Raw genomic sequence first — 72,089 nt, forward strand, 5'->3', positions numbered from 1 at the left:
GTAATTTATACACAGGGCTGAGAGAGATCATAAAAGTCTTCCCTTACTGCATAAACTTCATGAATATCCTCCTGAAATGCTGGTTGTGTATTGCTTTACAGAACAAGAAACGTTACGTTATTACCCAAGTTACTAACTTCCTTTTAACCACAAAGTTTGTGTGAGCCCAGTCAATGGATGGTACTGGATAATTTCTCCCATTTTAGTGTATATTCCCTGCATGAAAATGTGTATAACTGGTTGTTTTTATTTTGAATGGGTCTTACAAAACATTGTTATGTTACGATCACAATTTAATTTACCTCCCAGTACATGTTCAGGATTCAGTCTCTCTAATCTCACTGAAGTTCCATCCACACTGCAGTAATAATCCAGTTTGCCAGCACTTTAATTGCAATGGTTCAGTGCTATAGAATTCTGGGATTCATAGTATGTTGGGGCACCAGAGCTCTCTGATATCAATGTCTCACAAAAATACAGTTCTCAAAATTCTATGGCACTGAGCCATGGCAGTTAAAGCAGTGTCAAGATTGATTATTTCTGCAGTCTGGATGCAGCCTGGAACTACAGAATTAGGATTTGTGTGCAAGATGGTGCAAGTCTGCTTTAATGGCTCCCAGCCTCCAAAAGAACATTACTTGTTTCTAACTACATTTGCTAGTGCCATCCCACAATGAAAAAAGAACTTCATCTTGTCTCCTCTGTACCCTAATAACCAACACACAAAGTGTCCGTGACACTTGATTCAACAGTCCATAATACAGAAATCTCTAGTTCAGATGACAACAAAGTCAGCAACAAATAATCTACATTGACTGAATGGGGTCATGAGCTGCAACCTTGTAATCTGACATTGTTGGAAAAAAAATGATATCAAAATGATTCAGTTGGTAGAAAATAATCACTAATGACAACCATTTAACATGATTATTTTTTCAGCTTTGGTATACTTTATGCCTCTGGACAGATTTTCAATTTGAGGTAGCATTTTGCACTAATATGAAAATGCATTAATCCTTAGGAAATTTGAAATTATTCGGCCTGATGAACAGACCAGATTGAGTATAGAAATAATATTAGTACAACATATGAGATTCCTCCACTCTTCATTTCTTCCCACCTTCTGCAATACTGTTTATGTTACTACAGAGGGTGTGATCCTATAATTTAATGATATTGCATGGTCTTGTTGAATACAGTGGGAGAGAGGGAGAGAAATGGTTTTTTGTGAGGGTTTCGGGCTATGTGGCCATGTTCTAGAAGAGTTTATTCCTGATGTTTTGCCAGCGTCTGTGGCTGGCATCTTCTGAAGATGCCAGCCACAGACGCTGGCAAAACGTCAGGAATAAACTCTTCTAGAACATGGCCACATAGCCCGAAAAACCCACAAAAAACTGTGGATGCTGGCCATGAAAGCCTTCGATTTCACAGGGGAGAGCAATGTTTCCTCTAGCCACCGTGCTGCATGAAATGAAACTGGTTCAGATAGTTTCCATGTTTCATTTTACTGATTTAAAACTTCAGCCTTTGCTTTCTTGTCACTAGAAGTACCTCACTTATAAAATAAAAATAAAATAAGAAAAACAAATTAAAAATAAAATTATACATTGCATGGTGTGAATGGAATTAGCTGCGGATTTATTTATTTATTTATTTATTTATTTAGGTATTTATATCCCGCCCTTCAGCCCTAATGGCTCTCAGGGCGGCTTACAATTATTATTTTTAATCAGACAGTTCCCTGCCCTCAGGCTTACAATCTAAAAGACATGACACAAAAGGAGAAGGGAATGGTGGAGGGAAAGGGGATGAGGTCCAGTGGTTCTTCTCTCCCTCTGAGGCCTGGAGCAAGGCAGATGGATTGGAGGGAGGGCTCTTCCTTCTTCCAGGCTAGTTCTGATGGAGCTGGACCTGCCTGGTGAAATTAGGTTATGTGAAATTAGAAATTAGGAATTAGGCTCTGGATTGGTATATTTGACAGGACCACATTGGACACATTTGAGGGATGTGATCCAACTCCACTGTCTTCCATTAGAATATTCTAGTGTTTATCGTTAGAGAGGATTTGGATGGGATACTGGTGTTTCTCTTGGAAATTTGTTTTGATGAGTAGAATGTTGCTAGTGGTAGCAGGAAGAAAGCACTGAAATGCTTTTGAAATGTTTGGAGAAATAAGATTATGGCTTTAGATCAATTAAATGCATAAAGAGTGCATATTATAGCATGTTCATGGCAAAGAAAAAAGCAAGTTGGGGGACTGATATATGTCTACAAGAGCCCTTAGGACCTGGACCTAGCTTTCATGCAGAAAGTCTGAAAGACCACGTTTCCCCATATGATCCCACCCACATTTTGAGAGCTTTAAAGGTAGGCTTTCGAGTGATCCCATCATGCTCCAAAGTATATTTGGTGGGGAAATGGTTGTAGAACTCCCTTTCAACGGAGGCTATGCTGGCCCACTCCTTCATCTGGCATTGTATTTTTATTCATAAAGGCTTTGTCTTTTGGTTGTCCTGATAATTGCAAGGTCAGCAGGTTAGCAGTTCAAGGCCCAAGTGCCTTGTGACGGAGTGAGCTCTCATCACTAGTCCCAGTTTCTGCCAACCTAGCAGTTCCATAGCCTGTAAAAGTGCAAGTAGATAAATAGGTACCATTTTAGTGGGAAGGTAACAGCATTCCATGTACTTATGCTGGCCACATGACCACCGAGTTGACAACTCTGGCTCTTCAGCTTAGTAATGGAGATGAGCACTGCCCCCTAAGGTTGGACACGATTTAACAACTTTGTCAAAGGGGATATCTTTAACTTAATGGGGGGATGTTATCCTCCCCCTGTTCTCATTATGCTTTAAACTGTTTTTAAAATGCTTTCATGTAGTGCTTTGTTTTAATATGGTAACTTTAATTGCTTTATAATTGCTCTTTCATGTTGTAAATTCTTATATTTTAGCTGTCTTTTACTTTAATTTGTGTTGTATACTACCTGTTTTAAGTATGTTTCTCTCTTTTGGAAGAGAACTAACTAAATAAATTTAAGTCCTGATCTTCTAGAAAAAGTTGTAACACAAGAATCATATTGTATACTGCCTCATTATTCTAATACATCTCCAAACCACCAGGGGTTCTTTACACTAGTATTTAGCAGGGGAAGCCTACAGTCTTGTTTCAGTGCCTCCTTAAGGCTCTCAGTATGGACCCTGAAGGACCTGCTGCAGTCATCTGCATCACTTGTGGGATGTTTGTCTTCTTGCCTAGAGATAAGGGGAACTTAACCTGCCCCAAGTGCAAGCTGGTAGCCCTCTTAGAAGAGAAAATACAGCAGCTGGAGGCCCAGGTAGCTACACTTCAGCATCATAGGGAGCAAGAGGTTTTTCTGACCAGAACGGACCAGACGGTCCTGGACAGGAAACACACAGAGGAAGTTGCTAGGGAGCAGGAGGTCACTTCACACACAACAGATGTAGATAGTTGGAGGAGTGTCACACAGAGAACTAGGGAAACCAGGGAATGTTCTGTGAGCTTGATAAAAGGATTTAACTTAAATACAGAATCTATTTCACACTCTCTCTCTTATCAAGCATGATGAGGAACAGCAGCAGGGACAGACCTCAGGGACAGAGCAAGGGACCTTGGAAGTACCACCAAAGGGAACAGCCGCTGCTAAGCCTTGGAGGAGGTGTGTGGTGGTCATAGGGGACTCCTTGCTGAAAGGCACTGAACCAGTGGTTTGTGGGCCTGACAAGATGTCTCAGGAGGTGTGCTGTCTCCCTGGAGCAAGGATCTGTGATGTGACAGAGAGGCTGACAAGACTTATCAAGCCTACTGACCATCACCCCTTTCTTTTGATTCATGTGGGAACCAATGATACCGCAAGGCATAGCCTTCAGAATATCATAAGGGATTATGAGGCTTTGGGTAGGAAATTGAAAGAGGTGGATGCACAGGTTGTCATCTCCTCTCTTCTCCCAGTCGAAGGGCATGGTCCAGGAAGGGAGAAGAAAATAGCGGATGTAAATAACTGGCTCCATAGATGGTGCCGCCAAGAGCAAATTGAATTTTTGGATCATGGTCTGAGGTTCCATGAGGTGGGACTTCTGACAAGGGATGGGTTACATCTCACGCCAGTTGGCAAAAACATTTTTTCCAATAGTCTCGAGAATTTGATCAGGAGGGCTTTAAACTGAGTTATGTGGGGGAGAGAGACAGTATCCTGGAAGCCAAAAGTGCTGGAGAAAATAGGCAAACTGACACAAAAGGAACAAGGCAAACAGTGCAAGGACCCAAAAGTGAGAGGCAAAAAAACTTGCACAGGCAGAAAGTCAAGAGGACACATGGTCTGCGTTGTCTCTACACTAATGCACAGAGCATGGGAAACAAGCAAGATGAACTTGAACTCCTAGCACAACAAAGCAAATATGATATAATAGGCATCACAGAAACCTGGTGGGATGAGTCTCATGATTGAAATGTAGAAATAGAGGGGTATAACCTTTTTAAGAGAAATAGGCCAAACAGGAAAGGAGGAGGAATAGCCTATATGTCAGAGATATTTACACCAGTGAAGAGATAAAGAACATCAATCCTGGAAGCCAGGTGGAGAGCATCTGGATAAGAATCAAAGGGGAGGGAAACAACAAGGATCTTATTGTGGGAGTCGACTACGGACCCCCCAAGTCAGACTGAGAAATTGGATGATGCCTTTCTAGAACAGATGACCACACACTAAAAAAGGAGAGATTAGTAGTGATGGGTGACTTCAACTATCCTGATATTTGCTGGAAGTCAAACTCAGCCAAATCCTCCAGGGCTAGCAAATTTCTCACTTGCCTTGGAGACAATTTTATTGTCCAAAAGGTGGAAGAGGCAACAAGGGGATCAGCAATTTTAGATCTGATCCTAACCAACAAGGATGACCTAATTAATGTAGTGCAAGTGGTGGGATCCTTAGGTGGAAGTGACCATGTTCTCCTGGAGTTTGTTATACAGTGGAAAGGAGAAGCCAGGCATAGTCAGACACGCATCCTAGACTTTAGGAGAGCAGATTTTGGTAAACTTAGCGAAATACTGGAGGTGATTCCATGGTCAGAAATAGTAAAAGAGAAAGGAGTTGAAGATGGATGGGAGTTTCTCAAAGGAGAGATACTGAAGGCACAATTTCAAACAGTTCCAATGAGGAAGAAAAATGGGAGGTGTCTCAAGAAACCAGGATGGATAAGGAACTTTCAACTGAGCTAAGTTTTAAACGGAACATGTATAAGAAATGTAAAAAATGGGGAAATCACCAAAGAGGAATTCAAACAAATAGCAAGCACATGTAGGGGTAAAGTCAGAAAAGCTAAAGCGCAGACTGAACTCAGGCTTGCTAGAGAGGTTAAGAACAATAAAAAGGGCTTTTTTGGATATGTCCGCAGCAAAAGGAAGAAGACGGAAATGGTAGGGCCACTGAGTGGAGAAGATGGCAAAATGCTAACAGAAGACAGAGAAAAGGCAGAATTACTCAACACCTTCTTTGTTTCAGTCTTCTCAGAAAAAGAAAAGGGTGCTCAACCTGAGGATAATGGAGTAGAGGACAGAATAGGGGAATTTCAGTACAGAATAAGTAAGGAGATAGTACAGGAATACCTTGTTAATCTAAATGAATATAAATCTCCAGGACCAGATGAACTACATCCAAGGGTATTAAAAGAACTGGCAAAAGTAATATCGGAGCTATTGGCAATAATCTTTGAGAACTCCTGGAGAATAGGAGAAGTCCCAGCAGACTGGAGGAGGGCAAACGTTGTTCCCATCTTCAAAAAGGGGAAAAGAGAGGATCCAAACAATTATCGTCCAGTTAGTCTGACATCAATACCAGGAAAGATTCTAGAACAGATCATTAAAAAGAGAGTCTGTGAACGTCTAGAAGGTAATTCCATAAAAACAAAAAGTCAACACGGGTTTCAGAGAAAGAAGTCATGCCAGACAAAGCTAATCTCTTTGATAAAATTACTATCTTGATAGATGAAGGGAATGCTGTGGATATCATATATCTTGATTTCAGTAAGGCTTTTGACAAGGTTCCCCATGACATTCTTGTAAACAAGCTTATAAAAAGTGGGATAGACAAGGCAACTGTTACATGGATTTGTAATTGGTTAACTGACCGAACGCAAAGGGTGCTCAACAATGGCTCCTTTTCATCCTGGAGAGAAGTGACCAGTGGGGTCCCACAGGGCTCTGTCCTGGGCCCAGTGCTATTCAACATCTTTATCAACGACTTGGATGACAGAATTGGGAGCATTCTTATCAAATTTGCAGATGACACCAAATTAGGAGGAGTAGGACAGGATCAACATTCAAGATGACTTGAATAAACTAGAAAGTTGGGCCACAGCTAACAAAATGAACTTCAACAGGGAGAAATGCAAGGTACTGCACTTAGGGCGGAAAAAAGACCAATGTGATTTTAGGGTGCATCTATAGAGGTATGGTGTCTAGATCAAGGGAAGTAATAGTGCCATTGTATTCTCCTTTAGTCAGGCCCCACCTGGAATACTGTGTCCAGTTCTAGGCACCACAATTCAAAAAGGACATTGAGAAACTGAAGCGTGTCCTAAGGAAAGCAACCAAAATAGTGAAGAGTCTAGAAAACATGCCCCATGAGGAATGGCGTAGAGAGCTGGGGATGTTTAGCCTGGAGAAGAGAAGGTTAAGAGGTGATATGATAGCCCTGTTTAAATACTTGAAGGGATGCCATACGGAGGAGGGAGCTGACTTGTTTTCACTTGCTCCAGAGACTAGGACCCAGAACAATGGATGCAAGCTACAAGAAAAGAGATTCCACCTCAACATTAGGAAGAACTTCCTGACAGTAAGGGCTGTCCGACAGTGGAACACACTCCCTTGGAGTGTAGTGGAATCTCCTTCTTTGGAGGTCTTTAAACAGAGGCTAGATGGCCATCTGTCAAGGATGATTTGATTTGGATTTCCTGCATGGCAGGGGGTTGGACCAGATGGCCCTTGCGGTCTCTTCCAATTCTATGATTCTATGATTCTATGATTCTAAGTCATAATACATTGTATGTCACAAAGAAAGCTAGCTCTATTCAGAGTATTTCTAGGACTACTCTTAGTAGTCAGGAGCTTAGTCTTTCAGCTAGCCATAATTAATAGCTTTCTTGCCATAACATTGCTTGCATACCATGTATTATATGGTGGGGCATGTAGTCATACGTTAATGGATAAGATGGGTGTTTGTGGTTAACAAGCAGATGGGAAAGGGCAGGAGACTCTGCCAGATGTTTCAAGGTCAGTCTCATGAGAACAGATAGTACAGGGTGAAAGGAGAGGTGGTTATGGAAAAGAGAGGAAAGTGAGTGTGTTTGATTTGGTGGGCAAATGGGGTATAAGCCCACTCAGCTTTTGAATTACTGTTTGCTTTAATTGTAATGTGTTAATGATGGTTTTTTGGTCCTGACAACATATGTCTATGGGGAACATCATAGTTTTTTAATAAATATTATCTGGTTTTCACTACTGAGGCCTGGATTACTGAATTGAAGTAATGGGGCAGATTGGTATAACTACCTTTGTCTTGAATTGATATAACATGCACTTGCAGGAAGATGCTAAAACTCAAATTCTCTCACAGACTTGGCTGGGGGAGGAGCCAGCAGCTAGTAACTCTCTATATAGCTGAAGCTCCAATCTCTGAAACTTGGTGACAGAGCTTGGCAAACAGGCTCAGCTAACAGGGGTGATTTGCATGTGTGTGGTGGGAAAGAGCAATAAGTGAGCTTTGGTCTGTGGGGTTAATCCTCTGCAGTTCCAAAGAGTCTTTTGGAAGAGTTTGTTGGGTCAAGGCTGTGGGCCTGGGGTAAGGCTGTTTAGTTTGAGTGAGCTGGGTTAAGGGTGTGCTTCTGGTGTGCTTGTTAATGCTATATTGTTATTTTGTGTTCTGGTGAGATTGTGTCAGTTGATTAAGAATATTTGGTATGCATGAACTGACAGCAGGGTCATTTGCTCATTTGCTTGCTCATTAGTGTCCTTTTGTTCTATTGCTAAGAGGAAGTGAGTCAGGAAATAAGTCAGAGACTTCCTTGAGGAAGGAGCTCAGAAATTAGGTCACAGTCTTGGCTGAGGGAGGAACTAGCAGCCAATAGCTCTCTATATAGCAACAGTCTCTGTTACTTCATGACAGAGCTTGGCAAACGTGCTTCACTAACAAGGGTGTTTTGTGTGTGGGACAGACCCAGCATTCTCTTACATACTTAATTAAGGCCCGTTCTGCACGGGCACCCTAGTGTGCCGAGCACGTACTAGGGTTAGAAAGGGGCGTCCTTTCCGGACGCCCCTAACCCTAGTACGCGCTCAGCGCATACAAAATGGCAGCACCCATTCTACATGGGTGCCGCCATCTCAACGTCGTGGATGCCTAGCATCCGCACTTTGCACGACGCTAATGACGCTGCAAGTGTGCCATTGGCACCTTGTGGCGTCATTAGCGCGCCGCAAGAAGAAGCTGCATTTTGCAGCAAATGAAGGCTCTGTAAAGCGCCTAAGACTACTGAATGTGATTATCAAGGGAACTGCTGCTCCCTTCCTATGCTCATAAACTCAGAAGAAACCAAACAGTCACCAAATATAAAGCATACCAAAAAGAGTATGTGTGACCACAGGGTTACACAGGATTCTTCTCCTGCCTTATCCTAAATAGTTTAAGGCTTTTCTTCCCTCAGAACTATTTCTCTAAACCTTGGTCCTTCTTTACACACACCTTCCACTAAAGCTCATTCATTAGGGGTATAAATCCTATGAAACTTTATTCATAAGTTACAATTCCATAGAATAATGTGCATTTGAGCCTTCCTTAACTGACTCTCCACTTCTCCAAAAGGTAATACTTTAAACTGACTTCTTTTGTCCTTTTTAAAATCATTGGCAGGATACAAACCGCCGCTTTGCGGCGCTTCCCCGCCGCTGCCGTTTGCTCCGCGCGGGAGCTGCAGCAGCCAAACCGCGCGGCTCCCGCGCAGAGCAAAAAAGAAGTTCCAAAATGGAGCTTCTTTTGGAGTCGCGTTTGCGACGTAGCGAGGCGCCAGGGGCGCACTCACTACGTCACAAAGGACGCGACACGTCTGGACGCTATGCGTCCAGTACGTAAAGATGGCGGCACCCATGTGGAAGGGGCACCGCCATCTTGTACGTATAGGATACGTACTAGGGTTAGGGGGGTGCGGAAGCACCGCCCCTTCCTAACTCTAGTACATATCCTATACGTACTATATGGCGGTTTGTATCCCGCCTTTCTTTCTTTCATGGGAATCTAAATCCCATTAAGGCTAAACCCTTAATTCCAACTGCACTCTTGATAGTTCCCAGAAGGGATAGAAATTAGCAAAGGTGAACAAGTTTTTCTGCAGATCATGCCACTGAGAATGATTTGGATTCTTGGACTTGTTTTCAGATTTGCAGATGACACCACATTAGGCAGTTGAGGAACCATTGGTGATGTGACTGGTGTGCTAGAGGCAGGTCTATTGCCAGCTGCTGACCACCAACCAGTCCCAACAGGGGTGTTTGTTGCCCCCTGCCTCCCAGCTGTCCATAAGTTGCTGCCTCACTATCTGTATCTCTCTCCAACAGAAGAACTTGTACAAAGCCTCACAGCACTTTCACTTCCCCTCAAAGTTGCTGCAGTTTCACATTATTTTTAATCCAAACTTCTTAAAAGGCCACATATGCATGAGTCACACTGTGAGAGCCTCCCGTTTGTCTGCTGCTCCTGATGTAGCTGCAGTGCTCACTGGTACCTTTTAGGCTGTTTGACCATTGCTGGGTTGTCTGTAGCCCATATTTCAGGGAGCAGTAACATATTCTTTCCATACCATGGTGCCTTTGCTCTGGCCTCAGATTCACTAGTGGCAGCAGTATCCTCCTGTAGTCCTATCCCACCTTCCTGGAGGTCAGTGACTGAATCTTCATGTCAGCTGTAGAATTTTCATGGAATCATTGAATCATAGCATCATAGGGCTGGAAGAGTCCTCAAGAGCCATTAACTCCAATACCCTGCCATGCAGGAATATACAATCAAAGCACCACACCAGATGGCCATCCAACCACTGTTTAAAAACTTCCAAGGAAGCTTTTGTTATATTTAGAATTAAATCCTTTGATGTCCCATGATATTATCTTCCTTTTATTTTTTCATCTGATCTAGTCAATAAAAGTATAGTGTCTAGATCAAGGGAAGTAATAGTGCCACTGTATTCTGCTTTGGTCAGGCCCCACCTGGAATATCGTGCCCAGTTCTGGGCACCACAATTCAAAAGGACATTGAGAAACAAGCATGTCCAAAGGAGGGTGACTAAAATGGTGAAGGGTCTAGAAACCATGCCCTATGAGAAGCTGGGGATGTTTAGTCTGGATAAGAGACAGTTAAGAGGTGATATGATATCCCTGTTTAAATATCAGAAGGGATGTCATATTGAGGGGGGAGCAAGCTTGTTTTCTGCTGCTCCAGAGAACAGGCCACGGAACAATGGATGCAAACTACAAGAAAAGAGGTTTCACCTCAACATTAGGAGGAACGTTCTGACAGTAAGGGCTGTTCGACAGTGGAACACATTTTCTTGGAATGTGGTGGAGTCTCCCTCCTTGGAAGACTAATCTAGCTTCTGTTTAAAGCCATCTGTTAGGTATGATTTGATTGAGAGTTCCTGCATGGCAGAGAGTTGGACTGGATGGCCCTTGTGGTCTCTTCCAATTCTATGATTCTAGTCTCTGTCTTCTCCTTCTTCCTCCTCTTCTTCCTCTACTTCCTCCTCCTATTTAAGTCTTCTTCCCTGTTGTCTTCTTTGGTTAATGTATTTTTTGTTTTGTTTTGTTCTTCAAATCTCAAATTTCTTTTTGTATTTTCCCCCAGGTCTTTTGCCATTTCAACCTCTGTATGTCTCCTTGTTTAGCGTCTTTCATATTTCTTTTTCTTTAAAGATTGAATTTACTTTAAAACTGTTGTTTGTAAGTGAAAGATAATCTTTTTTTCCTTTGGCATCTCTAGAACATGGTTATTTTCTTTAGAAGTTGTGTTGGGAATCTGTATTCCTGTCTCTTCTTTAACACTTGTGCTGGCACATACTTAAATATTCCTACTCCATTACTGTCAATAATCATTCTTTCTTTATAGCTCTGCTGCAAGATTATGTCTTGTGCTCTTGTCCTTATTAGGCATAATACTACATCTCTTGGTAATTTTTTAATCTTTTGCCATGGCAGATTTCACGCAAAATGTATTGTTTAGATCTGCATCTAGTCGAACTTCTAGTATTCCAGTGTAGACAGCTAAAATTAGTATTAATCTTTCATATAGATTTTCATAATTTGATTCTGGAAGATATTTCACTATTTAGAAAAAACTAAGTCGGATGTGATATGTTTATAGAAAACAAGGATCAAAGAGAAAGATACAAAATATCTGCAAAATCTCAAACTTGCATATTGCTTCACCTCAGCCATAGAACAGAAGAAAAAAGGTGTAGTACTTTACATAAATAAAAAATGGGAAGCAAAAGAAATACTCAAGAACTCAGAAGGATCCTATGCAGGAGTCAAAGTTAAGTTGGCTGACACAAAGACATTGATAATTGGAATATATGTCCTGCTTGACAAAAAAAGAACATTTTTTCAAAAACCTCCAAGGAGACATTTTGAAGCTAAATCAGGAAAATATTATCATTATGGGAGATTCAACAGAGTTAAAAATCTAATAGAAGATAGACAATCGGGGGGGGGGGGGGGGGAATAAAAAAGAACCAAGGGAAATTGCCATCTAACTTTTTTTTAATTTAATGGAGTGTTTGGAGACAAAAATATTTTTAACATGCCAACAAATCAGAGACGTGGTTAGCGTACAATTAAGGAAGGAAAGAAAGGGAAAGACAGTTATTGGAAATTAGAAAATGGAAACAAATATAAAAAATTAAAGACTTTCTCAAAATATTTTACAAATCTATACAATTTCAAACTATGCAAGAACAAAGATGAGAAGAAATGAAGGCTTACCTAGATAAACAAAACACTCCAAAAGTCAGTGATGAAGAGCATCAATTGTTAAATCAACCAATAACAATAAAAGAAATATCAGATGTGATCAGAAAACTGAAAACTGGGAAAACACCAGGCGTGGATGGACTAATGACATAAAGAGTTAGAGGAAGAGATAATAAGAAATTTACAAAAAACATTAAATGAAATATTAACGGGCATTAAACGAAAATTATGGGACATGGCAAACAACATTAATCCTCAAAGAAGGAAAAGATTAAAAAGAACCATCAAATTATAGAACAATTCCCATATTAAATCAAGTTTTAAAAAAATCTTTACTACAGTATTGGGAAAGACAAAATTCACCCAGAACATCCAGATCAAAATGGCTTTTTGCCCAATAGAAATTTAAAAACAAATATAAGGACAATTTAAGACAAAATTGAATATTATGAAAGGAATAATGAAAAGAAATTTATAATGATTTTGCTGGATACAGAAAAAGCTTTTGATAATGTTAACTGGACTTTTAGTTTTGAAATTATAACAAAAATGGAAATGGTCCAAAACATTCAAGTATATATTGAAAACATATCTAAACATATATAAAGATCAATCTGCACAAATTATAATAAATGGAGAAAATACCAGTCCCTTGGAAATAATGAAGGGCATAATACAAGGGTGCCCATTATCTCCCTTATTATTCATACTGATACTTGAAAAATTAGAGAAAAAGAAAAGAAGAAATCAGTATCAAGGGACAAAGTTACAAACTGCAAACATTTGCAGATGATTTAGGTCCTGTACAGACCAACACAATATGCCATCATCCCAGTGATGTGGGGGCATGGTGTACACATGATGCACATCCCAATGCCGCCCCCAAACCAACATTATGCCGCTCCACTGCCCATATGGGGGCAGCTTTTTGGTGCTCCAGCAGTGTAGTTTTAAGATGCCACACACCGCAGGAGTGCCAAAAAGTCATGGCAGTGTTTTTCTGGCACATACAGTAGCGGCATTTTGCTGCTTCTTTTTGTACCAGAAAAAAAAAAAAAAAACAGATTCGGCAGTCAAAGGGGCAGCACCTTTAGGACTGTCTGTTTTAGTCCTCAGTTATATTTCTCGAAGACCAATTGAACGAAATAGAACAACTTCTGGAAATAAAAAGACAGTTTGGTGAAATTGCTGAGTTTAAAATAAACAGGAGAAAACAGTGATGTTAATTAAAAACATGTCTAAAAAAAGAAATAGAATTAATGAAAAAACTAGAATTTAAAGTAAAACAGAAAGTATGATGGATGAAAAGTACACATAATTATTTGAGAACAGTTATAAAGAAACCTGGAAGAAAATTAAAAATGATTTAATAAAACGACAAACTTAAATTTAACATTAATGGGGAGAACTGCAGTAATTAAGATGAATGTGTTGCCAAAGATGAATTTCCTGGTCCAAAATCTACAATTAAAACAAATGAAAAAGTATTAAATTCTGGCAAAAAGACTTAACAAAATTCATCTGGAGTGGGGGGAAACCCCAGTGAAGAAGAAAATTAATAGAATCATAGAGTTGGAAGAAACCACAAGGGCCATCCAGTCCAAACCCCTGCCATGCAGGAACTCTCAGTCAAAGTGTCCCCAACAGATGGCCAACCAGCCTCTGTTTAAAGACCTCTAAGGAGGGAGACTCCACCACTCTCTGAGGAAGTGTGTTCCACTGTCGAACAGCCCTTACTGTCAGGAAGTTCCTCCTAATGTTGAAGTGGAATCTCTTTTCCTGTAATTTGCATCCATTGTTCCGTGTCCTGTTCTCTGGAGCAGAAGAAAACAAGCTTTATCCCTCCTCAATATGACATCCCTTCAAATATTTAAACAGGGCTATCATATCACCTCTTTCTCTTCTCCAGGCTAAACATCGCCGGCTCCCTAAGTCATCCTCATAAGGAATGGTTTCAAGACCCTTCACCATTTTAGTTGTCGAATTGTCGTGTCCAGAACTGGACACAGTATACCAGGTGGGGCCTGACCAAAGCAGAATACAGTGGCACTATTACTTCCCTTGATCTAGACACTATACTTTTATTGATGCAGCCTAAAATCGCATTGGCCTTGTTAGCTGCCGCATTGCACTGTTGACTCGTGTTCAACTTTTTTTATTATTTTTATTATTTTTAATTTTTTTTATTGAAATACTACAAAAAAGTACATTGTAAACACACTACAATATCATACAAAAACAGTAATACTACAATAATAACAATAAAAATAGACAAATATATATACATAAAGACATCACAACTTGAATACTGAATCGTTGCTAATAATAGATAAGCTAATACACTTCCATTAGACCTTATAGCACTTTGCGTACTTAACTTAATTTGTTACCCTCTAATTATCTGTTGACAACTAAACCTCTGACAAATAAATAAATATATGTATCTTCATCTTATTCTATGGTCTTTCAGCAACATAGGTCCTAGCGACTCCAAGTTCTATATTTATATTATTTCACATTAGAACATGCAGTGACCTTATTATGGTCTTCTACCTTTTTTTATGGACATAACAAAAAAATATTATTTTTAACCTCTGTGGCAAGTCTGAGCATATTCTGTGCCTTAGCTTTTCTGACTTTCTCTCTACATGAGCTGGCTATATTTTTTAAATTCTTCTTTGGTGATTTCCCCCTGTTTTCATTTTTTGTACATCTCCTTCTTGGGTCTTAGCGCAGTTGACAGTTCTTTAGACATCCATTATAGTTTCTTTGTTTCCTCCCCCCTCCTCAATTTTTCCTTCTTAGTGAAACTGTTTCGAATTGTATCTTCAATCACTCCCTTTAAGGAACTCCCATTCTCCTGAACCTAATAGAATCCATTAGTATTCTTCACCATATGCTACCATTATTTCCCCAAGTTTACGGAAACCAGATTTCTTAAAGCCTAAAAGTCTGACTATACTTGACTTCTCCTTTCCACTGTATAACAAAGCACCTTCTGGTCAAAAAAAGGCTAGAGGCCAGAATAGATGGCCTTTAAAGCTGCCTTTCAGGTATCTTGGGAGTGCAACGTTTACACGCTGCATGCCCCCAAGATTCCCAGAATCTTCCCAGAAACTGTCTGGCTGCCCAGATGTAGGCAGCTTCAAGATGCTCTGGTGGCATGCCTTTTACATGCTGCACATTGCCAGAGCAGCCAGAACCTGCCCTGGGGCTGTGGTGGAGCCAAATAGGGCCAGATTCAGGGTGCATTGGGGCCATGGCATTTGTTTGCTATGGTCCCGATGCATGGCCTTTTGTTTCATCCCTGTGTCATTTGCAGTGAGATCCTAGACTGCAGCCAGCCACCTGACTCAATAAAATGTTAAAGGTACCAAATGGGGTATGCTCTTCCGAGATGTCAGACATGTTTTTAAAGGGTCCTGATGACCTTTGGAACACTAGGAAGTTCCACATGGGAAAGGCACACTGGCCAAAGACATGTGGAAATCCTAGATACTACCACAATAAAAGTTAAATGGGTTTGCTGATTACTACAGCTTTCCTCAGGCTCTCCACATATCCTCTCATGAAGACTAAGCAGTTAAAGACCATATTTCCTCTTGAACCCAAGCTGTGTTCCTATTCACTCTTCTTAACTGAGTATCCAGGGGTTGTCTCAAATCCAATCAATGTTTTGTTACTCCAGAGCTAAAGCCATCAACCATCCTGTTTTTTTGTTTGTTTGTTTTTGTTTTGTTTTTGTTTTTTGTCAATTCCATGGGAAAACCTCCATATCTTTTTTAGCCCAGGTGGAATATCAACTACTCCTCAAGGATGCAAACCAGGATATAAATATCCACCCCATACATGGCCAGTTCACTGCTACACTGTGCTATGCTGTGCTAAACCAGAACTCCATTTTGTATAGTCCTCAGACTCAGATTCTGCCTGAGTCACTCCTCTGTCTTCTGTGGACCCCTCTTCAGAAGTAATTATCACCCCTCCTAATTCCCAGTTTCTCGCTATCCAACACTTCACATCTTTCTTTCTGTTAGCCTTGTATGGTTCTTAAAGTTGCATTAGATTTGAGTGTTTGTGTGCACCTCTGCACATTTCTTTTTTTTAAAAAAACTCTTTTATTCATTGAAACTGGAGTCTGTTACACAGGCCTATGGGTCCCCGGGGGTGCCCCAATATTTGATATCAAAAATAATAATGCACATGGGCCAAGTGACATCCCTATGACCCCACTGTGAAAGCCATGAGTTTAAAGGCATATTCCAGCATGTAGGCCAGCAAAGAGGAGTTGCTTCAGCCCCTGGCCTGATTAAACCAGTCACCCCAATGAGGTAAGGAGACTGTAGACAAAGAAGATGGCAAGGGAGCTGATAAGACGGCTCTGGGACAAATAAAGCTTTAGAGATATTGTGCACAAATCCCATTTGTTTTACAGAATGCACATCTATCACCCTGCTTCCAATTCAGTTTCAGCTCATTGTTCCAGACCAAAAAAAACTATGCGAAAGTAATTTCCTAACCATTTGCTTCCTTCCAACCCTTGGTAATCTGCCTCCAAGGTGTAAATTTGCTATATATACTGGAACAATTTCGCCCCAGACTTTGGCTCAGTCCAGTTGCAGACTGAATCTTTGTCAGCCAGCTTGTCTAAGCACATCAATTTGCTCACCAACCCCATGTGCCGCAGGTTGCTTTGAGTCCTCTCTTCGTTTCGGACCCTTAGCATTGGAACCTGGAGCTGCATTACTAAGTATCCCCATTAGCAAAACCTCAAATCTATTCCAACCTAACACCTTGATTTTCCTAGTTCTTGTGCGTGTGTGAGGTCATTTGTGTGGGCGAGTGTGTTTATTTCCCTTTTGTGTAAATAAAACTTATTATTATTTGGAAACCCACTTCTGGAGTTCTGTGTATCCAGACCTGGTATAGCTGGTAAAAGATCCCATGGTTGTCTACCTCCAGTCCCTACCTTTGCACTAAATAAAAATTCCCCTAAGTAATTGGTTCTTTGAGTGTCTACCAGACACATCCTCCATTGTGGGTAACAACAAGTCTCCCTGCAGAAATATCCACTTATGTTACCTACCTCTTGTAAGCCTCCTTTTGAGCTAATGATTACCCCAAAATGCCAAGGGGATGCTGACATTGATGGTAGGGACCCTAAATCCCCCCTCTCCAACATGACCCCTTGGTTTTCTTAGGCAAGGAATACTCAGAGGTGGTTTTACCAGTTCCTGCCTTTGAAATATAGCCTACACCACCTGATACTTGCTGTGCTCTCCTCTGGGCCCCCTTTGGTCCAACCAGAACCCACCACAGGGACCTCTCTGGAGCCCTTCCTTCCAGCTGTCCCCCCGGCCACTTCAAGGGTCCCCATGGGGTATCCAGTCTCACCAGCACCCCCCTCCCGGAGGAGCCCCTCTTGGATGGCCTCAGAGAGCAGAAGGGAGGCAGAACCCCCTCCTGGCTCCCTCTTTCCCTGTTGGGCGGAAGAAGAACAACATGGGACAGGTGAGCTGGCTCTCCTCCCTCCCTCTCCGGAAGCACAGCCAGGAGTCTCTGTGACCCCACCAGCACCCTCATTGGAGATGGAAGAGAGGGTAAAGCCTGGGCCACCCTTCCCACACTGCCATCTGGGTGGGCCAAGAGGGGGGTCACTCACTGGGTGTCACCTGGTGTAGCCTGCATCCCCCACACCACTCTAGTGATGCCACTGCTCCCATCCAAGTACTAACCAGGGCTGGCCTTGTTTAGTTTCCAAGATCAGATGAAATCTGGTGCCTTTAGGGTACTCACGCCCTCAGCATCATCTTAGGACGGCATACAGTGGGCCCTTGGTTCCAAAATTCATGGATGCTCAAGACCCGTTAAATACAGCAATGCCTCTTATATAAAATAGTAAAATAAAGGTTTGCTTTGTGGAATTTATATGGTTTTTTTTTAATATTTTCAAGCTGTGGTTTCTAGAATCCATGGATATGGAGAGCCAGCTGTATTGCCTGAAAAGAAACCAGTTCTGTTTACCTAGTACTGCTGAATATTTTTGTCTGTTCTCTGTAAATGAGGATTTAAGGTTGCAGTGAGTATCTGCCAGTCTCCCTCTCTACAAAATCCTTTTAAAGAATAATCCATGAATGGGGCCAGAGCACTGTAATCTTTAGGCCGTATGTGTGTGTTATACGGAGAGAGGAATGTCTATTAGAGTATTACAAGAGGAGGGAAGCAGTAATGCTGGCTTTAGTTGTTCTAGCCCATTTCTCTTAAAATTCACAGGGCGTTGGAAGTGGGGGGGGGGGGTGCTATTAAATTCCACACACTATTCACATTCAGTACAACAGAACATACATATGAGTATTAATATGCACAGAATTTATTGGGTGCAAAAGTATTTCAGTCATTTGGTCTTTTATTTCTGAGTGCCTATGCCATTCAAAGCAAAGTCATTCTGTAGGTTAAAATCTTTGAATCCATTTTTGAGACTGTTTCACTGGCTTTCTGCAAACTGTTCTAATTCCAAAAATTGTTTTCAGGTTATTACATAAGTAATAAGAACAATTTTGAAACTGACTGTCCTACCCTGAAAACATCCCTTTGTTCTCATGAGTGTTACAAAGACTCTGTTGTCTTTATAAATAAGAAATTAGAATAATAGAATCATAGAATCATAGAATTGTAGAGTTGGAAGAGACCACAAGGGCCACCCAATCCAACCCCCCTGCCATGCAGGAACTCTCAGTCAAAGCATACCCAACAGATGGCCATCCAGCCTCTGTTTAAGGACCTCTAAGGAAGAAGACTCCAATACAGTCCGAAAAACTGTGTTCCACTGTCGAAAAGCCCTTACTGTCAGGACATTCCTCCTAATGTTGAGGTGGAATCTCTTTTCCTGTTCTCTGGAGCAGCAGAAAACAAGCTTGCTCCTTCCTCAATATGACATCCCTTTAAACAGGGCTATCATATCACCTCTTAACCTTCTCTTCTCCAGGCTAAACATCCCTAGCTCCCTAAAGTGTTCCTCATAAGGCATTGTTTCCAGACCCTTCACCATTTTAGTTGCCCTCCTTTGAACATGCTCCAGTTTCTCAGTGTCCTTTTTGAATTGTGGTGACCAGAACTGGACACAGTATTCCAGGTGGGGTCTGACCAAAACAGAATAGAGTGGCACTATTACTTCCCTTGATCTAGACACTATACTTTTATTGATGCAGCCTAAAATTGCATTGGCCTTTTTAGCTGCTGCATTACACTGTTGACTCATGTTCAACTTGTGACCTACTTGGGTGCCTAGATCCCTTTCACATGTAGTTTCATTCAGCCAGGTTTCCCCCATTCTATATGTATGCATTTTGTTTTTCTGCCCTAAGTGCAGTACCTTACATTTTTCTGTGTTGAAAGCTTTGGCCCTGCTTTCTAGTCTATTCAGGTCATCTTGAATTTTGATCCTGTCCTCTGGGGTGTTAGCTACTCCTCCTAATTTGGTGTCATCTGCAAATCTGATAAGTATGCCCCCAATTTTGTCCTCCAAGTCATTGCTAAAGATGTTGAATAGCACTGGGCCCAGGACAGAGCCCTGTGGGACCCCACTGGTCACTTCTCTCCAGGATGAAAAGGAGCCATTGTTGAGCACCCTTTGGGTTCGGCCGGTCAACCAGTTACAAATCCATGTAACAGTTACCTTGTCTTTATCAACATCGTCCCCTCCGAGTCCCACAGGCAGAAGCAATATACACATGCTATAGAAGAGTGAAACCTTAGTTCTTTTTATGCATCATTTTGCCCTATTTGTGCAACTCTGAAACCTGTGAAATAAAATTTGTCAATCAAAGGCATTGCTGCCAATAAATTGGATTGAAAGCAGTCCAATTCTTTCATCAAAGGCTTTGTGTTGTAGCTTCTGTCCAGGTTCAAGCTTCAGTCCAGTTCAACTGTATCCTTCTCTGTGATATTTTAGTCCAATCCAACAGGTTGTATTGTCGGTATGTAAGGCCTCTTTTGGGAAACCCTCAGGCAAGCTACAGTCTCTCAAGTACCCCAAACCCTGGAGACAAGAATGCTAAGATATTATGCATGATTATGGTAAAGATGACTGTGATCATATATGTGAAAAACTCTAAAAATGAAAGAAGTGCTAGATTAATAGTATACTATGTGAATTTGTACCTTCAAGTTTGCTTATTTCCAAATATCTGGCTGTTCACCTCATCTCCTGTTTCTTTTTTGCTGCAAATCTATTGGGAAAGCCCTGGCGGGAGGGAGCTCCTTCGTGTCAAGCCTGCTCTCCTTCTTCCCTCCCGAGAAGAGGAGCTCTCACAAGGGAACAGTAATCATCGCCTGTGTTATTCTTAGGAACCTTTAATCTCCTCCCTTTCCTCGTGTTGGAGAAAGGCAGAAGCAGCCTCTTTCTTTCCCAGCTGCCTTCCTTCTTCCATCTCTCAGCTTCCACCTTTCCGAATACGTTCTCTCTGCTAAGGATGATGCCAGACACAAACCAATGGCCATGGACTACAAAACATCTGCTTGCAAGAAAACCTACAGAAGGGGAGCGATGGATGCCAGGCGTCCGATCCTCTGGGAGTTGGCAGAGATCCTAAGCCCTTTCCCCGAGGGAGGAAGGAAACCTCCAGGCGTGGCCCCGGCCCCCTCCGCCGCCGACATCGCCTTCTCCTTCGCAGCAGCCGGGGAGGGGGAGGGGGAGGGCTTTTGCTTAGAACAACGGGGGGAGGGAGGGAGGGAGGGAGGGCAGGCTGAGCCCCGCTAAGGGCTGGAGCGCAGGGATTTGCCAAGGCAGCCAGGCGGAGAGAGAGAGAGAGAGAGAGGGAGAGAGAGAGAGAGCAGCCAGGCAACAGCCTCCCTTTCCTTTCCCCCCCGAGAGCGCGCCCGCCTGAGGCCCAGCCAGAGAGCGAGAAGAGGCTCTTCTGACGTCAGGGAGAGGCAGGCGGACCAGCGGCTCCCTCTGCTCCGGGTCCCCCCCGTCTGGCCTCCCCGGAAAGGCAGCCGAAGCCGCGGGGGAAGAAGAGCGCAGCATGCGGGCCCATGGAGCTGGCTCTGGTCACCCTGGAGAACGGAGGCGCCAGGGCCCTTAAAGGAGGCGAGGATGGGCCCCCCCGGCGGAGAGCGGGCTGCCCGGCTCAGCAGCAGGGGAGAGCTCCTCCTCCTCCAGGTGCCCTCCGCGGCGGCGCCTTGGCTGAGCGAGTGCTGCTGCTCTTCCAAGGAGGGCTGCCCGCAGGCCAACCAAGGCAAGCAGCCCCAAGCGCCCTCCGCCGGGAGCCCCAGGAGCCGCCTCCCGCCCCAAGAGCTGTCGCCGGGGCTGCCGCCGCCGCCGCCGCCTTCCCGTCCCGGGGACTGGGAGGGGAGGATGCTGGCGTCGGAGGAAGGCGGGCACCGCTTGGGGATGGCCATGGCCGAGGACGCCTGGCCGGGCAGAGCCCCTTCGCCCTCCTCCCTCTGCTCCGAGGCTGGGGTCGGGGAGGGCGCCCTGTCCAGCCAGCAGCGGGTCCTGATCAACATCTCGGGCCTCCGCTTCGAGACCCAGCTGGGCACCCTCAACCAGTTCCCAGACACCCTCCTGGGCGACCCCGAGAAGCGCATGCGGTACTTCGACCCCCTGCGCAACGAGTACTTCTTTGACCGCAACAGGCCCAGCTTTGACGGCATCCTCTACTTCTATCAGTCCGGGGGCAAGCTCCGGCGCCCGGTCAATGTCTCCATTGACGTCTTCGCGGATGAGATCCGTTTCTATCAGCTGGGCGAGGAGGCCATGGAGAGGTTTCGAGAGGATGAAGGCTTCATCAAGGAGGAGGAAAAACCGCTGCCCCTCAATGAGTTCCAGCGTCAGGTCTGGCTTATCTTCGAATACCCCGAAAGTTCCAGTTCCGCCCGAGGCATCGCCATCGTCTCAGTGCTGGTCATCCTCATTTCCATCATTACCTTCTGCCTGGAAACTCTGCCCGAGTTCCGAGACGAACGGGAGCTGCAGGTGCCCCTCCTCCTTCCCCTGAACGGCACTCCCCCCGGCCTCCCCCGGCAGCAGCAGCCTCCCAGCACTCTGACTGACCCCTTCTTCATCATTGAGACCACCTGTGTCATTTGGTTCACCTTTGAATTGCTGGTGCGATTCTTTGCCTGCCCCAGCAAGCCTGAGTTCTCCAGGAACATCATGAACATCATTGACATTGTGGCCATTATCCCTTATTTCATCACACTGGGTACAGAGCTGGCTCAAGAGCAGCAGAAGAAGGAGCAGCCGGGAAGCACCAGCAATGGAGGCCAACAGCAAGCCATGTCTTTGGCTATCCTGAGAGTTATCCGCCTGGTCAGGGTTTTCAGGATCTTCAAGCTTTCTAGACATTCCAAAGGGCTACAAATTTTAGGACAGACTTTGAAAGCTAGCATGAGGGAATTAGGTCTGCTCATTTTCTTCCTTTTCATTGGAGTGATTCTCTTCTCCAGTGCTGTCTATTTTGCTGAGGCTGATGACCCTGAATCACATTTCTCTAGCATCCCTGATGCCTTCTGGTGGGCGGTGGTCACCATGACAACAGTGGGTTATGGCGATATGAGGCCTGTCACTGTAGGGGGCAAGATTGTGGGCTCCTTGTGCGCCATTGCTGGCGTCCTCACCATTGCCCTTCCTGTCCCAGTTATTGTGTCCAACTTCAACTATTTTTACCACCGAGAAACTGACCATGAGGAGCAAGCCATCCTCACAGATGAGTCCAGTGGTGCTCCAGGCAACTCAGCTATGGACCTAAAGAGACAAGGCAGTAGAAACTCATTGGACAAATCTGTTGTGCACTTGGAGAATGCTGAGGGGATCAACAATGTGACGAGATCTAAAGAGAAGACTAATATCAAAGCTAAAAGCAGTGTGGATCTCAGAAGATCTCTCTATGCACTCTGCCTGGATACTAACAGGGAAACAGACTTGTAAAACAAATGGAAGAAAAATAGAGTAATCTTGGTGAAGTTGTTTGGCATATTTATTTTTAAATATCTCCCGGAAATACAAATTTGTGTTGTTGCTGGGTTTTTCTCTTTGTTTGTTTTAAATGTTCTTTCTTTTACATGACTATAAGAGTGTGGCCTATTTATAAAACCAGCGAAGAGTAAGCTGAACACCTCCCATGATCTAGGAGGCTTTTAAAGCCATTAACAAAACCGTTGTTGCTTGCAGATAATTTATTATAGAAAAAAAGTGGTTTCTAAGCATCCGATTTGTATTACAATCCTCTTATCCAAACCCTCTTTCTTGTGGAAAGAAAACAAAATCTTTGTTCGTACTGTACTTTGAAGTTGAAATACTTCTGTTTTCAATATGTGTGATTATATTTATAAATGAAAAAGAGCACTTTTCAGATATAGGAATTTATGAAACCTCCAGGAACATTTCACTAAAGCATTCCCCATGTTTAAGTGCAAAAAGTGGTTTTCTCTTGTATGAAGTGAATGTGGTATGTTCAACCTTCTAGCAGAAAAACATTGTGTTTACACAGTTGGTTTTTATCATCTTGGTAAAATCCATCTTTTTTTTCTCAATAAATATATTTAATACTATTTCATATTTCTAGTAATCCAATGATGTGTTCTTTATCCCAGAAAATCTTTTTGGAAGGTTCATATTGTCAGTATTTTATAAGTGGCAGTTTTCAAGTATTTCTTTTTTAAAGTAAATAATTGTTAATTATTGTGTTAGATTCACATGCACAATAGTTCAAAGGTACTAAAAGTAATCAAGACATGCAAACAAGCATGTTCCAGAACTCTGAACCCAGGCTGTATAATCCCATTTACAAACTTGAGTAGCTGGCTCACTGTTTTTAACAATAATACTTCATCAATGGATACCTTTGAAGGAATCTAATGAAGAAGGCTACTGAAATAATACCAATTAAATAGAGTTCCTTTGGCTCACATTCTAGACTAAATAGTGGAGCAGAGAAACTGACTTTTGGCCTTACTTAGAAATAAGTTGATGGACCTTTGGTCTACAGATATTGCTGAAGGATAATGGCAGAACAACCTTCATCAAATTTAGTACTCTTAGTGTACAGCTACAAAAATTAAAGCCTCAGTGATATCACCTAGATAATGCAATCAAAGAGTCCCTCCTCAGCAGCATTGTTCCACTGCCACAAAGTACTCTGCTGTTTGCTTCTGTATGTGTTCCCCCCTACTTTTTGCTGAATTCCTGTTACGTCATCAATGGAGGTTTCAGTCTGTTGTCATTTACGGTGGTGTGACACAACTCACAGAAGAGAATCAGCACTCAAGGTTAATAGATCTAATCAGTAGATCTAATTCAATATCAATAGTCTTCATAATTCATGTATGCTGTAGCATTTCTTGAATTTCTATAAAGTGTAACTTAAACTGAGATACCTTTAAATTACTTTTGGCACAATAAAGGCACAATCATGGTTTCAGAGGCAGAAAATTACCTTCTGTTGAACAGATAACCTACAGAGGTGATCTGTCATTACATTCCAGGTAGAATCACAGAATCGTAGAGTAAGTCCCATCTATGTCTGCATGTGTGCCTTCAAGTTGCCTGTCGACTTATGGTGACCCCATGAATTTCATAGGGTTTTCTTAGGCAAGGAATGCTCAGTTTTACCAATTCTTTCCTCTGGGATATAGTCTATAGCACTTGGTTTTTGTTGGCAGTCTCCCATCCAAGTACTAACTGGAGCTGACCCTGTTTAGCTTCCAAGATCAGACAGATCTGGTGTTCAGCATAATCAAGTCATAATGCTTTTCTTAGACTGTGGGTATTGCAACTTCTTGCATATGGAAAAACTGCATGTCAGATGGAAGATGAAGAGAAAATGCATTTAATAATAATAATAATAATAATAATAATAATAATAAGAATAAGAATAGGATTTATTTATATGCTGCCCAATCACTGGGAATCCGGGCTGCTTACAACAGAAGGGATAATAGACAGTTCCCTGCCCTCAGGCTTACAATCTAAAAAGACACGACATAAAAGGAGAAGGGAATGGTGAGGGAGGGAGAGGATCAGGTCCAGCATTCTTCTCTCCCTCTGAGGCCTGGACCAAGGCAGATGGACTGCTGGTTCTATAAGTTCTACAAGTTGCCTCTCAGTTTTGGATTCTGGTATGCTTTTTACCCCTCACTCCTGGAAGAAAGTAATGGACAACTTGCCTAAAGTCAGAACTATAAATAAGCTTAGCACCATGTAGCACCATTATTATTCTTATACACACTTTTTTAATATTACAATTGCTACCACTGATACCAAATTTAAGGATAAGGAGGAACTTTATCCCTGCTAGATTTTTTTTAAAGTTGTTGTTGTTGTTGTTTGCCTTTGGTGATTTCTGATTTATAGCAATGGTAAGGTGAACCTATCACAGGATTTTCTTGTCAAAATTTGTTCCAAAGGTTTTTTCCTTTGCCTTTCTCTGAGGTTGAGAGAGTGTGACTTGCCCAAGCCCATCAAGTGGGTTTCCATGGCTTGTTGGAGATCTGACTCTTGGTCTCTAGAGTTGTAATCCAACAGTCAAACAACTGCACCATACTGGCTCTTGAAAAAAAGATACCCCAATGTTCCCTAAAATAAGCTGTGTCAATAAGGATTTTTGTCAGGGTCGATGTGTGAAGAGAAAAGTTTAAGAAGTCCATCTGTTGTGTTTAATAACTCAATAATGTCTGCAAATGTGCTTCTGATACAAGTTACTAATCTTAAATTATGATGGAGGGGGGTTTCAAGCCCATTTGCACATGTATCCCACAGGTTGAGTCTTCCTTATCTAAGATTCCAAAATCCTCCAAAAACCAAAACTCTTTTAATTAGTGGCTGAGATAGTGACACCTTTGCTTTCACATGTTTCAGTGTACACAAAATTTGTTTCATACATAAACATATTTTAAAATATTGTATAATTTTTTTTGTTAACTGCCCTTGAGTCAACCTTAACTCAGCCTCAACTTGTGGCAATCCTGTGTGCAAGACATATCCAAGCCCCCCTATCCTCCACTTCTCTGCTTATGTCTTGCAAATTCAGGCTTGTGACCCCTCTGATTGAATCTATCCAGCTGGTGTATGGTCCTCCTCTGTTTCTACTACCTTATACCTTTCCTAGCATTACTGGTTTTTCTAATGAATCTCATGATGTGGACAAAGTACGACAGCCTTAATTTGATCAATTTCGCTTTCAGAGAGAGTGCAGATTTAATGGGTCAATGACCCATTTATTTGTTTTGTCCATGGTACCCTCAGCACATTTCTCCTGCACCACATCTCAAAGGTGTTGCTTTTCTTCTTATCTGCTTTCTTCACTGTCCAGCTCTCTCATCCATACATGGTGATGGGGAACACTATGGCTTGCACAATTCTAACTTTGGTGCACAGTTGTATATCTTTATTCTTTAAGATATTTTCTAGTTCTTTCATCTCTGCCTTTCCCATTCCCAGTCTTCTTCTTATTTCTTGACTGCAGTCTCAGTTCTGAACAATGTTTGATCCAAGTTATGGGAACTCTATTTTGATTTCCTCATTGTCTAGTCTTAATTGATGCAGATCCTCCATGGTCATAATTTTTGCTTTCTTAATGTTCATCATTAAGCCTGCCTTTGCACTTTCTTCTTTGAATTTCCTTAGTCATTGTTCCAAGTCTTTTCCAAGTTTCTGCTAGTAGCATGGTGTCATCTACATATCTTAGACTGGTGGTGTTCCTTCCTCCTACCCTCCTTCTTCTGAGTTTATTCCTGCTCTTCATATGTTGTTTTCTAAGTAGAGTGATAAAAGGCATTGTTGCCAAATCTTCTTGCCAACTGGGAACCATCCTGTTTCTAAAATTACCTTCAGCGTATATATGTAAGGTGAATATGAAACATAAATGAATTTTGTGTTTAGACTTGGGTCCCCTTTCCAAGATATCTCATTATGTATGTAAATGTAAATACAGATATTCCAAAATAAAAAAAAAATCCAAATCCCAAACCACTTCTTGTTCCAAGTATTTCTGATAAGGGATATTCAACCTGTAATTGATAATGAACTAAAGGAACCACCTTCTGCTATGTTTTCATGGCTGGTCACATGAAAGCAATTCTTTAAAACCCAAAGCAACCATGCAAGTACCTGTTACAAGCTTGAAAGTCGTATTGGAGAGGGAGGATAGAAATAAAATTGTATTATTATTATTATTATTATTATTATTATTATTATTATTTACTGCCATCAAATCTATTATAAAAAAGAAAGGTCTTTCAAAAGAAAAGAAGAAGAATGAGTTTTTTCTAGTAAACATGGGCCCCATACAGACAGGCCAAAATAAAGCTGCTTCATGCCACTTTGGAGGTATGCTGTTTAAATGATGCATGTGTCTTTAGTGTCCAGAAGCTGCGTCAAAGCTGCACTCACTGGATCATGGCTTTGGCACGGCTTCCAAACTCTTAGGACAGATGCATCATTGAAACAGTGGTGCATTACAGACTGCCCCTTTGAGGCGGCCTGTAGGTGCTGCTTTCCCCGCTGTATCGGGGCCTCAGCTGCCAGACCGGCAGCCTCTGAGACCCCGATCCGCCGCTTTTCAGGCAAAAGCCCGCTTCCCCGCAGCCTGGAAAGGGGTGTCCTTGGGGCTTCAAGCCCCAAGGACACCCCAACGGCAGCGGGGACTCCCAGAAAGGGGCCGCTCGGCCCCTTTCTGATTTGAGTCACTGGTGCGCCTTCACATGGCTGCACCAGCAACGCAAACCAGGAAGGAGCTCCGTTTCGGAGCTCCTTCCTGCTCCACCGAAAGGCCGCATTAAGTGCCCTGCGCGGCGCGATGGCATCACATCCGCGCCGCCTTGTTTGGAGGTGGCGCGTTCATGACGCCATCATGGCGGCGGCCGTGTGGAACGATCGCCGCCATTTTGTGCAGAAGTACCGCCCCTTCCTAACCCTAGTACGCGCTCTGCACGTTCTTTAATGGCAGTCTGTAACCCGCCAGTGTACTTCCAAAGTGACTTGAAGCAGCTTTATTTTGGCCTGTCTGTATGGGGCCATGGTAAGAATTTACTTGTTATATTCTTCTAGGAGCAAAGACATACTGTATGGACAAATTCAAGATTTCTACAAAATTGATTACTATTGAATAATACAATATCAGCACATTATCTTTGCTCCCTGATATTTCATAGGTTATCGTTGTTTGATTTTAAAATACTGGCTCAGGCCACTTGTTTATTATATAATTTATTCTTCATATAAAATATGTTGTTTTATTGTTTCTAGTTTCTGTATATTTTATCCGTTAGATAGCTTGAGTTTTTTTAAAAAAAACTGTGCAAGAAATAGATGTTTCTAAAGAGATAGACATGACAGTTTGTTACAACACAAAAAGCAATATGGGTAAGAAAGAATCTTTGCAGGGAACTTTTAAGACAAACTGATTTATTTCAGCATGAGATTTTATGAATATTAATACAGTTTTTCAGATGCATTGTCACTACTGTCACTCACTGCACTGCACTGTCCATCAAAAGCTCATGCTGAAATAAACCAGTTTAGTGCCAAATGTGCTACTAGATTCCTTCTTACAACCACTCACATTTTCCTTTTTATATCTTTTATGTCTTGTGATCATGACAATTCTGATAAGCTGATATTCCCCATTTGCCAGGCCAAGATGAAAAGGCAATGTTCCAATACTGATAACAGTATATTATAGAGCCTGTTTTTATGGTGTTAGGTATCTAGGACTCCCTCACCAAGGACTGAAGGGTTTAAATTATTAAGCACCAAACTTGCTAGTCTCATGCAGTTTTTAAGCATAAGACCCTTTTTAAAACAAACGTGGCAATTGGGAAAAAGCAGAATCTTCCTTCTATGTTATGAGTTGCTTTCTTGTTCTCAGCAGATAGGAGTTCTACAATCATGTAAAAAAAAAAAACCCACACCAAACTTAATTAAAGCTGTATAAGGCTTTTTATATTGTCAGATTACAGATATATTTATGTATTGAAAAGTGCATTTTTGGTATAAGATAGACTCCAATCAAGTGCTGCTTGTATCCACAGGTATACTTGGCAATGACTCTTAATTTAACATATTGTATCATAAGATTGCTTATAGTGGAAAGATGCAACTGTATAAGAACAGTATGGGAAATTAATTTAGCTCAATAATTTAACAATGAAAATGCCAGGGTAACTTCTGGTTGGGACTTTGCTCTATGTATAACAAACAGTTCCAAACCCAGAGAACTCCAGAGGCAATTTTCAAATTAATGTAGTTTATTTAAAAGGGGGAGTTCACACACATGCACACACTTTCACAGACTTTCACACACACACACACACACACACACACGAACTAACAAAGCAAAGGTGGTAGGTAACAGTGAGTTATAGGGTTACTAGGAGGTATTACTCTACCAATCCGAAAGCATAGGTCTGATTTCGGGACATAGAAGTAACGCAGTAGCTGCCAATAGAAAATGAGGTGGCCAACTACTGAGGTGCCCAGCTGAAATGGAATGTTCAATTCCATAGTAGACCCATGAAATGTCTGTCCAGCTCCAAACTAGACCAATTTGGTCTAGTTGGCACCCAGAAACAGGGCCGGCTCATCCATATAGGCGACCTAGGAACTCGCCTAGGGTGCAAAACTTGAGGGGGCGGAGGGGGCAGGGTGGCAAGGAGGCAAAAGAGAGCCAGGCAGAGAGAGAGAGAGAGAGAGAGAGAGAGAGAGAAGATCGCACGGACCCTGGAATGGGCCTGTTGTGTGCCAAAAAGGGGTGTTCTGGGAACATGATGGTCCCTGAACACATTTTACTGCATGGAGGAACGCTGCAGCTGCCACTGGGTGTTGCAATCACACCCCCAATCCGATCCAGAGTTCTCCCAAATCGTGCCCCCTGGAAAGGATAGGGAATGCAATTAGAATGCCCAGCGGCAGCTGCGGCATTCCTCCATGCAGTAAAATGCGTTCCCAGAACGCCCCCTTTTCGGCATGCAACGGGCCCGTTCCAGGGCCTGTGCGATGAGACAGAGATAGAGAGACGGAGGGAGGGAGGGAGGGAGGGAGGGAGCGGAGGATGAGGCGACCAGTAGCTAGCAGCAGGGAGAGAGCTGCTTCGAGCAGCAGGTAAAGAGCTGCTTGGAGCAGCTGCAAAAGGTGCCTGACTGGAGGAGGTAAGGGCCAAGGGCTCTCTGCCTGGGGTGTTGGTGGCGTGGGCCTTCCAGTCTGCATCCACACTGGAAAGATAACACGGTTTGGCACCGCTTTAACTCATTTCTGGCTGAAGGCTATGGAATTCTGGGAGTTGGGCCCACAACATATTCCAACTCCCAGAATGCCATAGTCTTAAAAGCAGTGCCAAACCAGATGATTTTTCCAGTGTAAATGCAGCCTAAGTCTGTCTCTCTCTGGCATTCTCCCCTGCTCCTCCTGGGAGTTGGAGTTTGTTTTTGGCCTGGGCCCTTCTTATTTATCTTCCTCCTGCCCCTCCTCTTCTTCCTTCTCTCTTCTTCTTCCTCCTTCCTCTCCCTCCCCTCTTTCCTCACTCAAGGCTATGGAATTCATACTCCAACTCCCAGAATGCCATAGCTTTGAGCCAGTTGGAGTTTGTTTTTGGCCTGGGCCCTTCTTATTTCTCTTCCTCCTGTTCCTCTGCTTCTTCCACCCCTTTTCTTTTTTAATCTTCTTTCTCCTATTCTCCTTCTTCTTTCTCCTCCTTTTGTTCTTTCTCATTCTCTTTTTCTTATTTCTCTCCCTCCTCCTCTTCCTCCTCCTGTTCTTCCTCCTCCTCCTCCTTCTTTCTCCCCTCCTCCTTTTCTTCTTCTGTTGTTGCTGTTGTTGGGTGCCTTCAAACCCTTTCCAACTTGTGGCGACCCTATAGAGCTTCCTTGTCAAGTTTCTTCAGGGGAGGTTGCCTTTACGTTCCCCTGAGAGGCTGAGAGAGTGTGACTTGCCCACGGTCATCCCGTGGGTTTGCATGGCCAAGCTGGTCTTTGAACCCTGGTCTCCCACTGTTCTAGTCCAATACTCAGGCCACTACACCATGCGACCCTCCACTGCACTTAAAGGTACAGTACTCAGTTATTATTTATTTATTATTTGTTGTTGTGTACCTTCAAGTTGTTTTCCACCTTATGGAGACCTTAAAGCAAACCTCTCCTGGGGTTTGCTTGGCAAGATTTGTTCATAGGAGGTTTGCCATGGCTTTCTGCTGAGGAGGCTGAGAGAATGTGACTTGCTTGAGGTCAACCAATAGGCAGGGAATTGAACCCTGGTCTCCAGAGTTCTAGTCCAACACACAAACCACACAAAGCTACATCCCAACATTCTATCCAGAAGAATGTCAAAATGTCCTCCATTTTGAGCATGACTGAGAAACATGAATTTATATTGCTTTTTATTAATGTTTTTGGCTTTTAGTTGGTCATGTCGTCCATTTTTCTTGAACGTCCTACAATTTGCCCTCCATTTTGTCCTACATCATGTCCTACATTTTCCCTACACTTTGAAGGGCTACGGGGTGGGAGGTGCCAAAATATTTCTTGCCTAGGGTGGCCAAATACCTAGAGCCAGCCCTGCCTAGAAATGAATCCTAAAGGCAGTATTTCAGGAATTGATAGGCTTAAACAGCTTTCCCTAGGGGAGAAGAATGGGGTACAATATAATAACAACTGGACAATTGTCTTGAATGTTCCCAGACAAAAGAGTTCCATTTCTGGAATCTCCCTTTATCTGCCATATGCAAACAGTCCCCCAGTCTAGCTCACTATCACTTCTCCATAGTGTAGGGATTATGCTGACTCTGATCTTGAGAGATCTTATCATGGCTGACAGCCTTGGGCTTCTCCCATGCTGAGCTATTTGGTTCAACCTGGTATAGCTCATTTCCTGTGCTGGGCAGCCCCTGTTTGAGCTACTTGTCTAAGACATCCCTTTTGATATTAATTTGTTATCAGAGTCACAGAGAGATGGTGGAGGGTTGTTTCTTGGGCTACAATAACTGCATGGCTTCAGAACTCCAGAAATCTGGAGGATTCAAAAATTGGCTAGTGTAATATGTGGGCTCCCAAGTATGCCTTTCCCCAGCTTTAAATGTACAAAAGAAAAAGGAACACTGTATCATATGTGGTGAACATGTGCGAAAGCAAAACACTTTGGGGCATAAATACACCATACAATAAATCTAATTCTGCAAGAAAATTTAAAATCTAAACCAGACATATTTCTATTAAATGTAGTAGAGGATCAAATAGAGAAAAAACATGGAAGAATTATATTTTACATGATCTCAGCTGCTAGAATGATTTATGCTCAATTGTGGAAAGATGAAAAATACCATCAATAGAAGACTGCCTAATAAAATTATACAATATGATAGAAATGGATAAACTTATGAGAGCTTTGCAAAATATACATTCAAAGAAACAGAAGAGTGGGCTAAAGTGCTAAGTTATTTAACTAAGAGATGGGGCATAGTAGCAGTAATGAGACTGAATATAGATGAAAATAAAAATATAGAAAAAACGACACACTTCAGTTGTTGAGATAGTCATATTGAGAAAAACCTTGAGATATTGAAAGGTTGTAAAAAGTAAGTAACGAATGATGTATGTGCAAAGAAGTTGTATCTTTCTTGTCTTATTCACTTTTCTTGGTTTTTTTTTTTTGTTATTGTTAAGTTAGGTTAGGTTAGATTATCTTCAGCTGTGTGAAACTGTGTAAAGATATTTAAGTATTTGTAGTTGAAGATAACCTAACCTAAATTTTAATTCTGGAAGTAAAAATATGGTACGCTCTTCCCTTACGCGGGAGATCCGTTCCGGATCCCCCCCCCAAAGGAAAAAATGCGGATGCTCAAAGCCCATTCAAATGAATGGGGTTTGTGCCCGCAGTGGTGAAACGGTGGCACGCGGGGCGCATGCCACAGAAGCGCGTGCCATTGTTTCCTTCCAGTGCGTGCCTTCCTTCCTTCCATCGTGGCTTCCGGTGTATGTTGGAAGCCGCGTAAAACGCACCCGCGTATAACACGGGCGCACTGTATACTTTTAAAATAATTCTGGCACAGAGATGGCAGTTAGAATGAAACAAATGCCAGTATACCTGTAGAGGGTTTGAAAGATGAGATAGAGCACTTGATTTATCTATAGCTCCAAGCACAAGTAAGAGGTATGTCAGGGCAGTAAGGGAATTTGTGAGTTTTAGTTTGCAAGAAAAGTTGGAGGAAGTGTTGCCAGTGGCACGATTATTACAAGATTGCTTCATGATAAATGGTTGTACCCACAGTCCATTAGAACTAAACTTTCAGCTATTGACTTTTTTTAAAAATAATCTTTATTAAAGTTTAAAACATTTACACCCACAGATTATTGCTTTTTCATAATCTTTCATATACATTCTTTTGAATCGCCCCCTCCCCCCCTGATCAGTTTCAGTAAATATCTTCTTAACGGCTAATCAAAATTATTTCTCTTAAAAACATAATGTATCTGTAACTACATTTGTACTTTTTTTAACTCTTAATCATCTACTAAGACTGCATCCAAACATTAGGCTTTCTTCGTTATTTCATATCCTTACTGCTATATTACAATATTATTATTTAAACTCGGGAAGTAGAAATGCCAAAGGTTGAGATTACTTAAGGTGTTATATTATATCTTCCATCTGTCTTTGCAATATTTTAACAGTGGTCCCAGATTTCTTTTGACTCTTCATATTTTTCCTTTAAGGCCATAGTTATCCTATCCATTTCTATTATTTCCAACGATTTACAAAGCCATGTGTCCACTGTGGGAACTTCAGAGTTTCTCCAGACTTCAGCTAATGACATTCTTGCAATAGTTATCAAATACAATATTGGTTTTAGATACTGTCTAATTTCTTTACTATCCACAATATTCAATAAAAACAGCTCAGGCTCCAACTTTAGTTCAATTTGGTATATCTTTTGTATAGTTTCCTTGATCCTACACCAGAAAGTTTGTACCTTAGGGCAAGTCCACCACATGTGGTAAAAAGAGCCAACCTTCTCATTACATCTCCAACATATACCTGTATTATTTTTATATATTTTACTTAATCTGGAAGGGGTCAAATACCATCTATGGATCATTTTTATTAAATTTTCTTTTATATCCATGCATAATGTGAACTTTAGATCTTTTCCCCAGGGTTTTTTCCCCATCTTTCCAAATTTATTGGGTGTCCTATGTTTTTTGCCCAACTAATCATGCACGATTTGATCCTTTCCTCTTCCAATTCCAAGGCATAATTTATAAATTTTTGAAATCAACCCTTTCCTATTACCGCCCCTATTAATCACATCTAATTCAGTTTCTTCCCTGCTCACACCTGGTTGTTTATTATCTAACCTATATCGTTCACTCAGTTGTAAATATGAGAACCATTGTAGTTTAATACCATTTTCTTCTAATTCTTCCTTTGTTTTCATTAAAATTTTTCCCTTCTCTGTTTTTAGAATTTCTTTATACCTTAGCCAATTCCTTCTCTCTATTCCTGTTCTTTTTAGTAAAGCTTCATGTGGGGACACCCAATCGTGGATAGACCTGTATATTTTCTCCTTGTATTTGTTCCATACCCTAATTAATGAATTCCTAATTATATGATCATTAAAGATTTTGTTCTTAGGTGTCTTCCCATACCATAGATATGCGGGCCAGCCGTAAATTAGGTTAAACCCTTCTAAATTTAGTAGATTCTGATTTTCTAAATGTATCCATTCCCAAATCCAATCTATGCAGCATGCGTGGTAGTATAATTTGAGATCGGGTAGACCTAATCCTCCCCTCTCCTTACTATCTGTTAATGACGACCACTTTATTCTTGCTTTTTTATTTGTCCAAATAAATTTCAGTATATCTTTTTTCCATTGTCCAAATATTAGGTCATTTCTAATTACTGGTAAATTTTGAAATAGAAAAATTATTTTGGGAAGTACACTCATTTTCAACAATGCAATCCTGCCCAACCAAGATATTTGTAGTTTCGACCAAGTTTCCACATTTTTCTTTATTTCTTGCCAGTTTTTGCTATAATTGTTATCAAAAAGATCACTATTTTTATTTGTTATGTATATTCCTAAATATTTGACTTTTTTCTGAATTTGTATTTCCGTTTTTGTTTGTAGATTTTCTTGTTTCGTTTTTCCCAAATTACAAGTCACCATTGCAGATTTGGACTTATTTATTTTGAAGCCCGCACATTCCCCAAAAACCTCAACCAACTGAAGGGCTTTTTCCATATTTATCAAAGGGTTTTCCACTATTATAACCAAATCATCTGCATATGCTTTTATTCTATATTCCTGTCCTTTTATTCTGGTTCCTCTAATTTGATTATTATTTCTTATCTCATTACATAATATCTCAATGCTCATGATAAATAATAGGGGGGAAAGTGGACAACCTTGTCTAGTACCTTTCTCAATCCTAACTGTTTGTGTTTTAGATCCATTTACAATAATTTTTGCTGTTTGTTCCCTATATAATTGTTTTATCCAATTTGTTATATTATCACCCAGGCCCAGTTTTTGTAATAAATTTAACATATACTGCCAATTCAAGTTATCGAATGCTTTTTCAGCGTCTAAAAATAGAAGAGCCAATTCTTTTCCTGGTTTTTTTTTCATAGTATTCAGTTATGTTTATAATGGTCCTTATATTGTGTTTAGCATGTCTTTTTGGTAAAAATCCATTTTGGTCCTCATTTATCTAATTTTGTAGAAATTCTTTTAATCTTTCAGCCAAAATATTTGCAAAAATTTTGTAATCTGTATTTAGGAGATAGATTGGTCTATAATTTTGAGGGAGACTGGGATCTTTACCTTCCTTCGGTATCAAGATTATATTTGCTTCTTTCCACGAATTGGGGATGCCTTCATTGATTATTTCATTAAATACTTTTTGAAGGGGGTCAATCAGATCATCTTGAAATAATTTATAATATAGCATTGTATATCTGTCCAGGCCTGGGGCTTTCCCATTTCCCCCTTTATTTATAGCCTCTCTTATCTCTAATTTCGTAATCGGATTATTTAATGCATTTTTAGTTTCTTCTTTTAAATTTGGTTTAGTTATTCTTTCTAAATAATTTTCTATTTTCTTTAAATAGGCTTCTCCCTCATATTTATTAGAGTATAATTTTTGAAAATATTTATAAACAATTTTCTTGTTTTCCTCGGGGTTAGTATGTCTTTGTTGGTTTTCTTGCAATGCTACTGACTTTTGATTAAAAGTGCAGGGTGTGGAAATTTTCAGATTCAGAAGGTCTTGGCAGTGGTGTTGCTAGGGTTGGTGTCACCTGGTGTGGTAATTCAGTGTCACCTCCCATTGACCTGCTCCTCCCATACTACCCCATACAGAATCCTAAGTAATAAACAACTAGCACAATTAAATTTATACATTTAAATTACCATATCATACTAACAGCTGAAATGTGTGTGTGTGTGTGTGTGTGTGTGTGTGTGTGTGTATATATATATATATATATATATATGTATATATGTATATAATTTCATGTGCTTAAAGTAAAACTTTGATTAAATGTGGTGTTTTCAAAGAAAAAAATACAAATAAAAATATTTCATTTTTTAAAATGTAGAATTGATTTTTTGAAATTTGAAATTTCATTTTTAAAAAGGAGAGGCTTTCTTTTCTCCTCCCACTGAATCTCTCCCCCCCCCACACCATCTCTTCAGCAGTTTAATGGCATACAAATGAATATCATGGGACTCCACTTCACGTACTCATTATCCACTTGGATGATAATGACTTGTTGAGGGCTAAACTCTTTATTTTGCAGGCACCTCATAATCTGAGGGAGAGGGACCTATGTCTGATTGGTAGAACCCAGCGAAGGGCTATAGGAAAATATACACTGCCCAGGTAAACAAGTTGGGTAACTGCATCTGGAAATTATATTTCAGAGCCCAGAACTTTATCAGGCAGTTCACATTCACCTTACAGCCCTGTGTAAATATACAGCGCTTCATAAATAAAGGTTAATAATAATAATAATAATAATAATAATAATAACTATTGATCAATGGCTGTATAAGCTTAATGATTACATGGAAATGGACAACCTAATGCTGCTTCTAAAAGGGAAATCCAAGAACGAATTATATAAAACATGGGAGCCTCTTATAAACTTTATGAAAGTTAAAAGGAGAAACTGTACAGCAATTATGTTTGAAGGGTAAAAGGGGGTTTGATAAGTTATAGAAGAATTAATTGGTTGATAATTTATCAAGAACCATCACAATGGAAATTATAAGTTCACTGTTATAGGTTAGAGGCCTATTGGACATTTTATTTTCAACGGATGTCACTTAGAGAATGATGATTTAAAAAGGTAGCTGAGAATTTAAGATTAAAATTAAATAGTAAACTGGGGAAATAAATAAAGGAAGTAACATATACAAGTTGTTACAAAGGTCATGTACTTGTTAACTATAATGGTCAAGAAATTATATGGTTAAAGATGCAGGATGTATGACGATGTATAAAATGTTTTATTTTATTTTATATAATTAATAAAAATATTTATTAAAAAAGAACATAGAACATAGATTCATAAAGTTGGAAGAGACCACAAGGACCATCCAGTCCAACCCCTGCCATGCAGGAACTCTCAATCAAAGCATACTCGACAGATGGCCATCCAGCCTATGTTCAAAGACCTCCAAAGAACTCCACCCTTTAAGGGAGTGTGTTCCACTGTCGAACAGCCCTTACTGTCAGGAAGTTCCTCCTAATGTTGAGGTGGAATCTCTTTTCCTGTTGCTTGCATCCATTGTTTCAGGCCCTGTTCTCTGGAGCAGCAGAAAACAAGCTTGCTCCATCCTCAATATGACGTCCCTTCAGATATTTCAACAAACTATCATATCACCTCTTAACCTTCTCTTCTCCAGGCTAAACATCCCTAGCTCCCTAATCCATTCCTCATGGGGCATGGTTTACAGACCCTTCACCATTTTAGTTTCCCTCCTTTTTCTCAATGTCCTTTTGAATTATGGTGCCCAAAACTGGAGACAGTATTCCAGGTGGGGCCTGACCAAAGCAGAATAGAGTGACACTATTACTTCTTTATTCTAGACACTATACTTCTATTGATGCAGCCTAAATTGCATGTGGTCTACCTGGACTCTTAGGTCCCTTTCACACATAGTCTCCTTAAGTCAAGTGTCCCCCATCCTATATCTGTGCATTTCATTTTTCCACCTAAGTGCAGTACCTTACATTTCTTCTTGTTAAATATCATTTTGTTAACTTTGTCCCAGCTTTCCAGCCTATTCAGGTCATTTTGAAATTTGATCCTGTTCTCTGGGGTATTAGCTACTCCTCCTAATTTGGTGGTTTAAAATAAAATTCAAATTCAATCTGTATTAAGTCTTGGATCTGGTAACAGAGAGTCATAGAGAGCCAACATGGTCTAGTGAATTCAGCATTGGACTACAGCTCTAGAGAGCAGAGTTCGAATCCTCACTTGGCCATGGTAACTGACTGGGTGGCATATTCCCCTCTGAATAAATCTTGCCAAGAAAGATTTGCCTTAGATCACCATAGGTCATAAGTGACTTGAAGGCACACAACAACTAATGGTCCCATGTTTCTAACAATAAGCAAACTTGCTCCCTCTTGTGGTCATTCCCCCTGTATATTGAAAAAACCTTCTCCAGAGCTAGGAAACCCTCAGGAGAAGATTTTGGTGCATGGAAGGTGGCAGGGGGGAGGAAGGAGAAGAATATTCTACTTCTGTTTGCCTTTGTTGGATGTGGAACTACACCAGGTTTTGGTACTAACTGCTTGATGTGATAGGCTGCTGCCACACTGGAGAATTAATGCAGTTTGACACTGTTTTAACTGCCATGGCTATGGAATGCTGAGATTTGTATTTCGTTGTGGCACCAGAGCTCTCTAACAGAGAAGGCTAAATATGTCACAGAACTATAAATAACAGTATTCCATAGCATTGAGCCATAGCAGTAAAGTGGTGTGACACTGCATTAATTCTGTAGTGTAGATGTAGCCACAGTGTTTGCTTTATCAAACACTTTCTATGTAAATTGATAGATTAAGATAATTTGTCTTTGAACAGTGTCATTGAACTTCACCTAATGCCGAATGCTGCTTCAAGTTTTTTGAATAGATAACCCTGAATATCATTTCTTATATCACCAGTACAGGTTATTAGGTCTGTATCTGGGCCCAGTCAAAAGTGTTGGTCAAAAGTATTAAGATATAAATACCTGTTAAAATTCTGGTTGTAATCATTAAAGCCCTAAATGGCTTTGGGTCAGGCTGTTTGGAGGGCCATCTTCTCATTCTTTGTGTTGTACCCATTACCTGAATAGGTCCTTCTGCAGGTTGACTTTGGTCTCACTTTGGAGTGTCTTGCCCACAGAAAAATCTATTTGTTCTTTCCCTGATGTCAACCCCACTAAAAGCTGGTTGTTTATTATTATTATTATTATTATTATTATTATTATTCTGGCAAGCTTTTCGTTTATCTTTCAGCAGCTGGCATCCTGTTAGGGACATTTGCACATGGAAGTATTCCCTATATATGTGGCTGTCCTTTTTTGGTTGCTGTGGGATTATTCCTTTCCTCCTGCCATAGTGCCTCCCTCCCTTACTTACTGAAAAGTTTCTGAAGCTGCCCTGCATAGCCATTCCATTCTTTGGGGCAAGCAAGCAGGATCACAGAAGCATCAGGCAATGCTCCCATAGCCAAATGCAAAATGATGACATCAGTGTTGCAGTTCACCAGGGTCCTTCGTGGGCCTCAGCACAAATGTCATTTTTCATCTGTCTGTGGGAACACAACTAGACATTTCTGCAATCCTGTCTGCTTGCAATGAAGCACAGAGTGAACAATGGGGTGGCTTCAGTGCTTTTCAGTAAGTTTGTGGGAGTGTAGGGCTCAGAATAATATAGATCAGTATGTGAATATTCCACATGACCAGAGTCATCTTCAGACAATGCTGACTCTTTGGCTTAGTAATGGAGATCAGCACTGCCCCCTATAGTCAGGCATGGTTTCACAATTATGTCAAAGGAGAAACCTTTACCCCTTTTTTTACAGTTGGAATGAACCACAAGGGTCATCTTGTTCAAACCCCTGTCATCAAGGAAGATACAACTAAAGTACTCCTGAAACAGGCCCATCCAGCTTCTGTATAATGATTTCCAAAGATAAAGAGTTCACCATTCTCTAAGACACTGGTTTCCAACGTTTTGTTAGAAAGTCTCTCAATTAGGGGAATTTTAATTAACTGAAATTGCTGAGAGGTGGCCCTAACAACACCCTTTGCCAAGATCGTGTCCCGTGGTGTATACCAAAAGTCACCAGGAAATCCTTAGAGAGATGACGTGGATACCAACTATGTCCAATTAAATATCTAAATTTTATTAAAGTAGAAACACACATACAGCAAGGGGACACCCACACACACACATTCAATACTGGAGGAAAGTAAAGGGGTGAATTCGTCATATAGGTTGAGAAAGAGGCACCGGAGGCGGGGCCAGCCAATGGCTGGGTAAGACGGTCCAAGACAACCAAGTGCTGAGAAAAGAGAGATTGTAGTTAAAATAATGCTCCCAAAAAGAGGAATTTCACTGCTGTGAGCTGGATTTTCAAGATAAAGACATAAGGAGCGTGCTGAGGTTAAAAAAAGACTTTAATTCTCAAGGAAAGATCCTCTTTACTCTTGCTTTTGATTTGGCTGTAAATTGGGGAATGAACCTGGCTGGCCGCCATTAAAGATTTATGAGGCTACTAAGGCGCTACTAAGAGGCTTCAGAAACAGAAAAAGAAATAAATCCTTCAAAGTTTGCAGCTGGAAGCTTGATTTTTGGTATTGAGGCTTTCCTCAAACTGGGGAATAATTAAGTTAAGAGTGATTAAAAGCAAAATGAAGGTTAAAAGCAAGGAGGAGACGGAGGGGGAGAATAGATTTAATGAGGAAAACGAAAAAGGGGGCGGCTAAAGGGTGGCAGAGACCAATTAATGTTAAATCATCAGATCAATTATTTCGGCGTGTTGAACATTTGGAGAGAAAAGCTCACTTTGAACCTGAATCAGAAATGATCCGAAGTCCGAAAAAAGCAACCACCCTTTTAAAGGATATACAGGAATCCGAACAGCCTGCAGCCATCTTGAGGCAAGAGGAGGAAGGGAAGGGGAAAGGCAAAAAGGAAATGGAAATAAAAGTGACAGATTGTGAAGGAATCTTGTGACAGATTGTGACGAAACTTACAGAAAGGATGGAAAAACAAAGGGAGAAAGAAAAACAAGTTTTTTGGAGGCAATAAAGGAGGAGAGCGAAGCTATGACAAAGCAATTCCAACAAAAGATGGAACTGGAAAGAAAAAGTTCAGATGGAAAATTCAGGGATCTACAGGAAAGCATTAAACAAATTCAACAATATATACAAACACTAAAAGTGGACAATGAAGGATGTAAAACTACTCATGAAGTACATCAGAAGGAAATACAGAGTAATAAAAATAAAATTACTGAAATAGATAAAAGGCTTGTATATTTACAAGACTATCAAAGAAGATCAAACTTTGTTATTTAATATATACCAGAAACTGGAAAGGGAGATAGAAGAACAGATTTGAAAATGAAAATATTAAAATGGCTACAACAGATCTCCCCATCTCTTAATTGGACCGAAGATGACATAGAGAGGATTCCTCATAGGACATGTTTTCCAGAACCTTCACCATTTTAGTCGCCTTCCTTTGGACATGCTCCAGTTTCTCAACATCCTTTTTAAATTGTAGTGCCCAGAACTGGACACAATATTCCAGGTGGGGCCTGACCAAAGCAGAATACAGTGGCACTATTACTTCTTTTGATCTAGACACTATACTTTTATTGATGCAGCCTAAAATTGCATTGGCCTTTTTAGCTGCCACACCACACTATTGACTCATGTTCAACTTGTGGTCTCCTTGGACTCCTAGATCCCTTTCACATGTAGTCTCCTTGAGCCAGGTGTCCCCCATCCTATATCTGTGCATTTTATTTTTCCGCCCTAAGTGCAGTACCCATATTGAAATTTGTTAGCTTTGGCCCAGCTTTCTAATCTATTCAGGTCATTTTGAATTTTGATCTTGTCCTCTGGGGTATTAGCTATTCCTCCTAATTCGGTGTCATCTGCAGATTTGATGATATGCCCCCAATTCTGTCATCCAAGTCATTGATGAAGATGTTGAGTAGCACTGGCCCCAGGACAGAGCCCTGTGAGACTCCACTGGTCACTCCTATCCAGGATGAAAAGGAGCCATTGTTGAGCACCCTTTCAGTTCGGCCAGTCAACCAATTACAAAGCCACGTAACAGTTACCTTATCTAGTCCATATTCTACAAGCTTGTTTTCAAGAATGTCATGGGGAACTTTGTCAAAGGCCTTACTTAAATCAAGATATACTATATCCACAGCATTCCCTTCATCTACCAAGCTGGTAATTTTATCAAAGAAAGAGATAAGATTTATCTGGCATGACTTGTTTTTCTGAAACCCGTGTTGACTTTTTGTAATTATGGAATTGCCTTCTAGATGTTCGCAGACTCTCTGTTTAATGATCTGCTCTAGAATCTGGTATTGATGTCAGACTAACTGGACGATAATTGTTGGGATCCTCTTTCCCCCCCCCCCCCCCTTTTTGAAGATGGGGACGTTTGCCTTCCTCCAGTCTACTGGGACTTCTCCTGTTCTCCAGGAGTTTTCAAAGATTATTGCCAATGGCTCCGACATTACATTTGCCAGTTCTTTTAATACGCTTGGATGTAGTTCATCTGGTCCTGGAGACTTAAATTCGTTTAGATTCACAAGGTATTCCTGTACACAAGGTATTCTCTTTACTTGTTCTGTGCTGAAATTCCCCTATTCTGTCCTCTGCTCTATTTTCCTCAGGTTGAGCACCCTTTTCCTTTTCTGAGAAGACTGAGGCAAAGAAGGTGTTGAGTAGTTCTCCCTTTTCTCTGTCCCCTGTTAGCATTTTGCCATCTTCTCCATGTAGTGGCCCTATCATTTCCTTCTTCTTCCTTTTGCTGCGGACATATCTAAAAAAGCCCTTTTTATTGTTTTTAACTTCTCTAGCAAGCCTGAGTTCATTCTGCACTTTAACTTTTCTGACTTTACCCCTACACATCCTTGCTATTCCTTTTTTGTGATTTCCTCCTTTTTCCATTTCTTACACATGTACCATTTAAAACTTAGCTTAGTTAAAAGTTCCTTATTCATCCATCCTGGTTTCGTGAGACACCTCCCATTTTTCTTCCTCACAGGAACTGTATTAAATTGTGCCTTCAGTATCTCCCTTTTGAGGAATTTCCATCCATCCTGAACTTCCTTCTCTTTTAGTATTCTTGACCATGGGATCACCCCCAGTATTTCTCTAAGTTTACTTAAATCAGCTCTCCTAAAGTCAAGAATACCCCTTTATTTCTACATTCCAATCATGAGACTCATCCCACCAGCTTTCAGTGATGCCTATTATATCATATTTGCTTTGTTGTACTAGGAGTTCAAGTTCATCTTGCTTATTTCCCATGCTCTGTGCATTAGTGTAAAGACATTGCAGACCATGAGTCCCTTTTACTTGCTGCCTGTGCAAGTTTTTTTGCCTCCCACTGTTAGGTCCTTGCACTATTTATCTTGTTTCCTCTATGTCAGTTTGAGTATTTTCTCCAGTCCTTTAGCCTTCCTTAATATTGTCTCCTTCTCCCACGAAACTCAGTTTAAAGCCCTCCTGATCAAATTCTTGAGACAGTTGGTAAAAACATTTCTTCCAACTGGCATGAGATGCAACCCATCCCTTGCCATAAGTCCTTCCTCATGGAACCGCAGACCATGATCGAAGAATCCAAATTGTTCTTGGCGGCACCATCTGTGGAGCCAGTTGTTCACCTCCGCATTTTCCTCTCCCTTCCTGAACCGTGCCCTTCGACTGGCAGAAGAGATGAAATGACAACTTGTGCATCCATTTCTTTCAGCTTCCTACCAAGAGCCTCATAGTCCCTTCTGATGTTCTGAAGGCTGTGTCTTGCAGTATCATTGGTTCTCACGTGGACCAAAAGGAAGGGGTATTGGTCTATTGGTCAGTAGGCTTGATCAATCTTGTCAGCCTCTCTGTCACATCACAGATCTTTGCCCTGGGGAGACAACACACCTCTTGATACATCTTGTCAGGCCTACAAATCACTGCTTCTGTACCCCTCAGCAAGGAGTCCCCCACTACGACCACACGCCTCCTCCGAGGCTTAGCAGCGACTGTTCCCTCTGGTGGAACTCTCAGGTTTCTCTGCTCTGTGCCTGAAGTCTCTCTATGCTGCTCTTCCTCGTCCTCCTTGATAAGGGAAAGAGGTTCGAATCGATTCTCTAGCTGCAAGCTCCCAGAACAATCCCTTCTTGGCCTACTTCTCTGTGTGACATTTCTCCAGCTGTCTGCCTCCTGTGTATGTGAAGTGACTACCTCCACCCTAGCAACTTCCTCTGTGTGATACTCGTCCAAGATCGTTAGTTCTGTTGTGTCCAGGAAATCCTCTTGCTCCCTAATATGCTGAAGTATAGTTACTCTGGACTCTAACTGCTTTAATAAATAATAAATAATAAATGTTTTATTTGTATACCGCCCTTCCGTAGGATCAGGGCGGTTCACAACATTAAAATACATAAGAAAATTCCAATAAAACAATTTTAAAATTACAAAACAATACAAGAATAAAACAACAACAAATGCCCCCAGGTTAGCCAACCATTGCCTGTGCGGCCTTTACGGCGGGGGGGCCTATGAGGACTTAGTCGGGGAATGTGATTTTAAACAGGTGAGTCTTCAGCTCCCGTTTGAATTGGGCCAGGGAGGTGACTGAGCGGAGCTCTATGGGCAGCGTGTTCCAAAGGGCCGGGGCGGCGATGGAGAAAGACCTCCTAGAAGTGGAGGATAACCTCGCCCCGGGAACCCTAAGGAGTTGCTGCCCAGATGTTCTGAGGGTGCGAGGCGGAATGTATGGGGAGAGGCGGTCCTTCAGGTATCCTGGGCCCAAGCCATTTAGGACTTTATAGGTCATTACCAGCACCTTGTATTGCGCCCGGAAGCGAATGGGCAGCCAATGGAGGTTTTTTAAAACCGGTGTTATATGGCTGGCCCTGGACGTGCCAGTGACCAGCCTTGCAGCCATGTTCTGCACCAATTGAAGCTTCCGGGTTTGGTACAAGGGCTGTCCCATGTAGAGTCCATTGCAGAAATCCAATCCTTTACTTTCTCTTCCAAGAGTGCTACCAACTTGCACTTGGTGCATGTGAAGTTCTCCACTTCTGTAGGCAAGATGACAAACATCCCACAAGTGTTGCGTGTGATTGCAGCAGTTCTGCCAGTGTCCATATTGAGAAGTCTTAAGTAATTACTGAAACAGGACTGTGGGCTTCTTCCTCAAAAAATCCTCTGGTAAACACCAATGTTAAGGCCAATTATGACCTGGCCTTTTCACCAGTCTCTGGCAGCGAACTCAATCTACTGGAAATATAACTTTATAGGAATGTCCCGTCTGCTAGCATGTACTTAAGGGCAAGGTTCTGACTAAAGGTTTGCTCCTCACCTGCTACCTCTGCTGTAGATTTCTTTGGATTAAAAAAAATCCAGAGCACATAGCTAGTCTGCTAGCTCCGCCCCCTAGTGACTCACAGATGTGACTCACAGAAGCTCCACCCCTTCAGCAACTAGCTCACTCTCCTAGAGTTTTTTTTAAAAATTCAACCAGTTACCACTCAAAATGGCTGCCCAGCTCCTTCTCTCCTTCTGCTTGTATTTTAAACTCCACTTCTTTATTTTTTATTCCATGAATATTTTTTGTATTTACTTATTTTATCAGTGTTTCCAATACCATAATAAACAATAATGGGGATAACGGACATCCTTGTCTGGTGCCCCATTGTATTTTAGTGCCGTAGTTTTTTCTCTATTTACTATTAGGTATGCTTCCTGTTCTGCATAAATTGCTCTAATGCAATTTTGAAATTTTTCCCTAGTTCCTATTTTTTTCTAATTTCAAATATTACATTCCAGTTTACCATATCAAAAGCTTTCTCCATACCCACAAATATTAGTGCCAATTCTCTATTATTATTAAATAGCTCTATTATGTCCAAAACTATTATCACATTCCTTCTTAATTGTCTTTTGGTTAGGAAGCTGTTTTGCTCCACTCTTATGCAATTTTGAAGAATTTTTAAAAATCTTTCTGATAATATTGCAGTAAAAATCTTATAATCAGTGTTAAGCAATAAAATTGGTCTATAGGTGGTTTGTGTGTGTGTGTGTGTGTGTGTGTGTGTGTGTACTAATGGATCTTTCTCAGGTTTTAGAATAAGTGATATGTTAGCTTCTTTCCATGTTTTGGGGAAATTTTCCCCTTTTATTTCATTCATAATTTTCTGCAGAGAGTTGATTATTTATTCTAATGTTTTATAATATATTGTTGAAAATCCATCAGGACTAGGGGGGCTTCCCATTTTTGAGTCTTTTACTGCTTGTTTAATCTCTTCTTACGTGACTGGTTGGTCTAGCCACATTTTCTGTTTCTCTGTAATGGGTTGAATATCCAGTTTATCTAAGAAATGTACTGTCTTATTCTCTCTACTTTTTTATTCTTCATATATTTGTGTGTAATATTTGTGAAATATTTCTTTAATGCTCTTTTTTTCTGTTATTATTTCATTCCCCATTATTTTAGTAATGCAATTTTTCCCTTTCTTTTTTAAGTCTGTATGAAAGCCACTTACCTGCTTTATTAGCATTTTTGAAATGGTACTGTTTAGTGTATTTCATATTTTTTTCTAATTCCTTCGTTAAACACATTAATACTTGTTTTTGTAAAATTCTTATTTCTGTCTTTTTTGGATTTTGCTTTAACTCTTTTCCTTTTATTTGTATTGCTACACTAATTCTATTTATTTTCTCATTTTTTCCACTGTGTATTCTGTTGTATAAAGAAACTCCTCATGATGGCTTTATTCGCTTTCCATACAACTTCTTTTTCCAAATTTTCCGCAAAGTAATTTTTCAATGTTTTTTTCTATCACCTCTTTCTTTTTTAACAAATTATCGTTAAGCAGCCATAAGAAGTTTTGTCCTAGATTTTTCAACACCAATTCAATGGGATTGTGGTCTGAGAAAATTTTTTGATAGGGACTCCATTTTTACTATATTTTTTACCCAAGATTTAGATATTAAAAACATATGATATTTTCTGCACACAAGATGAAAAAGTAAGGTGATACAATTCATCTTTGCTTGACCCCCTTGCTAATTGGGAATCACAAAAAAAAAAAGTTCAATTTTTTACAATTTTCCAAATATTTTGTTTTAGAGATTTTTCTGAGATCTGAGGCCAGAGAGTGAATTTACACAGAGAGTGTCATGCTTCCACTGCAGAAGGTGACTTCCCAGAACCAGATGGCACCACCTTCTGGTGCTTAGTGCCTAGGGAAGAGTGGGGACGTTTGGGCAGCGTTGAGATGCTATTCCACAGGTTTGAGATAAAATATATTTCTCCTGGATCACCAGGAGTTGCTTTAAATTATACTAGCAGTCAGATAATGGGGGAGAAAAAAAGAATGGGAGAGATGTTGCATTCTGGTATCTAGCTTATACCTTTTTTTTTTTTTTGGTTGAAAAAGTTGCATCTTAAGATATAGATAAAGCATGACTGGCAGTCAACACTACAGTTCATCCAGATGTTTGTAAATCCTCAACCAAAACAATGAAAGAAACTCACTATCATCGTCAATCTGAAGATTAACCATACCTTCTGTTCAGATCTGGTTTATTTGAAGTAGTAAACTTTTTTGAAGTAGAAACTGTGATAATGTTCTTATCTAACTGCAAAAACCACGAAACATCACAGAGTATCACAGAAGTCTTAAAGAAGCATTTTGTGGTACTTGAATAATGGGGGAGAGAGAAAGAACCTAGAAGCAATATTCCAGATTGTGTTTTAAAGCTCTCTCTGTTTCTCTCCCTCTCCCCTGCCCATGTCTGAATTTATACACGTGGATGGTGGGGGAAGCTCACCTATCACATGTCCACAATATGCTCTGCCAAGTCCTTTTCCCAAGCTCTGTTCATTCATTAAAATAAAATAAAAAGCAAGCTGAGCAAAATCTCCAGCAGATGGGATGAGAGATAAACAGCTGCAGAGCATATTATGAGCTGCATGAAAGGATAGGCACCAAATCTTTTCCGGTCCAGTAGTGCTCAGAACTTCCTTTCCTACCATGAACTGGAAAAGCATGATTACTTGAATGAATTCTCATTAAGCCAACCCATTTTTTAAAAAAATTAAAAATGAGGGAATGGTACCAACACAGGGGAGAGCTAGGTTTACCTATGAAATACTAAGACCCACATTAACATTCCTGGAATTCCAGTTAAGACCATTTGCACAAACTGCAGCATTGCAATAAAACAAATATAGACTATACAGATGTAAAAAAGATTTCTAGGCTGACAGCATTACCTTTGCCCAATCTTTAACAGTGAGAAGTGAGAATGGACACAATATTTTGTATCCTTTTGAAGGCCAATGGATGTATATGCCTTTTTATAATACACTTAGCTCTTGGTATCTACAAAAGATCCATTCCAGACACACACCCCTCCCACACCCCAAAATCCAAGGATGCTCAAGTCCCATTGATCCCAAGTCCTCCCTCCTTCCTTTCATCCTTCTTTACCTCCTTCCTTCCTTCCTCCCTCTCCCTCCTTCCTTTCTCCTTTCTTCTTTCCTCCCTCATTCCTTTACCTTTGAAGCTTCTGCTTCAGTGGTGGATTCTGGAGCCCTGTCAACCAGAGGGAGCCGGAGGTGCTGCAGGGGCTTGGGGTATTGGACCTGGGGGCAGGGGCTCCAAGACCCAAGCCTTGGCCCCAGCCTCCTCCCTTAAGTCTAAGACCAGAGCAGAAGCCCCAAAGGAAGAGGAAGGAAGGAAGGAAGGAAGGAAAGGAAGGAAGGATGCCGCTATTGGGGACAGCATGGGCTTACCAACCACAGATGCTCAAATCCACAGATGGCAAGTCTGGGGATACCAAGGTCCCATTGTATTTGAATTTATTTTAAAAAATACATGTAAGCTAGCCTTTAATTCAGCAAAAATATGAATGATTGTAAGCACAACGAAATTAATATGACTATAATTTGCAGTTCTGTCCTATTGATGTCATTCTACTAGTGGTCTTAAGGACAGCTAGCTCCATTTTATTTTGCTGTAAATTGTGCCACTGAATGCACTGCTACTTTTTTTTTTATAGAACAGGTTACAAAATGTATCCGGGGGTAGCCATGTTATCCATATAGCAAAGTACAGTATCATCCAAAATCCACAAAATAGTGATACATTTATTGGGCCTAGTCCAAACCAAGGGGAGAAGGAAAAACAAAGTGTGGATGCACTATATATCAATAAGGACAGATACCAACAAACAGTAAGACACTGCACAAAATTTAGTTAGACTCTTACAAATACAAGTATAATTAAACAATTATCAATGGACAATAAAATAATCTGATCATATCTGTTTGTTGATATCTGTATTTAGTGATATATAGTGCATCCACACTTTATTTTTCCTTTCTCCCCTTGGTTTGGACTAGTTTCAGTGAAAGCCTCCTGTTGTGTTAGGTTACATTTATTGGTCCAACTAAAATGTACATTTTAGAATTTGCAAGTTGAAGCGCCATGTTACCAACTTTGGTTTTATATAAAATTTTGGGTACATGCAGTCTGTGCTATGACCCCTGACTGACCACATAGAGGATCCGCCATTAACCTGAAAGCGGAGAGACCACGTAGGCAGCTCACCTGACCCAGGCAGAGCCCTAGAGAAAGATGGAATTAAAAGATCGAGTTGCCAAACCAGATTCACCTCTGCTAGCTCAAGAAATACCATAGACTTGGCTTCCTCCTTAATGAGCCAGTGATCAGCTTAACGGCTAGGCAATCAAGGCCGCTGCCCCTCTGAATTGTGTCCGGACCTACTGCATTGTGAAACACATTGCTTGCTCTTGGCTTAACAATGCCCTGGCAATCAACAAGTCCCCATAGCCCTGGGATATGTATAGCACTATATAAACCCCTGGTTTTCAGACCCTCCTTGGGTTTTTGGGTCTTTGAGCACTGAGTTATCTTAGCCTTGAGCTCCGCTGAAATCACTGTCACCGGTTTGCTAGTTAGCCGGCACCCATTTGAACTCTGCTCCCAAGCCTCCGCGGCCTTCCTTCCCTCGTTTCCACGGCCGTAAACCACAGTCCATCCTAGCTGTGTCAGGTCTCTCTCTCTCTCTCTCTCTCTCTCTCTCTCTCTCTCTCTCTCTCTATATATATATATATATATATAAACACATGTGGACATGACACACACACAGATTGATAAATATGTGAATATACATACATGCATATGTATGTATATTCACATATTTATCTATGTGTGTGTTTGTATGTGTGTGTGTGTGTGTGTGTGTGTGTGTGTATATATATATATATATACACATACATATACATACACACACACACACACACATATATATATGGACCTGAGACATGCACACATAGAAAGATACACCTACATAAAGTCATGTTGAAGCACAAAGGCTAGGAGGAGAAAGCAGTGTCTGGATGGACCTGACACAGAGACACACACACAGAGATAGATAAATACAGTGCGCTCTTCGCTTATGCAGGGGATCTGTTCCGGAGTCCCCCCATAAGCCACATTCCGCATATGCTAAAGCCACATCCAAATGAATGGGGCTCGTGTGGTGGTGCGCATCCCATTCATCCAAATGGGACACACACACACACAGATATTTATGTGTATATACATATATGTATATATATATATAAGGACCTGAGACACTACACAGAGAAAGACACACCTACATAAAGTCATGTTGAAGCGCAAGGTCTAGGAAGAGAAAGCAGTGTCTGGATGGATCAGACAGACAGACAGACAGACAGACAGACAGACAAATATTTGTATATGCATACATGCATATACATGTATGTATATATATCTATGGACCTCACACACACACACACACACAGAAAGACACACCTACATAAAGTCATGTTGAAGTGCAAGGCCTAGGAGGAGAGAGCAGTGTGCAGATGGACCTCTCTCTCTCTCTCTCTCTCTCTCTCTCTCACACACACACACACACACACACACATGGTGATAGATAAATATGTGTCTCTGTGTGTGTGTATGTGTGTTTGTGTACATATATATATATATATATATATATATGTATGAACCTGACACACACACAGATAGATAGATAGATAGATAGATAGATAAATGTGTGTGTGTGTGTGTATACGTATATATATATATGGACTTCACACACACACACACACACACAGATAGATAAATATGTGTATATACATACATGAATATATATATTTATCTATGTATGTGCGTGTTTGCATGTATATGTATATATGTGTATGTCTGTGTGTATATATATGGACCTGAGACATGCACACATAGAAAGACACACCTACGTAAAGTCATGTTGAAGCGCAAGGCCTAGGAGGAGAGAGCAGTGGGCGGATGGACCTCACACACACACACACACACACACAGAAAGATAAATATGTGTGTGTGTGTGTGTGTGTGTGTGTGTATGATCCTGACACACACACAAGCAGATACACACACACACACACATATATATGGACTTCACACACACACACACACACACACACACACAGAGATAGATAAATATGTGTATATACATGCATATATATATGGACCTGAGACACACACACATAGAAAGACACACCTACATAAAATCATGTTGAAGCTCAAAGCCTAGAAGGAGAGAGCAGTGTCCAGATGGATCTGACACACACACACACACACACACACACACACACACACACACACACACACTAATTAGCTCAAATTTAGCTGAGAGGTGGCCCTAACAATGCCATGTGCCAGGATTGGGTCCCCATATGTATACCAGAGGTCGCCTAGTCCACCCCAAGCGAAAGAGACTCTGATACCAATTAGGTGCAATTAATCTAATAACATTTATTAATGCACAAATAAAGCCATTCAGCAAAAAGGGGGCACACTCTCTCTCACACACACATTCAATGCTATAGCAGGGGAGGGATGAGTTTGGGAGACAGGTTGAGAAGGAGAGGCACCACTAGGGAATACTACCTTAGACGTCTCCTCCTGGAAGTCAGATGCAGCTTGGATGGATTGTGGTACACGGCTGCGGGAAGGAGGGAAGTGAGGCCACGGAGGCTTAATAGCTGAGTTCAAGTGGGCGAAAGCTAACTTGTGACCTGGTAACAGTGAGAGCTTGGTTTAGCTCAGTGATTTCAGTGGAGCACAAGGCTCAAAGAACTCAGGCTCAAACAACTTAATGCTCAAAAGCCCAAAGAAGGTCTGAAAACTCAGGGTTTATATAGAACTGAACATATCCCAAGGCTATGGGGACTCGCTAGACAAAGGTGTTGATTGCTAGGACATTGTTAAGCCAAGAGCAAGCAATGAGTTACACAATGCATGAGGTCAGGACTCAATTCGGAAGGGCAGCCGCCTTGATTGCTGAGCCGTTAAGCTGATCACTAGCTCATTAAGGAGGAAGCCAAAGCTATTGTCTTCTTTGGGCTAGTTGATGTGAATCTGGTTTGGCGACTCCCAGACTTCCTATGGAAGATTTTAATTCATCATTTTCTAGGGCTCTGCCTTTGCAGGGCAAGGTGTCTACATGGTCTCTTCGCTTTCAGGTTAATGGCGGGTCCTCTATGGCGTCAGTCAGGGGTCCTAGCACAGACAGCATGTACCCAAAATTTTATATAAATCCAAACTTGGTAACAATGTACGCATGTGTGTGTATATATGAAGGCATGCAGTGTAGCGAAAGATACATACCCGATGATGATTTCCCAGCTGTATGGTCTTCTTGAGAAGCACCTTCTCAATGGCCTGGCACACTTGAATGCATATCATTTGAATGCATATTCCCATCCAGTTTAAAAAATTCTTTTCAATGTCCTTTTAAAAAAAAAAAAAAAAATTGAGTCCCAGTCCTGGGAAAAGGGTGGGATCTATCTATCTATCTATCTATCTATCTATCTATCTATCTATCTATCCATCCATCCATCCATCCATCCATCCTCACAAGCACCATGGAGACCCCAATCTGGAACTGCTTTCTGATACATGAGCTGACTGGTATGCTACCAAATGGCGATGGCAGCCCTCTCCTCCACTGTGATTGCCCTCCTCATCATGGTGTCAGTCGCAGAGATATGGGGCCTTAGGACATATGCCAAGTGAAAGAGGGTCTACCTGTGCATCCTAAAGTGGCTCATCCACATGTCATTGTCCCACAACTGGGACACCTCCTCATTCCACCAGCACCTGACTATGTGTAGTCTGATCCAGTAGTGCCGGGGTTCCAGCATTGCCACAACGGGAGCAAGAACCCGGTTAATATTTCCCTGCATTAGTAGACTGAAAATGTCCCTTGTAGAGAGATCCCCCTGGCTGTCATCCACACACACAGGAATTTAAGCATTTTCCTGAGCCTTTCCTGCCTTCTAATCCGCAACTGTCAGTACCTGGCAAGCATCATGGGAGCAGTTGAAATGATGGCGGGAGTCGTGGACATTACTAAATTGTTGAAATAGAAGGAAATATTAGGATAAAAAAGGGGATGAAGAGCAAACAGTATCACTCACGTTATCATGTTAAATCAGCATCCACGTGACACAGCTAGCATTCACACAATGAACAGGGAATTTATGTGAGGCTAGCATTCACACAAAACAGGAAATAGGAAGTGGTCCCCTTCTTCACTCAGGGAGCGTAAAATGTCACGATACGTTCAGATCCCCATTGAGCATGCGCAAGGGTGCCGATTCGAATAGTTAAATCCACATGGTATGTACCGGTGTGGTAATACAATGTGCACTCACTCTGCTTTGACCCTGTAAGTACCACAATTTTGTTCTGCATGTGTGATAGTTCATCATGTGAATTGCCTTGGATCTGAGGTGACTCTGCTATGGAAGTGCTTTGGTTTAGAGCTCCGATCTTATGTGATAAACACCATTGCTATTCTATGCTGGTACACTAGGTGTACTAGTATTTCAGATTCATCCATACCTATTGAATTAATGTCAGTTTAGGAGTGAGTGCTAATATTAGGAGTGAGCGCTAATAATATAGCTCTGTAACCTATACAAAGTAGGACATTTAACTGGCACTGTTGATGGTGAAAAGTTGTCTTTCATAGATGAAATAAATATTTAGATAGTACCACAAAAATCCTTTAAAATTGTTTCAGATCAAGTTCAATGTAAATGTCTTTATTCAGGTTCCATTAGATAACCAAGTCTAGTGGATGTGATCAGACATGAGGATTGGTACAGTGTAATAGACATACAAACACTTTTAATCTGGGAAAGTAGAGCAAATCTATGTAAGCTTATGCTACACCTTATTCTGCACAGTTAGGGGCTACAAACAGCTGGATCATGGCCATGGCCCGGAAAGGGCACCATAACTGTGTTGCCATGGCCATACGGTGTTCCTTCAGCACTGCATCATATGGACACAGCACCAGAGCAGCACCATAATGCCGCATGTTGTGTGGAGTGGTTTGCGACATCATGGCACCCTGGGGAGCGCTGTCATCTGGACGCGACACCCCGACTCCACCCCCAGGCTGGTCGTTCAGGCTGGTCTGGACAGGACTTTAGTCTTAATGGTAATACAAGATTATATCCTGATATACCATCCGAATAAGGCTATGTCTCTGAATTCTAATTTAAATTATGGTATAGAAGAGTAGATGAAAGTGCCTCTCAACAGGTAGAGTGTGTATTTGGGGACCCTGTGGATGAAAGATCTCCAAGAGTCCCTATCCTCCACTGTTCTGTTTAGTTCCTGCACCTTCTTATTAATTACCAATAAATAACTATAAAGAGTTTTTGCAACCAAAATTAATATTAGAGGCTAGAGTTATCAGACGTACTTAAGGCTGTATTCTCTCTTTTTTAAATCTAGAAATTATCCATTGAATTAGTATATATATAAATATATGTAGCCTTCAGTCTATTTTGAATTCATTTTATACAATAGAGACAAATTCTCCTCCCCTACTTTTCCTAAGCCTCTGTCTGATCCACATGAAAACATGGCTGCACAAATTGTCTGTCACAACAACAAACACTTCCTCACACTTCTTATTCTAAGTTTCTAAAACAATTTCTGACAATTTGTTACTTTTTTTAAGTCTCTAAGAGCCATTTTTCAAAACCTATGATGACTGAAGAGTAGAAAAACATCCTTTGCTGCCAAAGTAATCTGATGTTACCACATACGGATTTTAATAAATTTTGGAGTGTGTGTGGAGTTCCTTCATGACCCCAAACTGACCTGTCAGGCTAGCAGCTATAATCCTGAAAGCAGTGGGTCAGGTAGGCAGATGAGTCAGCCTCACAAGACCCCTGATAAGCAACACTTTGGAAATTCCCCACAGAAAGGTTTGGGAGTTGCAAAAGGGAAAACTATCACCTCCAAGAGTAAAATCTTTGTTTTAGACCTCACACTTGATGGCTCAGTGATTAAGTCACTGGCCATCTATTCAGCTGTTTGCCTTCCTTGATTGCCTTGGCTCAGTCTATTCTTCACCTTGGTTTAACAAAAGCCCAGGTCTTCATACCCTTTGTCTTGGCTGAAGTTAAGCCATCAAGTTCATAGCCAGAGGTTACAAACTGTCTATATAAGCCTCAGTCTAAGCATACACCAGTGTGCTACATTCAGAATACAGCCTGGCTTCATGTCAGACCAAATTCTGATTTTAGCTCCCTCGGCCATTTCCCCCCACATTTCAAAGGTGGCCATGTCATTTCATCATCTATATCCACATCTGGTTTCTGGAGAAGCGTTCGGAAGTGAGTATCTCCTGTAGATTTGCCTCTCTCAACTCCCTCCCGATTTCCCTCCTTTGCTTTCATTAAGAATTGCATGTGTGCACGAGTGTGTGTGCCCCCTCTTGCTGTGTGTTTGTTTTCCCCTTTTTAATAAATATTTGGACTTAATTGGAGCAGTCTGTCTCAATGTCATCTCTCAAGTGATTCTTGTGGACTTCTCGTAGACATCTTGGGACCCAGTCTCACAAGGGTGTTGTTAGGTAGGACCCTACCTCTCAGCAATTGAGCTAAATTCAGAATATTCCCCTAATTAGATCCTTCCTAACACTGATTAGTCACAATCATGACATTGATCTGATACAGGAATCAGTAAATAGAGGTGAAATGGTGGAGGGAAAGCCAAACAAAACTGTTTAGTCATCATTCTAGAGCTACCTTCTTAGGAAAGACAGATCTTTGCAGACTTGCATGTTTTGCTCACTCGTCTGTGTCACTGCCAGTTTTTCTGAAAACACAACAGATTGTTTGAACTTGTGTCCAGAACATGCATATCTAGACCATTTAAATTTCTATGCAATATTTCAACCACAATATGGCGCTATTGCAAAAGCTAACATCTAAAAGAATTATCATTTATTTCTCCTCTCTTTGCCTTCTCTCCTCTCCTTATTTCTCTTCCCCACCTTATGTAAGTGCTGGCCTTTGGAGATAACTCCAAATCCATAATTTTACTCCAACCCATTTCTCCCATGCATACTGCACATATCTAGTTTCATCATTGTGAGACTGAAACACCATGATATTATTTCACCAATTCATTCAAACATACATGCTTTGGCATCTTCCTAGTCCTCATCCTAGTCTTGGTTGATCTTCAGTTATCTGAAAGTCAGTCATCTGCTGTATATACTCATGTATAAGTCTAGAAATTTAGGCCAAAAAACTGAGCTGACTTATCCATGGGTCAGTATAAGCACTGTATTTTAACTCTTGTTTAAAAGAAGAAACCATGTCCTGGTGAAAAGCAAGAATACAGTATGTGAAGCACTGACCCCCTCTACTCTCTCATCCATCCATTTAAGAGTAAGCAGAAAGTTATGTCTGATGTAATTTTGGAAGTTTGGACATTGTTTTGCTCTGTTTCATCCTTTATATCCTTTGTTACATCTCCCTATGTTTTACCCTCGACTTATCCATGGGTCATAGCAAAATCCATAATTTTGCCCCCCAAACCTGCCCTCAACTTACACATGAGGTCAACTTATAGTCGTGTATATATGGTATGTTGTATAATTTTTCAGTTATCCCATGTCACTGTGTTCCTATAATACTCTCCTATGGGCTGGAAGAGATTTGGCAGCTGATTACGCTGTCTGAGTTTAAAAGAGCATTAAAGACCAATCTCCTCCAGCATGTTGATCCAGCTGGTTTTTTAAATGGTGAATTTAAAATGGTGGGTTTTAAATGTTTTAATATGTGCATATCTTACTTGTCTTTTTAAATTCATGTGTCTTTTAATTGATGTTGGTTGTTAATTGTTGTTGTTCCTCACTTTGATCCATGGGGACAGGTGAGTAAGAAATAATAATAATAATAATAATAATAATAATAATAATAATAATAATTATGGGATAGAATGGAAACTATTCGTGTCATAATGTCTCATAACAAAATTCTCTCTGGCTTTTCTTTGTGAACGAAGATTCAGAAAGGACTCATCCCACACTTTCTACAAGTGCCTTGATGACTAAAAAGACCAATCCAAGATAAACAAGTCCGGTTGCAGAAAGCACAGCAGAAAGTCTCCTTGGGTGATGTTTCCGGGTTGTGGTTCTTTCTGCGTTGCTGTTTCTCTTCGAGACTCATTCGGTGTGAGCTTTCAAAAAAGGCTGCAGCATCGTGAATAGTGCGTCTCCATGCTTCCTGAGGCGAGGCCAGGGTGGACCATTGTTGGCAATCAATTTAGCCGAGCCTGAGATGTTGTTTCAGGGAGTCCTTGTATCTCTTCTTTGGAGCGCCCCTCTTACGCTGACCCGTAGCGAGTTCACCGTAGAATAGTTTTTTTGTGGGTTTTTCGGGCTATGTGGCCATGTTCCAGAAAAGTTTCTTCCTGACGTTTGGCCAGCATCTGTGGCGGGCATCTTCAGAGAAGGCTTTGCCTGGAAAAATTTGGGTGTATATATACTGTGTGAGCCTGGGAATGCAGGAGTGATTTGCATGTGTATTGTTCTGTGCTGATGGCCGGCCTCAGGCTGGGAGGCTGATGCAAAAGAGGATTAATGTCTGCTAATTGGTGATCATTATCTGCTGGGAAAGCCCCTAACTCTGGATGGTTTCCCATTTGCATTTGCTGAGTCCTTATTTTGCTATTCCTCAGGACTGGTAGCCAAATTTTGTTCACTTTAAGGGTGTCTTCTTTCCGGTTGAAATTGTCCAGGTGTTTGTGGATTTCAATGACTTCCCTGTGCATCCTGACATGGTAGTGGTTGGCATGGTCCAGAACGTCAGTGTTTTCAAACAGTATTTTATGCCCAGGATGGTTTGTGGCATGTTCTGCTACTGATTTTTCTGGCTGACCCAGTCTGCAGTGTCTCTCATGTTTGCAACGCAGTGTGCAAACAAGAATCAAGGAACACGAGAATCAAACCAGTCTTGATTTTTCTTGAGGGAGAATCCTAAGGATTCTTCCACAGATTGTAGGATGCTGTTTTTGATATGTTACCGAAGCGCTGTAGGAGAAGAGTCTACAGGATGGTCTTCAAGTTTTGTTTGCAAATTTGCCTGGAAGTTGTCTCTCATGGCAGCTTGTTGAAGATTGTTGACTTGGAGTCTCCTCTTTAGGATGCCACCCCTCTTAGGTTTAAATTTAAAATGAAGATTTAATTTACATCTTACGAGGTGATGATCTGTTTGACATTCTGCACTGGGCATCACTCGGGTATGACAGACATTGCAAATATTTCTCTGGCACACTAAGATATAGTCAATGAAGTGCCAGTGTTTGGATTAGGGATGCCTCCAGGTTGTCTTCAAGCTATCTTTCTGCTGAAAGATAGTGTTTGTAATAGTCAGCTGCTGTTCTGCACAAAACTCTAGCAGGAGGCGTCTGTTATCATTATAGTTTCCAACACCATGCTTGCCTAAAAACCTTTCCAGGCTTTGAAGTTCTTTCCTACTCTGGCATTGAAGTCACCAAGGATAATGATTTTGTCTTCTGCAGGGACTTTTTGTATAAGGTGGCGTAGCTCTGAGTAGAATTTGTCTTTCTCCGCAGGGTTGGCTTGCATAGTTGGGGCATATACACTGAAGAGAACAACATGTGGGAGGTGTAAGGAGATAATGCAATCAGAGTGTCCTGTTGGCAAGGTTTCGAGTTCGGAAGTAATGAAGTTTTTGATCATAAAGCCTACACCGAACAATGTTTTTCAATTTTGGGTTTGCCAGACCAATAGTGTGTGTAGCCAGCACTGTGTTCTTTAAGGCTGCCTTCCTCATGGAGACGAACTTCACTAAGAGCAGCAATGTCGATGTTATGTCGTGACAGTTCATGAGCTATTAGAGCAGAACGACGCTCAGGACGTCCACTATCTGCAGAATCTTGCATGGTTCTGATATTCCAGCATGCAAGCGTTAGTCTATTTGCACCTTTGGAGGCTGGTGTGTGTCTTTGTTTTTTTGTCTTTGTTTGACTGTATCAGAAGATGCCCGTTGGCCGTGGCTAGCCAACTGGGTAGATGGGGATGAGCTTTCATTAGGCCACCTTTTCTAGGCCCCTCTCCATATGGAGCAAGCAGTGCTCTCCTTAAAAAAGGATGCTGACGAACAAGACTGTCATCTCCCGGGCCAGTCTCAAGTGACCAAAGTCCTGAACTGCCTGCATGCAGGGTTAGGTCTGCAGCTTCCAGTGCATCTTTACACCTGCTGTTTCGTCCCTTGCCTATTGCTACAGGGCTTTTTCAGAACTTGGATGTATCCTTCGAGCCTGTGCAATGGATTTTTCTGGTGGAGGTCAGCATGCACAGAACTGATCTCACCCTTTAAACCAGAGGTTTGACTGCTGAGGCCTTGACAAGCATGGACAATGGCACTGAGGTCCTCAGGTCGTAGGTTTGATTAGAGTTCCCTTCTCGTAGATGGTTGACCTTGCAGGGTTAGACGAGCACCATCTGCCCGGGTTTGGGATTAGAGTTTTTCTTCTCCTAGGATAGTCGCCATAAGGCTAGAGAGCCCATCCTGCCCTTTGGCGCTCTTGGTCAGACCCTTCGGTTGTGACCTGTCTGACACGGGAGGTCCTACAGGTGGCTATTATACCACCACCAGCATAGCTCACAATTTCATTAGGGTACGTAATCCTCTCCCCCACGACAAGGGGGCATCAATGGAGAGGTAATGAAATTACTCCAGTGATATCATCAAAGGTAGCACTTTTATACTGTAGACATATGCACTGAAGGCTACCATGATTATCATGCTGACCATGAGACTCTGCCAGAATATTTACAGGGGCAGTGTAGGCTTTTCCCTCTGCATGGCTGCTTCCCCTGAGCTGCAATAAGAGCTAGAGGGACACTGCCAGGTGTAGCTCTGTTTACACCTGTGCACCATCTGTACACCTTGGCTCATTCTAGCTGCTCTTGAGTACAGAGGGGAGAAGGAGAAGGTTTTGCCCTCAGTTCTCAAGAGCAGCAAGAATTAGTCCAGGCAGAGAAAAAGTTGCAACTACTAGCTGCTAGGGTCTTGTTGAGTGTCAAGGTGGGGTCCTAGGGAAAGGACACCTCCTTCTGCAAAAACAAAAATACATATATAGGCATAAACCTCAGTTGCACCTGCATATATGAATAACAGGATACTGGACCATGTGTGCATTTGATAAGTATATACTCCCTTTCCTTCTGTCCACATATCCTCTAGCCCAACCTCCATTCTGTGGCCACTTAAAAGGAACAGACTACTGGAAAATGTTGCTATAGGTGGTAGGATCTGAAGGGGCTCCCCCATTTCTTTGCCATAAAACCAAAGGAGGAGTAGTAGGAGGAGGGTTGGAAAAGATTTGGATGAACAGTGCAGTCTTTTATATAGTGATCTCTACTACTGCACTGATTTTTTTTTTTGCCTTATTTGTGGGTCATGGCTAAAAGCATTCAAAAACAGTTGTCAAATGTTTTAAGTCTTTGCAGATATTAGGAAGATAAGCTCTTGCAGGGGGATCCTAGAATGTAAAAAAGTAACTGAAGAAACCAAATTTATAATTGAGGAAACTAGAAACAGTCTAGTTGTCTTCTTTTGTCAGTATTAAAATAGTTCTCCATCACATGCCTGCATATTTGGCAAGATTACGTGTTGTGTATTAAATTACAAGGCATGCTGATTACAGCCAGTCACAAGCAAAACTGCAGGGATTTTTCCAAGTGAGAGCAACACAAGTTTCTGGTTGCTTTTCCCTCTTAGTAAAAGTAGTCAAGCTACTCTGTAAGCTAATTGATTTGGGAGCTTTTGCCTATTCCTTTTTCTTAAACTTGGAGAGGAGAGTGCACTGGTGATTGCAATTTCACAGGCTGTGCAAGCTTGTCAAATTCTTAATTCTTTAGTTGTTGTGGAAGGAAAATCCCTCTTTTTAAGGCCACAATTTGCTTCTACTCAAAAAGAAAACAAAACAAAAACCTTGCCTTTGCTGTAGAAGAGTAAATGCAGAATGGAACTGTTGGGAATATTACCTTTTTGCACTTGGCTAACTTTTTTTTTAAACCCTTTTCCATCACTTCCTGAGTGGAAGATGAAAAATGCTAAAGAGACAAATTTCCTTACCGAGTGGAAGAAAACAGAGAACTGTGAAAGATTTCCTGGTCTTTGGAATGTGAAAGCTGTGAATGGTGATGATGAGGCAGGTATAATGTATATACTATGGAAAGTAATTTTTAATAGGATTAAATTGATAAATGATTGAATATGCTAGATGATTACATAAATTTTGTATATATTGTTAATGTAAGCATTTTGCATTATCTGTCAGAAATTTGGTGAAGGTCCAAATGTGAACATTATTTTAATCTTAACCTTTTATAAGTGAGAAAGAAGGCTTGTGATAACACCCCTTTAAACATTTTTGAGTAAGGCTCCTAACATCTGCAAAATTACCAGTAAATGAAAGCAACAGTTTTGTGTTAGCATATAACATATATATTTGATATGACTGTAAGGGAAGGAACAAGATGGTTCTCCATGTATGTTGGTAAAATGCTAAAACAATAGAATGGATTATGGGTTATATCAATGTGTGTAATATAAATTAGGCATGGGATGATGGTAGCTCATTCTTCAGATGAAAAAAGTAAATAGTTGTGCTCATGTGAATATAACTCAGTGGCAAACAGGGTGGTCCAGTTGCTGAAATATGAGATAAATAAAATAGGATTCAGGTTCTGTTGCCATGCCCTCAAATTGTCCCAGTGTGGCAGCTAGATTAATTCTCTATTGCCCAATTTTTCAGCTGTCCCACTTTCCTCTTCACACTTTCCCCTTTGTACTCTGCTTACTTCAGCTGCTGCAAACTAAAGCAAACCATTAAGTCAGCAAACAATGAACTCAGCAGCGGGGAAAGGAGGGTAGAATTTTGCCTTTCCCAGTAGGATCAGGCAAAAGAAAACGACTGCACCCTCCCCTAACTTATGTCTACTTCCGCATTAATAACCTTTGCCATTTTGACCATACTCTGAGGTTGCTTGAGCACATGTGTCCTGGCTTTGGTATGTTAAATGTGGAAATGTATATGTCTCCGTTATGGCCACTCACTCTTCTTCAACTGTAACATGAAAATATTTTTCTGTGATGGAGTTGTTCATTGTTATGCTTATGAAACAGGCTGGTATTGTGAATGGTACAATACAGGAATGGTAGGGGAGGGTTGACAGTTCAATGGCAGATCACACCCCTGGTGGAACCTTAGTAGATGGAACCATGGTTTGCCCCATGCTGAATTTGCCTCATTCTTCTGCTAGGACTACAGATTAGAAGAACTACAGTAAGAGTTGACAACACTGGGCTGAATGGACCATTGGTAGTCAAACTTTTTACCCTTAGAAGGACATTTCCATGTGGATGTTGCACCCTTCTAACGCGATGTAGTACAGAAATATTTTATTTAGTGTATTTTCATTCGCAAATTCATGTGTAAGCATATTTTAACATTTTATAGGGAGAGAACATAATTCAAATTAGAATAGTTTTATTTAAGTAAATTCAGTATTTTACACTGCATGTATACATTTAACACAAAAAAAGATTGGATCAGAGCCTCCAAGTTTGACATCCATCTAGAGCAACTCTTGCATCCCCCTGTGCGTCCCACCCCACTATTTGAGAACTACTGATCTAAAGACTTTACAGTAAATGGATTTTAAATTATAAATAGAGGCAGGAAAGAGGGCCCTGCCACCCCTGAACCATGGTTGCTGAAACATGGGTAACCCATCAATGAGCTCACAATCATACCAATCTCAGGTGTCAAATACTGCTCCCAAAGCAGTTATGATACCAGCAGTCACATGATGTGAGTGTCTCCTCCTCTGTCCCTATCTCCCCTCTATCTTCATAATCCCATCAGACTGATTGCCTTCCCCCCGTTTCATTTCCTTTTTAAAACCTTTATTTTTAATACTAATTTTTATTCACTACACACACATGAGCACATACACATCAATACATTTAAAACTTTAAATTGCAGTAGCACTCTGCAAAAAAACTCCGAAAGACATGCTGGGGCTAAGGAGCAGCGTGGAAGACAGCAGGATGATCAAAGCAGCCCCAGTCATATGATAATGGCTGCTCAAAAATAGAGATCGTTTTGTTTTCATCAACAAGTGCAACTACAGAGAGAATGGGCCTTGTGTAGTCATGTCTTTTACTTCCTATGGTAGCTTCTTATCCTTCTGTGTTTCTTCAAGATGGTAGACATATTTTAACCTATATATTATTATGCTCATTAGAGCATGTAGTATGTGAGTGATGATAAACTAAAGGCTGATCTCTGTCTTGGGGAGGTTATAGTTCAAACTGTAGAGAAACGGATACCATTTGCTGAATGAAAGAAGGAAACAAAGTATCCTTGAGGGATGCACACAATGAATAAAGCCTTTCCCCACAGAGATGAACAATTGTAACTCTTGCTATGTGTTTACAGACACAGGGGCAGGTGTGGCCTTTTCAATTCTGTTTCCTCTTCTGAGAGGAGCTGAGAAGTGTAAAAGTCCTCAAACGACAGCAACCATTCACTGGTAGCACAAGTCACACCTTCGTCAAGTGAAAACCGTCCAGATACTTACTTAAGGCGAAAGTGCTCAGGGGGCTTACTTCTAGTGAACAACTCCTTGATCAGGGAGGGATTGGCTTTAACAGGGAAAGCCTGAGGTATGCTTGAGAACAGACGCTTGTCCTTCTCCCTCAGCATTATTTCAAAGAAGGTTGGAGGCCAAAATGCCTGGGAGGCACTCAGACAGACATCCTCCAGCCCAGGATGACGACGACGGCGGCGGCGGCGGCGGTCCAAAACTAAAGCCAGCCCCGCCGCAGTCTCCCCGACCTTTGTTCTGGTTCCCCGCCGAGGGCTTGGAGCGGCCCGAGGGTCTCCGGGGGAGCGGCGGCGAGAAAGGGGTTAAGGCCCAGCGAGCCATCTGGCGGAGGGGGTTTCCGCAGTCGAGCCGCCCCTTCCCCTTCCCCTTCGCGGCGGGACTCAGCGTTTTAAGGCGCCTGTCCCGTTGGCGGAGGCCAGGAACTTCTGCGCAAGCCGTCTCTGGATGTTTCAAACCTTGTTCTCCAAGAACCAGACTCCTCTTTCTTCTCTTCATGTCGGCTTCCTTGCAAAGGTCCACGCGAATGCCATGGTCCCTTCTGCCACGGTAAGGGAAGGGAAGGCAAGGGAAGGGGGAGGGAAGGGGCGTTGAGCGCAGTCCCTTGGTCCCAAGGGCCCCCTCCGCGCACAAAAGGAGGGAGGGAGGGAGGGAGGGGGAGGGGACGCCGACCTTGCCTCCGACTCTCCGCCACAAGTTTCCCGCGAAGGAAGGGCCCAGCCTTCAGCCGGGAGCCCCGGGGGATTGAGTGGCCTCCTCAGAGCCAGCCGGGCCAAAGACTGCAGCCTCGCTTACGCCGCCAGGACCTGTGGGCTTTCTCGGAAGTAAGTCCCCTGGAGCTGGCTCCCAAGTAAGTCTGCCAAGAGCTACAGCTGCCTCGATTGGTTTCCTTCTCTTTTCACTTCATTTCCTTTTGGTGCCAAATGTTCAAAGGAGTCTGTTTGTACCGGGAGAAGTCTCAGGCTTTCTCCGATTTGGTTAAAGAAGAGATCAAGCAAGTTTGACGTAGTGGCCCTGACCCTTTCAAACAGACGGAGAGAAGGGTCGGGAAAGCCCCCCCCCCCGCCCCCCGAAGAAGAGGGAGCGGGAGCCGGTCTCTCCCAGGGCCTTAGGCCAGGTAATGCCTTTCCTCCCCATGGACTGGGCTCCCCTTTCTCCTCGGGCCACTCTTTGGAAAAGAAAAACCAGCCGGTGCCAATTGTGGGACTTCTCCAGAATGGCGGGGAGATCCCAGGCGTTGCTGGCGGGTCTGTCTCGGGGGAGGGGAGGGGAGGGGAGGGGGGCCGACCTGGGAAGGTCTGCCAGGGCCTTTTGTGTGGCCGGGAGGAGGAGGAGGCCCTTCCCTCTGGGAGCCAAGGAGACCTTGGGGCCCGGACTGAGGGGAGGCGGCGGACGCCCAAGGGGCCCTCTGCCCTGCCAGCCGCGGGGTTGGTTCTTCCGGAGAGAGAGCCCAGGGCGCTAGTAATGATGGCGGGGGAGGGAGAAGCCTGAAACATTTTGGCGACTTTCTCGACCTTAAAACTGGGCCGAGTGTGGCGTTTGGCTGGGTCTGGAGCGAGCGGTGGGTGGAGAGAAGGGCCGGGGGCGGTATTCCGGTTTGAAAGGAGCTCTTGGCGCAGGGCAGCTTTGGTGACTTTGTGGCGTAGTAGTCATTTAGAGATGCCTGGGAGACTTTAAAAAGGCGAAAGAAGAGTGTCCCTCAATTGTTCTCTGCAGTGCCGACATGAGTTCACTCCCTCTCTTCGCAAAAGCACCAAATGGAAGAGGAATTCCGGAGGCTGTCTCTACTAAAGAGACACCCCCTCTGGGTCTCCTACATTAGCAGCTGGGAAATGCGTGGAAGAAAATGGAGGGTATTAATCCCAAGGAAGTTAAAAATATATACCCCGTGATAGGATGGCATTGTCACAAAGAGCCAGGCAGCCCAGCTGTGCGCAGCTATTGTGGAGCCCCGGCAGCCCCCTCCCCCTCCCCCCCCCTCCCCTCCCCCCGGGCGGCTGCGCCTGCTCAAAGGGGGCCCTTCCTGTGCTTCCCTAAGTAGGACCTCAAACATCTCCGCAAAGAAAACTAGTCTATGCAGGAGGATCTTGTTAGCATGTGTCTCTTTTCTCATGTATGTACACTTATTTTTGTCGGGCTGGGAAGGGGGAGGGAATTGACATGAACAAAACTTGTCATTTGCAGCCTGAAATGGAAGACTGCACTCTCAGGGTAGTTGGATGGCTGCCGGATCCTTTACACTGGTTCCCACATTCTTTGTCCTGCTGAGGAAATACAGTTAGGGTTACTATCCCAGTATTAAACAACAGCAGAAACGGGAAGAGATGGGAATGGTTCCAGCAACCATTGGTGGCAGAACAACCTTCGGGAGAAAGTGCAGCTGCAGTTAGTTGAAAAGGGATGGGCATTGTCAACAAGCTCAGCAGTTCCAGCACTACAGACTGGAAAGAAATGGGGAGCTGGGCCTAAATCCAGGCCAGTTTCAGGTAGAATCTTTATGTATTGGGAAAGTGACATTGAGGAATCCATTGATTGGATTGGATATGGTAGTTGGATTTAGTTTTTATATAGGTATGCTTAAAACTCATGGCATGGAGCTGCAAGGCAAAGTACTTGCAGGAGATTTTTGGATGGGAAACATGCATTTTAAAGTGTTGGAGAAACAGTCTAAAAACATGCTTCCAAAAGCAGAGAATGCCTGTCAACACCATAGTTTGTTGTAGCTGTGTGCCTACAAGTCATCATACCATTGTCAACATCCTTTAAAATATATTATTATTATACGATCTGAAGAGAAACCGGAGTATACAGTATACCAGTGTTTCTGACTGTTCCATCATTACTGCAGTTGTTGTCCTAAAAGTACTTATTGTACTAGCATAACTAGTGACAGTTGGTGCCCATCAGGACTAATGGGCAGGATGGCAGATGAATTATGAAATCGAGTCAACAATAGGCAGACCAATTCTGTTCTTCTCTTCCTCTGACCTTGCACAGACACTGAAATCCAACTCCTTAACAATGAATATCCAACTGTACAGAATAATATGTTGGCTCAGTAGATTTACTCACTGCTCCAAACTTGATTATCTGCTAGGAGGGAAGTATGGCCTGTACTGCTATCTCCAAGCATCCTTGTCTTCCAGTCATGTCACTGTTACAGAAATGAGAAATGGCAACTTTAGGAACAGTTTGTTTCTAATGGCAGGCATGTAGCGTACAAACCTTGCATATTCCACATGCCACACACAAAATCACAGCAAAAGTTCCTCTGGACTAGAATCACCCTCTTTAAAAGGGTATGGAGAAGAGGAGATGCTTGTGTCTAGACCTAGCTGCTTCTTCTTCTAAATCTCTCTGAAAAAATACATATATCAAAAGGTATTTGGCCTTGTATAGGGTGGGGAAGTGCAAGGGAGGGGCAACAGGCAGATGAACCTGAGCCATTTGCAACTTGTGCCTAACAAGAGATAAGTAGCATATATTCCCACACTGGAAGTTGCTTTCAGGAAACCCTCCTCTTTCTCAGAGTATTCAACATTTCTTCTTTTAAGAGAATGTCCTTGGCCCAGAAGGATCTCTCTAGTCACCACCACCAACATAACTTTTTCTATCCTGCGAGTCCTACTCTGGAAAAGATCATCTCACCACTTCTTGTCCCATTGCCCAGTGGACAAACATAGCTGCACTTCTGAAAATGATGCCTTCTCCAAGTTCTCTAGCCTCAAAGGCAATGTTTGTTGCTTTCTTTCTCAGGATGCAGTCACATGTCCTGCCTGAATTGCCTCCTGGAATAACTGTTAAGTGTTTAGTAGTAATCTATTAGAATCATAGAGTTGACCTCAAGCCTACTTTCTTTTCCTATGGACCCTGGTTAGAGTAGTCAAACTTGCCCCCTGTTCCTCGGCAAAATCAATATAGGACCAGTTCCTTTTTACCTTCTTTGTTTACTAATCCCACACATGTTTGTCTATAAGTAAATTTTAGTTTCCCTAAAGTTAAATGATGAAAAGATTACAGGCTCACAACATCCTACTGATGCTTCATAGACAGTATTCAAGTTTAAGACAGAGTACTATTAAATTTATTCTCATGTAAATAGGAGTCTATCAGTCTGAGGGCAGAATATTGTCTAGTGCACTGTGCTAGTGGTTGGTACTTTTTCCAGGGTTATGCTATATCTCTCTAGTGTATTGTTTTCTTCACACCCAAAGGCTGTAGACCATTATCTTCCTCCTGTCCCATGTTGTACATAGGTAAACTGGCATAGTTAAGCTGTTGTAGCATCCTAAGAAATTCCAGCCTTAAGGTGCTTTTCATTGAATTTTAAAAGTATTTCAGATAGCAGGCACAATTAAAAGGAAGCAAGGTGTGCATCAATCCTCTCTGTTATCTGACATTTTTTAAACCTGGTTTTAGCCTGACATACAAAATTTCTTTCAAGCCTATTTTAACCAGTATGTATATTATTAATATTCACTAATAATAATTTAATCAATAATAAACCCATTCCAATTTTATTAATATTATCAATATTGATATTATTTAATAGGAGATACATTTTTATATCAGAGAACTATGTGATATGTCAGAGAAGTAGATGATGCTTAAGTGCAACTGTTTTATTCTTAACCAGTTTGAGTTGAAAAAATTAGTTATAATAAGGAATAGAGAATCTGATTGGAGAAGAATTTGAATGAAGACAATACTAAATATAAATGTGTAGGTGCTAATGAGGAATAGCATCTAGAGTGGATTACTGTGAGCACTGTAGAAAGTGAGTGAACTAGGGAAGTTCTGTATGCTCTCCAGAAGTGCCCTAGCCTGCTTCTATCCCACTAGCTAGCTGCCACTGCTTTCTCCTTCTGTTTCAATGGAGGATAAATCTCTTCTGCCTTGTATTCACATGGTGGCCTTAGGCATGCCACTCCTTTTTCAATTTTAATCCTTCATCTATACCACAGACATAACTTCTGCCTATTTTATAAGGCTGAAGGAAAGATAGCTGATAATGTTCATGGAGTGCCATGAATAAACTTTATAATTGGATTTAGTCTGGACAGTTTCTCAGTTTCTCTCCTGTTTATCTGATGCTCCTATTGGCTTTTATCATGTTCAGGGAAACAATGGCCTCATACACAAGCCAAAATAAAGCTGCCTTGGGTCACTTTGGAGGTATGCTGTTTAAATGATGTGTGCATCCTAAGAGTCCGGAAGCTGTGCCGGAGGGTGGCTTTGATGTGGCTTTCAGACTCTTAGGATGTATGCATCATTTAAACAGCATATCTCCAAAGTGACCCCAAGCAGTTTTATTTTGGCCTGTCTGTATGAGTCCCAAAGAGTGAATTTTGGGCTAAAGTCAGTTCTTAGATTTGAAATAATGGAGCTTGTGCAAATGTTGGTTTACCAAGTTCAGTTATTTTAGCTGAGTTTAAGAACAGAATTTTGGTGGCTTTCTGCTTGCCCATACACCCAAGTTATACACTATTTGGAAAGACTTGGGTTGGTGCCATGAAAGCACTTTGTCCCATGATTAAAATGTGTTTTATCTGAGAACCAAGGTTGTGAAATTGGTATGCCAAACATTTGATTTTTTTTATTAATCTTTATACTAATCCAAAATTTCAAATTTAGTGTAAAACAATATTACATTCTGTTATGTTATCGAATCTTAAATCCAGTGTAACACAATATTCTGAATATATTTCATAAAACTTAACACAAATGATTCTTCCATTTCTTTGTTTAAATATTGTTGAAATAAAGCAAAAAAAAAATCTTCCTGATGTTTTTCTTTTAAAAACTTCCATCTTGAAGTCTCCAGACTATTGTTTTTCCATCTTTAATTGCTGTTTCTCTAAATAATGAAAGTTTATATTTATAAGATGTTTTTCTTGTCTGTGTATATCTAAACTGTCAGCTATCAGACACCTAATTTCATATTACATACAATTTCATATTCAATTCAAATAAAATTATAACTTCTAATCCATGAGAAGCATTGACTGCATTCTCATTGACCACTTTGTTAATTATTAAATCATAGAATCATAGACTCATAGACTCATAGACTCATAGAGTTGGAAGAGACCACAAGGGCCATCCAGTCTAACCCCTGCCATGCAGGAAATCACAATCAAAGCATCCCCGACAGATGGCCATCCAGCCTCTGCTTGAAGACCTCCAAGGAAGGAGACTCCACTACACTCCGAGGGAGTTTGTTCCACTGTCAAACAGCCCTTACTGTCAGGAAGTTCCTCCTAATGTTGAGGTGGAATCTCTTTTCTTGGAGTTTGCATCCATTGCTCCGGCTCCTGTTCTCTGGAGCAGCAGAAAACAAGCTTGCTCCTTCCTCAATATGACATCCCTTCAAATATTTAAACAGGGCTATCATATCACTTCTTAATCTTCTCTTCTCCAGGCTAAACATCCCCAGCTCCCTAAGTCGCTCCTCGTAGGGCATGGTTTCCAGACCTTTCACCATTTTAGTTGCCCTCCTTTGGACACGCTCCAGTTTCTCAATGTCCATTTTGAATTGTGGTGCCCAGAACTGGACACAATATTCCCGGTGGGGCCTGACCAGAGCAGAATATAGTGGCACTATTACTTCCCTTGATCTAGACACTATACTTCTATTGATGCAGCCTAAAATCGCATTGGCCTTGTTAGCTGCCGCATCACATTGTTGACTCATGTTCAACTTATGGTCTACTTGGACTCCTAGATCCCTTTCACACGTAGTTTCATTCAGCCAGGTGTCCTCCATCCTATATCTGTGCTTTTCTTTTTTCTGTCCTAAGTGCAGTATGTTACATTTCTCCATGCTGAATTTCATTTTGTTAGCTATGGCCCAGTTTTCTAGTCTGTTCAGGTCATTTTGAATCTTGAAATTGAATTTTGAAATGAATATATATATATATATATATATATATATATATATACCTCCTCCTTTCATATCCCATTAATATAGAAATCTTATTAGTATATTTTAGTAAGAAGTTCATATCCACACTTAAATACATTCATAATTTTCTCCATAATAGTCACAATCATGAAATTATAAACTTTTATACATTTACAAGACAATAAAAAGCCAGAAAAAACATCATTATTATATCCATATAAATCCATTTTACCACTTTTATGTTCTGTATTTTATTTTATTTTTTTCTCCCCTTCATAGCTCCATCAGGAAACTCCATTCCGATTCCCAAGTACACATAGATTTATTATTTACTATATGTGTTAATCTGTCCATCTCTTTCATTTCTTGTACTAAATCTATCCATTCTTCAATTGATGGGAGATCATATTGTTTCCATTTTCCAGCAATGATTATTCTGGCTGCGGTAATTAAACACAACATCATCCTACAATACTTCTTTTTCATATTTTCATCTATTTTAAAATAGATGTAATATTGAACAAATACAAATCTGGGGAGAAAGCAGATTGGATCTTTAATGCTTTTTGAATGAGCATATGGATTTTGGCCTAGAGTTTCTTAATTTTGGGGCAGTTCCACCACATATGAATCAGTGAACTAATTTCTTTTTGACATTTCCAACATTTTTTGCTACCCAATCTGCATATTGTCTTCAGTTTTAAGGGTGTAAAGTACCATCGATTGGCTATTTTTATCTCATTTTCTTTTAAATTCTGAGCGGCTGTAATTTTATTAGTCTTCCTTCAGGCAGTCTCCCAACTTTCCAAGTCAATATTAAAGCCCACATCTCTGGCCCACATCGCCATAGA

The 72,089-nt window shown here is 41.4% G+C and overlaps 2 protein-coding genes and 1 long non-coding RNA gene across 7 annotated transcripts in view; 2 read left to right on the forward strand and 1 right to left on the reverse strand.

Moving 5' to 3' along the window:
- Positions 1 to 19,692: 19,692 nt before the first annotated feature.
- LOC149312540 (uncharacterized) lies at positions 19,693 to 20,303 on the reverse strand. The gene is made up of 2 exons (XR_016281268.1): positions 20,188 to 20,303; positions 19,693 to 20,065 (listed from the first exon to the last, which is right to left on the reverse strand). It is a non-coding gene; the product is annotated as an uncharacterized LOC149312540 (long non-coding RNA).
- A 537-nt stretch (positions 20,304 to 20,840) lies between these two features.
- LOC149312541 (potassium voltage-gated channel subfamily A member 5-like) lies at positions 20,841 to 23,472 on the forward strand. The gene has a single exon (XM_089524842.1). It carries the CDS (start codon positions 21,122 to 21,124, stop codon positions 22,955 to 22,957), a length of 1,836 nt encoding a protein of 611 aa, XP_089380968.1. The 5' UTR covers positions 20,841 to 21,121; the 3' UTR covers positions 22,958 to 23,472.
- A 40,756-nt stretch (positions 23,473 to 64,228) lies between these two features.
- LOC149312542 (neurotrophin-3-like) overlaps positions 64,229 to 72,089 on the forward strand; it is a 123,398-nt gene continuing 115,537 nt past the window's right edge. For 4 of the 5 annotated variants that reach the window (XM_089524845.1, XM_089524844.1, XM_089524849.1 and 1 more), the window contains exon 1: positions 64,229 to 64,883. Coding sequence is in view for 1 of the 5 variants with exons in the window: in XM_089524843.1 (XP_089380969.1) it covers positions 64,782 to 64,883 (102 nt within the window). In the remaining 4 variants the exon portion in view is untranslated. Of the gene's footprint in view, positions 64,884 to 65,012; positions 65,185 to 72,089 lie in introns of those variants that run through there. The other variant, XM_089524848.1, reaches the window with a different exon arrangement.

This window comes from Sceloporus occidentalis, unplaced genomic scaffold (genome assembly GCF_023333645.1).
Source record: "Sceloporus occidentalis isolate IW3139 unplaced genomic scaffold, rSceOcc1.0.p SCAF_5, whole genome shotgun sequence".
Lineage (NCBI taxonomy): Eukaryota > Metazoa > Chordata > Lepidosauria > Squamata > Phrynosomatidae > Sceloporus > Sceloporus occidentalis.

What these genes read in the sequence shown, in the direction of transcription:
- LOC149312541 (XM_089524842.1), top strand. Translation starts at nt 21,122, where the DNA reads ATGGGCCCCCCCGGCGGAGAGCGGGCTGCCCGGCTCAGCAGCAGGGGA.